At 42.8% G+C, this 72,089-nt stretch overlaps 1 protein-coding gene across 1 annotated transcript; it reads left to right on the forward strand.

Annotated features, from left to right (window-relative positions):
- Positions 1-2,993: 2,993 nt before the first annotated feature.
- On the forward strand, positions 2,994-22,843 carry LOC106562009 (V-set and transmembrane domain-containing protein 2B). Its single transcript, XM_014126522.3, has 5 exons — positions 2,994-3,683; positions 4,419-4,606; positions 5,455-5,484; positions 6,204-6,603; positions 21,772-22,843. Exons 1-5 carry the CDS (start codon positions 3,611-3,613, stop codon positions 21,858-21,860), a joined length of 780 nt encoding a protein of 259 aa, XP_013981997.1. The 5' UTR covers positions 2,994-3,610; the 3' UTR covers positions 21,861-22,843.
- The last annotated feature ends 49,246 nt before the right edge of the window (positions 22,844-72,089 follow it).

Below are 72,089 nucleotides of genomic sequence, written 5' to 3' on the forward strand. Positions count from 1 at the left end.
AGGAGAACAGAGAATGTCATTTATTTTTCTACTAATCTGGCTAATGGTCAGCACTGAGTTGTCCCAAGGTCAGTCAGTGTCATAATCGTATCACTGTTCGGGAGTATATAGGGTCTTGAGATTGGAGGACATGGTCAGTGCAATATTAGTGTAATGGTCATCCTACTAGAACCTCTGGCTGAGCCTTCAAAAGGAAGTCCATGTCCATATTCGTATTCTAAGCCAATGAAAAAACCTTCAAATGCATGTTACAGGATAGTGATGATGATGATGATAATAATAATAATAATAATAATAATAATAATAATAATAATAATAATAATAATAATAATAATAATAATAAATAAAACAAATCTGGAAATGTATCGAGATGGAACAAATTCCCCCCAAAAATACCACAATCAAGGGAATTAAAATGTAGGTCAACTCAGGTAAAGCGATAAACATTAAAGGGGTCTATCTTCTGTAGAATGCACGAACAGCAGGATTGAGAATGCAGCCGTGTTGCATGAAGCTGAACGACTGGATTTTCTGCGTCACATTAATATCATATATTTTAAATGAATAAGACAGGAAGGAGCCTCCATGTCACACCGAGGCACCGTTCCCCCTCATACTGTAGCACCAACAGCCAGCCATGCAGTAAGGTCATGAATTACTAAACGTGATCCTTGGCTAAATGTAAGAGACTGCACATCTGAAGATGATTGCCTGACACAAGCAGGCTCCTCATACAGCTCCCTCACCACCTTTTATGGCTTTACGCGTAAAGAGCTAAGACCTACATCATCAGATATGTCTCTCGAAGCTTATTTCAACTCATTTCATCTCATTCAGCCACATGCGCTCTAATAGGCCAAGAATGAAAAGCAGTCTTACGAAGAGGAATGTTTTGACCAGCACACAGATGCAACCAGAAGAGCCCCTAATAGAATCGTTACTCATTTACAGAAATAGAGAATTAATATAGAATTGACTGTTTTGTTTCATTTGTGAAAATTAACCAATTGCTGATAGAGATTGTGACTTGAGAGCCCTTGCAGAAAAAAAAAACACTTGGGTAAATGCAGAGGTCAATGCTCATAACATATGAGCAATACATTCTGTCCTCCTCTGGCCCACGATGGGTGTTGATGAAACAATCAATAGGCCATATTCGAGGTCATCCCTACATAATGGCTGGTTTTGATGGTGTGGATCTCTGGCGACGCTGCTGGGGGCTCGGAACGCTGAAGATCATGATCCATCTTGGGGAATCAGTGGCTCGACTCAAGCTGCCCTTTGTTATTCAGCTCAGGCTGTTCTTCTATTGATATTTCTCTACTGTCAAATAAGACCAGGGACTTGCTGTTCCATGTAAAGACGTTTTACAATGAGGTAATCAATAGCACAGTTTGATAATCCCCCTTGATTGGATAAACATATTAGCGTTCATGTGCTTTCAAATATAAATATTTTTCCTGGTTCATCTAGTACATGTTTTTACTGTATAGTTCAAGCATGGGGCAGTTTACAGTTTGAGCACGCTCACAAACCACAGTGTGGCCTAGAGCCTTCACACTGAACTCTGGACCTCGAAGCCAGGTCCACTGCTTATTTTGATTGTTCTGATCAGGGACTGATTTAGACCTGGAACACCAGGTGGGTGCAATTAATTATCAGGTAGAACAGAAAACCAGCAGGCTCCGGACCTCATAGGGTAAGAGTTGAATACCCCTGGTCTACAGTATGTGTGTGCAAGCACAAGTGTGTGTGCAAGGCCTGCTGTACATTATATTATGAGCCCCTAAGTGCATGTAGAGGGGTTCTGGTTAGGGAAAGAGAATGTCAGTCTCCTGACACTAACACATTCTTAAGGGACAGCACCAACGCAGCCCCTTGAAACAATGAGGCCATCAGAACTGAAATGGACCTTCCAGCATAACCTTGGACTTTTGACTCTTTATTCAAAATGAATTGAGCGCTACTGTTAAAACTAGTGGAAGCATCGCCCACAGCCTGATAAAACAGAGTCATCATTTCCCACAGCCAACCCTTTCTCTAGCTCTCATGTCCTCTTCTCCCAGTTCTCTCTGACTCTAGCACTCTATACTAGCTTTGGGTGAAGTGCTAATGGGAAGAATTCAGTGAACAAGCAATGCATTATTGGCAGCTTGGCAGCTGGGAGAGCCGTTTTAGGATTCAGCCAGGGGATCAGTCTGCTGCACCATCCAGGCATCTCAGAAAGACCCTAGATTAAAGCAATAATGGTGGCACCGAGTATGGACCACTCGGTGGCACACATCCTTAAAGGTGTGTGTGTGTGTGTGTGTGTGTGTGTGTGTGTGTGTGTGTGTGTGTGTGTGTGTGTGTGTGTGTGTGTGTGTGTGTGTGTGTGTGTGTGTGTGTGTGTGTGTGTGTGTGTGTGTGTGTGTGTGTGTGTGTGTGTGTGTGTGTGTGTGTGTGTGTGTCACAGCAGGCTGGTCACACCAATCATCACAATCATCAAACCATAAACCGTTATGACATGTATTGGGTGACAATGACATAATTATCTATTTATTTTCAAAGCAAATAGCACAACATGATTAAATAGGAGCAAGACTGTGTTGAATGGTTCAATATCATAGTGAGATTGATTTTAATCCGAATTACCACATTGTCTGTTTGAGGGAATACGGATTATCCCGGTGGTTATAATACCAGAGGCTGTGCGAAAACTGACCAATACTGCAACAACAAAAGTATAAAGCGCTGCAGTTTTTCTGTAGGCCTATTTTTCACATTAAATAAATACAAATCTCGGCTCCTGCTAATTTTAGAGTGGCTTGTTGATTTTGGAGAGAAAACAGCATGAATCATCTTGATTCTATATGTTTTAAGGGCTGGCATTTCGTTTGGACGTCAGGTTGTGAGAATTGTCCTCATAGGTTGTGCCGCGCGTTGATTTGAGGGAAGGGTTGATTAGGTTTCAACGCGCGTCAGGCTATCGGTGACGTCGCGCGCATGCCACACTAAGTTAGTGGGTTTGGAAATGCTAAAGCGCCTCCTCACTGATATGCACTCGCACACAAAGCAGACGGATCCGCTCGCGGAACTGGGAACTATCTACTGATCCTCCAGGTCTTAGTACAAAACACGGGAATCTCGTCCTCGGCAGGTCCTCTTTATGGGAGCGGACACAAGGATGGTTATGTAATGGGTCTTGGAGAAGTGCCCGGGAAACCTTCCCTTCGTGTGGAAAGCAGAATGAGCAGGTTTCTTTCAGCCGAGAAGAAGTTTGGTTTCGACCTGAAGCACGTCAGGAAATAAGGAATCACAGTTATAAAGGGATAATAACAGAATATAGAGCAGCTGCAGAACATTCTCACTTATCAAGAGAGGGTATTCTGGTTCGCACCTTTGGATTGTACGTTTTTCGCCTGGCTGGCAGGAAAACATATTGGAGTACGTTATTTGGATCTTGTGAAATATCCTAAATCTTTGGAAAAGCTAACGAATTACCCAACAGATCAGAGACCAACGCTTGCCCATCATGGAAATTGAAATGTTGATGTTATAAAGATACATTTATGGTCAAATGACCGTCTTTACGCGCTCTCTAATCTAACTACCCTAGGATATCTATGAGATGGAAAAACGGGGACTCAACGGCGTCCTTTATTATTTAATTCTTAATGCACCCTTGTTATTCTGTGTAAATGGTAAGTCAACTTTGTTAGTCGTGGCATGCCGTGCTTTTGATGGTGAACACAAATGCTGTCAATCGAACAGCCCCTGTCGTTAGATTTTTGATTTCAAGCTGTTGTGATATGGACCGGACCGGGTCATTATTTGAAGTCGAGCGCATTATTATGCTGCAGTGACTTGGTCGTTATAAGAAAAAACGAATTACGTTGTCGATTAAATGATACATGGGTGAGAGAATAAATGGATAGGATTCAAGTATTAGACGAACACGTGTTAAGACTGTGCTTCAGCAGTTTTGCATAATGTCCACATTTCCTCAGTTATGCTAAGCCTAATGCTAGATGAACACGATCTCTCAAAACACGTAAAGCAACAATAATTAGTATTCTCATGGTGACCAAATACTTGTATTTATTCTGTTACAGGTTCTATCAAACGCCATGGTCATTTCAATTCACAGTACATAGTACACAGGTCACATAAAGCCAATACGCCAAGTTGTGTAGACTACCTTTGCGTCATTGCTTCATTGTCTATTTTCTTTTTAGTCTTAAACTATTATAAACTGATATGTTAGATTGAATGGCAACCTGAATAAGATTGTATTGCGAAATAAAGACAATGTGGATACGGATCTCACTATAGCGCATGTCAGTTGTCTGTCATGAGGCTACGTAATCTCAGATCTTTGTAGATGTGTTCTTTCAACATAGTAATCTATTCTATACGTTGTCTTTTCTCAATGTTAGCTACATTTACTGAAGTGCCCAAAGATGTGAGTGTCGGTGAGGGAGAAGACGTGGAGATGCCGTGCGCCTTTCGGGCCATCGGATCATCGCCCTTCTCGCTTGAGATCCAGTGGTGGTACCTAAAGGAGACAACACCTAAAGAACTTGCACACGAACTGCAAATAAGCGCTCCGGCGAACAGAGCCAAGGTAATGCTGTCCCCATGACAGGGAGGGCAGGTTGGGCTGCTCCTGGGCAGCTACTGAGAGGGGCTCTGTTTAAATGTTCGAAGTTGCACCAAAAGGGATTGACACTTACGGCTACGGCTGTGTGCAATCTGGCCTTTCATGATGGCATCGCCATATGTACGACGTACGACATATGTCGCTATTTATTTGATGGACTTCATTACAACATGTTTGCCAACTAAAAGCATGTGAACGGATATACTGGAGATTGTAAACACTGTGTGGCCATTTATATTAAAGAAGGGGGTGTGTATATTGGGGTGGGCGGGAGGGGGGACGTCACACCTAATGATACAAATGGCACTTGTTTGATTTTCAAATGAGTTCAGGGAGAGTTCTCATGCATGCAGCGGAGATGCCCACGTTGGAATATTCCATAATGCTGTTGGATAACTGTGACATGATTACGCAATCTGTGCCTCTGTTTCAATCGACTCAGGGACACAGAACAACCCCATCTGTAGTTTCTGCTCTGTTATTTAAGCACATTAAGCATGCACTGGAAAACACAACCGATCATTTATAACAGCTCGAGAGTTATTGCAGCTGTTGCTGTCCATGGTGCAGATGTCAATGCACGCTGTTTCGGGCAGGTTTGGGAACAACGCAACTGTTGCTGTCCATGGTGCTGATGTCAATGCGCGCAGTTGTAGAAACAATTGTACAATGTCGAAAGCTATTCAAAATTGCACATGGAATTCCAATTGTGGTGAAGCTCATATCCTAAAGTGTAATTGCTATTAACGAGAGTATTATGCAGTCTTGTGTCTCTGGCTGACCATAACACTTCGACAAATTTCTGATTTCAGGTCACTCAAAAGGATGCCACAAAAATAAGCGTAAGTGTTTGTGTTTCCTCATGTCCAGCTGAAGCATTCACGCTCAAACTTTGTCATAGTGTAGATATCTATCTGATTTCTTCAAATGTTGTATGTGGCTGCACAGTTAAGTCCCGTAATGCATTTGAGTAATAAAATGTTTAGAAACGTTGTTCAAGATCAAAGGGCTAGTCACATCATATGGACAAGGGGCGCTATGGAGGTCACTGGACAATATTTTAGCACAACCTATGGTGGTAACTGTCCACGCCTCTGTTGCAAGTGGGCATTTTTCCAAGCATCGTTTTTTCTAGACTTACGACTCCATTTTGTACAGTTGGCTCAAACCTGGCTGGCTCACCATTATCATGTCGCCTTTATAATATAAATATAGCCTAATCTTGTTTTGAAATGTATCCAGAGACTTGCCACACAACAGGCAGCATTAAATCTGCCATGTTTAAACCCACCACTAAACTGCGACGTTATTGCATTTTCCTGCCGAGAGGCAAGTTATTTCTCTATTGAGACTGCGTCCACACGTTTAAGATTTTTTGGGATTATAGGCCTTTAGGATTTAAGCTATCAAACCCATAAGCCCCCATCGCGTGCTGCATATGTGGCAGTAGTCTAATGAGTGGCCGGCATAGTCTACTTTGATATAGACATATTTATTGTCGAAACCAACAGGTTTTATTGTGCATGTAGCAATCTCTCCCTTTCTCTGTTTCTCTTTGTAGACTGTGAGGGTACAGGGCAGCGCCATATCTCACAGGCTTAGTCTCTCCAAGGTGCGAAAGGAGGACGAGGGGGTGTACGAGTGCCGAGTTTCCGACTTGTACTCCGACGAGACTCAGGAATACAAGGTTCAAGCCACCCTCCAGGTGATTCCGCGTGATGGCATGGTGGCCGAGGAGGCCGTGTCCCACATTCAGAATAGATGGCCACTGAGGAACAGCAAGGACGCGGTGGCCGGGGGGCGGGCTACCTCTGAGCCAGGTCAGGGAAAGCCTCGTATGCCTCCTCCGGCGGGAAATGGCCCCCTCCCCGCCAGCACGATGACCACCGCCTCTGCAGCAAAGTCCTCAGCTTCGCCAAGGCCCGGCAATGCGGCCATCCTCCGACAGCAGCACGGAGCTGGTAAGTTAAAGTGCAACAGTGACACCTAGTGATACAAGGATTGAAGACGGAGAGTTTGTGTTACTCCTCCATCTCCTGTCAGACCATCAGGAGCATGTCATTCAGATCGGTGATTTACCCTTTTTGAGTGAATAATAAATTACACCGACATTTTTATTGTCATTGAATAATATAATGTTATTGACGAATTATATATTTGATGATGCTTGTGTAGAGAACACAACCTGTTACATGTAATTATATTGCTTCACAGGGCAGTGTTTCTTACGGGGAGGTATTCTTTCTTTCATAATACCTTAATAAATAAAATGCATTTATCCATGCTGGGACATATCTACCTATCTTGCCACCAGTTGAGACATTTGATTTTGCCAGAGGTTATATTCAGACTATGGAGAGTGAGGGAAGGTGTGTATGTATCTGCAGTAGGTATCAGAAATATTCATCCCCTTGGATTTTTTCACATTTTCTTACGTGGCGTAGTGGGATTGAAATGTCATTGTCATTGATCTACACAAAATTCTCCATTATGTCAAAGTGAAGAGAATGTTAACAAATGAATAGGCCTACAAATTAAATAACTAAAATATAGTTGTTGCACAAGTATTCACCCTTTTTGTTTAGGCAAGCCTAAATTAGTTCAGGAGTAAAATGTAGCTTAGAAAATCACATATTAAGTTACATGGACTCACTCTGTATGAAATAATAAAGGTTGACATGATTTTTCAATGGCTGACCCTTCCTCTGTCCCCTATACAACATATATAAGGCCCCCAGTCAAATGTTGAATTTCAAGCACAGATTCAACTACAAAAACCAGTGAGCTTTGCAAAAGCCTGATGAAGAAGGGCAGTGATTGGTAGATGGGTAACATTAACAAATTAGACATTGAATATCTCTTTAAGCATGGTCAAGTTCATAATGATGCTCTGGATGATGTATTAAACCACCCAGACGCAACAAAGACACAGAGGTCCCTCTTAACTGAGCTGTCGGACAATATGGAAACTCCTCAGGGATGTCACCATGAGGCCAATAGTGATTTCAAAACAGCTACAGAGTTCACTGGCTGTGAAGGGAGGAAACTGAAGATCGATCCGCAACATTGTAGTTACTCGACAATAATGTCCTAAATGACAGAGTGACTAGAATAATAATATATATGGAGATTGCACGGCTGTCAGAAACGAGTGTGGCTGAAATAGTGAATCCGCTAATTTGAAGGGGTATCCACATACTTTTGTATATATACATGTTAAACAAATCAAAATACATTTGAGATTTTAGATTCTTTAAAGTAGCCAGTCTTTGCCTTGATGACAGCTTTGCACACAATGAGTAGGTGTGTCCAAACTTTTGACTAGTACTGTATACAGTTGAAGTCGGAAGTTTACATACACCTTAGGCAAATACATTTAAACTCAGTTCTTCACAATTCCTGACATTTAATCCAAGGAAAAATTCCCTCTCTTCGGTCAGTTAGGATCACCACTTTATTTTAAGAATGTGAAATGTCAGAATAATAGTAGAGAGAATGCTTTATTTCAGCTTGTATTTCTTTCATCACATTCCCAGTGGGTCAGACGTTTACATACACTCAATTAGTATTTGATTGGCATTGCCTTTAAATTGTTTAACTTGGGTCAAACATTTTGGGTAGCCTTCCACAAGCTTCCCACAATAGGTTTGGTGAATTTTGGCCCATTCCTCTTGACAGAGCTGGTGTAACTGAGTTAGGTTTGTAGGCCTCGTTGCTCGCACAAGATTTTTCAGTTCTGCCCACAAATTTTCTATAGGATTGAGGTCAGGGCTTTGTGATGGCCACTCCAATACCTTGACTTTGTTGTCCTTAAGCCATTTTGCCACAACTTTGGAAGTATGCTTGGGGTCATTGTCCATTTGGAAGACCCATTTGGGACCAAGCTTTAACTTCCTGACTGATGTCTTGAGATGTTGCTTCAATATTTCCACATCATTTTCCTGCCTCATTATGCCATCTATTTTGTGAAGTGCACCAGTCCCTCCTGCAGCAAAGCATCCCCACAACATGATGCTGCCACCCCTGTGCTTCACGGTTGGGATCGTGTTCTTCGGGCTTGCAAGCCTCCCCCTTTTTCCTCCAAACATAACGATGGTCATTATGGCCAAACAGTTCTATTTTTGTTTCATCAGACCAGAGAACATTTGTCCAAAAAGTACGCTCTTTGTCCCCATGTGCAGTTGCAAACCGTAGTCTGGCTTTTTTATGGCGGTTCTGGAGCAGTGACTTCTTCCTTGCTGAGCGGCCATTCAGGTTATGTCGATGTAGGACTCGTTTTACTGTGGATATAGATACTTTTGAACCTGTTTCCTCCAACATCTTCACATGGTCCTTTGCTGTTGTTCTGGGATTGATTTGCACTTTTCGCACCAAAGTACGTTCATCTCTAGGAGACAGAACGCGTCTCCTTCCTGAGCGGTATGGTGGCTGCGTGGTCCCATGGTGTTTATACTTACGTACTATTGTTTGTACAGATGAACGTGGTACCTTCAGGCGTTTGGAAATTGCTCCCAAGGATGCACCAGACTTGTGTAGGTCTACAATTTTTTTCAGAGGTCTTGGCTGATTTCTTTTGATTTTCCCATGATGTCAAGCAAAGAGGCACTGAGTTTGAAGGTATGACTTGAAATACATCCACAGGTACACCTTCAAATGACACAAATGATGTAAATTAGCCTATCAGAAGCTTCTAAAGCCATGACATAATTTTCTGGAATTTCCCAAGCTGTTTAAAGGCACAGTCAACTTAGTGTATGCACAGTTCTGACCCACTGGAATTGTGATACAGTGAATTAAAAGTGAAATAATCTGTCTGTAGACAATTGTTCGAAACATTACTTGTGTCATGCACAAAGTAGACGTCCTAATCGACTTGCCAAAACTATAGTTTGTTAAGAAATTTGTGGAGTGGTTGAAAAACAAGTTTTAATGACTCCAACCTAAGTGAATGTAAACTTCCGACTTCAAATGTATATACACACTATATATACACAAGTATGGCCTTACTGAAGAGCTTAGTGACTTTCAACGTGGCACCGTCATAGGATGCCACCTTTCCAACGAGTCAGTTCATCAAATTTCTGCACTGCTAGAGCTTCCCCTGTCAAATTTAAGTGCTGTTATTGTGAAGGCGAAATGTCTAGGAGCAACAACGGCTCAGCTGTGAAGTGGTAGGCCACAGAAGCTCATGGAATAGGACCACCAAGTGCTGAAGCGTGTAGCGCGTAAAAATCATCTGTCCTCAGTTGCAACACTCACTAACTACCGAGTTCCAAACTGCCTCTGGAAGCAACGTCAACACAATAACTGTTCGCCAGGGGAGGTTAATGAAATGGTTTTCCATGGCCGAGCAGCCGCACACAAGCCTAAGATCACCATGTGCAATGCTAATAGTTGGCTGGAGTTTGTAAATCTCACCGCCATTGGACTCTGCAATAGTGGAAACGTGTTCTCTTGAGTGATGATTCACGCTTCACCGTCCTTCAGTCCGACAGACAAATCTGGATTTGACGGATGCCAGGAGAACGCTACCTGCCTGAATACATAGTGCCACCTGTAAAGTTTGGTAGAGGAGGAATAATTGTCTGGGGCTGTTTTTCATGATTCGGGCTAGGCCCCTTAGTTCCAGTGAAGGGAAATGTTTGGAGCTTTTTACACTTTTTTCTCCCCAATTTTGTGATATCCAATTGGTAGCAGTTACAGTCTTGTATCATTGCTGCAACTCCTGTACGGACTCAGGAGAGGCGAAAGTCGAGAGCCGTGCATCCTCTGAAACACAACCCAGCCAAGCCGCATTGCTTCTTAACACACTGCCCCCTTAACCCAGAAGCCAGCCACACCAATGTGTTGGAGGAAACACTGTACAGCTGTTGCCTGAAGTCATCATACATGCGCCCGGACGACACAAGGAGTCCCTAGAGTGCGATGGGACAAGGACATCCCATCCGGCCAAACCCTCCCCTAACCCGGATGACGCTGGGCCAATTGTGCGCCGCCTCATGGGTCTCCGGTGGTGGCCGGCTGCGACAAAGCCCAGGATCGAACCTGGATCTGTAGTGACGCTTCTAGCACTGGGATGCATTGCCTTAGACCTCTCCGCTACTCGGGAGGCCCGTGAAGGGAAACCTTAACACTACAGCATACAATGACATTCTAGACGAGTCTGTGCTTCCAACTTTGTGGCAACAGTTTGGGGAAGGTCCTTTCCTGTTTCAGCATGATAATACCCCTGTGCACAAAATGAGGTCCATACAGAAATGGCTTGTCGAGATCGGTGTGGAAAAAATTGACTGGCCTGCACAGAGCCCTGACCTCAACCCAATCGAACACCTTTGGGATGAATTGGAAGGCCGACTGCGAGCCAGGCCTAATCACCCAACATCAGTGCCCAACCTCACTAATGCTCTTGTGGCTAAACGGAAGCAAGTCCCCACAGCAATGATCCAACTTCTAGTGGAAAGCCTTCCCAGAAGAGTGGAGGCTGTTAGAACAGCAAAGGGTGGACCAACTCCATATTAATGCCCATTTTGGAATGAGATGTTCAAAGAGCAGATGTCCACATACTTTTGGTAATGCAGTATATACGGTGGCTTCAGACCCCTTGACTGTTTCCACATGTTGTTACGTTACAGACTTATTATAAAATGAATAACAGAAAAATAAATCCCCATCATTCTGCAAACAATACCCCATAATGACAAAGTGAAAACAGGTTTTTAGTAATGTTTGCTAGTTTATTAAATATAAAAAACAGAAATACCTTATTTACATTAGTATTCAGACCCTTTGCTATGAGACTCGAAATTGAGCTCAGGTCCATCCTGTTTCCATTGATTATCCTTGAAATGTTTCTACAACATTGGAGTCCATCTATGGTAAATTCAATTGATTGGACATGATTTGGAAAGGCACACACCTGTCTATAAGGTCCCACAGTTGACAGTGCTTGTCAGAGCAAAAACCAACTCATGAGGTCGAAGGAATTGTCCGTAGAGCTCCGAGACAGGAATGTGGGGAAGGGTACAAAAAAACTAATGCAGCATTGAAGATCCCCAAGAACACAGTGGCCTCCATCATTCTTTATTTTATTTTTTTTACCCCTTTTTTGCTCCCCAATTTCGTGGTACCCAATTGGTAGTAGTTACAGTCTTGTCTCATTGCTGCAACTCCCATACAGACTCGGGAGAGGTGAAGGTCGAGAGCCATGCATCCTCCGAAACACAACCCAACCTAGCCGCACAGCTTCTTGACACATTGCACATCCAACCCAGAAGCCAGCCGCACCAATGTGTCGGAGGAAACACCGTACACCTGGCGACCTGGTCAGCATGCACTGCGCCCGGCCTGCCACAGGAGTCACTAGTGTGCGATGAGACAAGGATATCCCTGCCGGCCAAACCCTCCCTAACCTGGACGACGCTGGGCCAATTGTGCGTCGCTCCATGGACCTCCCGGTTGCGGCCGGCTGCGACAGAGCCTGGGCTCGAACCCAGAATCTCTGGTGGCACAGCTAGCACTGCGATGCAGTGCCTTAGACCAATGCACCACCCGGGAGGCCTGCCTCCATCATTCTTAATAGAAAGAAGTTTGTAACCACCAAGACTCTTCCTAGAGCTGGCTGCACAGCCAAACTGACTGTCCAGGAGTTGGCGGATGCTTTAGTCCAGGTCTGGGAGGAGATCCCTCAGGAGACCATCCGCCACCTCATCAGGAGCATGCCCAGGCGTTGTAGGGAGGTCATACAGGCATGTGGAGGCCACACACACTACTGAGCCTCATTTTGACTTGTTTTAAGGACATTACATCAAAGTTGGATCAGCCTGTAGTGTGGTTTTCCACTTTAATTTTGAGTGTGACTCCAAATCCAGACCTCCATGGGTTGATAAATTGGATTTCCATTGATTATTTTTGTGTGATTTTGTTGTCAGCACATTCAGCTATGTAAAGAAAAAAGTATTTAATAAGATTATTTCTTTCATTTAGATCTAGGATGTGTTGTTTAAGTGTTCCCTTTATTTTTTTGAGCAGTATATATATATTTTAGGGGGTAGATCAGCTTTAATATTGCAGATAGATCTTTGCTTCCATCAATGTAATTGTTTGCCATATATTTTTCAACTGTGTTGTGATGTTTCACAAAAGTTCTGAACCTTTCTACTCTCATAGATCTCCATATTGTAAATGTAAAAAAAATAATCTAAGAGTAGTACTATATTATTGATCGATTGACTATAACTTTTTAAACAACTCAGCAGTGCTATTTGCAGAGGCGGACATGACTTGGCAGGGGGTCATGACCCATGACCCATGGCCCTTCTAGCCGTCTCTATTTAAAACAACAAAAAGTAAACAAATATGCCCACAGTCATCAAGCTAGGTAAGAGATTATTACATTAGTTTAAGTGATTGATAAGACTGAACTAGATCATGATAATTCAATAATCAATATTGTGTTGCACCTTTAACCAATAACCTAACAACTAACTCCTACAAATAAAGTACAAGGACAAAGTTTACACCGCACACTGGGAGAGAAATTCACGTTTCAGCAGGACAATAACCTGCAACACAAATATACACTGGTGTTGCTTACCAAGAAGACAGTGAATGTTCCTGAGTGGATAAGCTACTGTTTTGACTTAAATCTGCTTGAAATCTATGGCAAGACTTGAAAATTGCTGTCCAGCCATGATCCTAAACTCCTTGACAGAGCTTGAAGAATTTTGAAAGGAATATTTTGAAAATATCACACAATCCAGATGTGGAAAGCTCTTAGGGTCTTACCCAGAAAGACACACAGCTGTAATCGCTGCCAAAGGTGATTCTAACATGCATTGACTCAGGGGTGAATACTTATCTAATCAACGTATATTTAGTGCTTTACTTTTCCTTCATTTAACAAAAATATATATGGAATTTTTATTTCACTTTGACATCAATTACCCCCAAAAAAATACTATTAAATGAATTTCAATCCCACTTCATAATCAACACAATGTGAGAAATCCAATGGATATGTTTCCCTCATGATCTCTACACTCTAAGGTGAGAGCGCCTTAAAGCAGGCCTTGGAGAGAGCGAGCAGGGGGCTATCTCACACGCCAGACTCGCTATTGATCGATGAAGCATACTCCTGAATAATTACATTTCACAGACTCCGCAGGGGAGTTTAATTCGCCGCTCGGCCATATCAGACTTACAGCTGCTGACGCAGTGGTGGTGCAGCGTGGGAGACATGTAGCTGTGACATCTAGCTGTGGGTAGGGAAGGTGGATGCACACTTATCAGTATGTTGGATGACACTTGTCTGTTTATGTGCGTTAGCATGTGACTGTGTGCTGATGTATGTTTTGATTGTGTCTGCGTGTGTGTACAGACGTGATGTGAAAGCAGCCAGGGAGACCATGTTCATACCTCTGGCTGGAAGCATGCCTCCACACTTCGCCTCCTCTTTCCTGGCTATTGCTGTCAGTGCGTTGGTGGTTTGCAGGGTGACTAAGGGGGTAACGTAGAGCAAGGCCCTCCTCTAATGATAGGCTGTTGCCAGGGTTCTGGCCTCTTTACACGGGGGTTGTCTCTCTCATCAAGGGTTCTATACTTCTGTGTGGTGATTAGAGTGAAAGGAACTCCTGATGGGAAGTTTTCCGAAAGACTTTAGAGGCCCTTGGAGGAGACATTGTGGGAAGTTTCATTCTCTGTTCCTTCCCTATTGTGTCTATCGTACTCAGTGTTGTGTCTGCTCGACGTGTGCTGTGGCTTGTCGGGATGGCTGTTCTCCCCTTGCTGTGGCTTTGTCCTCAGGGCAGAGGAGGACAGCCGGTGGGCCATAACTGGAGGAGAGGACTCCAGAGGAAACAGTTACACAACTCTACCTGTGTCCTTGAGTGCAGTGCTTCGCCTCCGCTTTCACTACTAGTCCCGACTTCTTATTCAGTGCTATCATCCAACAACATGTACATCTAAATGTATGCTTGAAGCCAATGCCATCTACAGAGCCTTGAGTTCCATTGAAAATGTAATCAACAGAGTTGTGCAAATTGGTAATTTGGAAGGCTACATTTACTTCTACGTGTTAGTCATTTAGCAGACTCTCTTATCCAGAGGCCAGGGATCCATTTGGTCTTCTCTATGTGATTCTAATCCCTTACTTTCTGAATGAAGCTAACTGCCAACTAAGGGGTAATAATGCTGAAAACACCACGCTAATAGAATGGCACCATGCTGTTAGTCCTCCTCATGTTGGACTGTTCAGAACACTGACGCTGCCATCCTGGACATGTACCGTGGACGTGAGAATAGCCTGGAGCACGTTAAACACCCTCTCCTAGGGACTGGCATTGTGGATCAGTGTGCTCGGCCAGCCCTGTCCTCAGCGAAGCGAGACAGAGGCAGCCATTTGGCGAGAAAAATCTAACAATACCGTTGCCAGTTCACTGATTCTCCTCTCTCTCTCTCTCTCTCTCTCTCTCTCTCTCTCTCTCTCTCCTCTCTCTCCCCCTCTCTCTCTCTCTCCCCCCCCCCTCTCTCTCCCCCCCCTCTCTCTCTCTTTTAACATGACCCCCATTTTCTCCAAAACACAATACAATAGAGGCAGGATTCTTGTCCACATGTATATAATGTAGCAAAAATGACATTGAATCCTTTTCGACCAAATGAGCAGTTACTGCCTTTTTACTTGGTTTTGATTTATTTTTATTTCATTTAACCTTTAATTAACAAGGCAAGTCAGTTAAGAACAAATTCTTATTTACAAAGATGGCCTACCCCGGTCAAACCTGGACGAAGCTGTGCCAATTGTGCGCCGCCCCATGGGACTCCCAATCACGTCCGGATGTGATTCAGCCTGGATTCAAACCAGGGACTGTAGTGTCACCTCTTGCACTGAGATGCAGTGACTTCGACCACTATGCCACTCGGGAGCAGAATAATGCTCTGTTTAGATTACAAAACGAGGTTAGGCAGCCATTGTTAGGGCAATTGGATTGACTGACCAACATTGGTATATACGTCATACTGAGCAGTAATACTTGCATGCTCCAGTTTTAAATACTGATTTAGTATCGGGAAAACAACATCATCTGAGGATCAGAGGTATTACAGACTGACCTCTGGGCTTGTTGTCTTAACATGACTGTCCAGGACAAAGCAAGGCAAACTCACCTGTTGAATTATGAGAATCTGATGCATATTATTTTTCATATATAGCAGCTCAAGGCTGATATATTCCTTCAAATTGTCTGGTCAGTATTTGCTTCTCTGTCTCCCGTCATGTATCTCTGTCAGACTAAATCAAATACAGTAAATCAATCCATGTAAAAGTGCTTCCCTGACACGTTTACATTAACTGTGGGGAGACAGAATTTTTTCTTGGATTTTATTTCTTTAAGTGAACCCCTCAACATATTTGTCAACAGATTGTGAAGGTTAAAAAGCACCCTGGCATATTTGAAAGACTGGCCCTCCCTTGTCGTACCACAATAACAACAGTTGAGGGGGAAAAATGTGATCTGGCCCGCCTCTCGGAAATGCGTGCATCTGTCACTTTTCTGCAATGTCATCTGGCTGAGTGGCAGAAACAATTAATATTAAAGGGGAAATGCCACGGGCATGTGGCAGATAAGCCAGCCCCTCAGCACACTGTCAGGTGTCTCAAATTGCCTCTCAAATTTTCATTTTTCATCTGGGGGTTTGGTGGCCTTGCTGGGATAACAGATCAACTTGCAGTGCACCATTCTCCAGCGCTTCACAGGGAACCAGATTGATAGTCCCATGGAGGATCAGTGGCTAACACTTTGGGGATGGTGGTTGTCTATCATGAGTTCACAGTGGAATGTGTGGCGACTGCACAGCTGAGAATGTTCCTCCTGGTTCTCCATTCACTAACAGAAAAACTACCACACAACAGTGAAATGGAACCTTGTTGAAACTTTCAACTGTGAATACAACCATCCATGGAATCACAAGCTTTAATCCCAGCATTTTCCAACATTAGAAACAGAATATTATTCGAAAGATTTTAATCTCAGCGCATTTCTTTGTTTGTGGCATTTATACAGTAGTGTTGTCCCTTGCTTTAAATTAATCTGAAATATTGTTTTACGTTTCTCAGTAATTTGGCTTGCTTGTTTCACGAAATCAACCTGTATGCAGGCCAATCTGAAAGCCAATTACAATGTGAACCGCTATTACTTCGATCATTAATTAATCAGTCGTCAAATTAATTCACTGGAATATCCTAATTAGAATTTCATTGACTATCTATATTGATTATGGACTACTTGATTAAAAGGAACATTTGGTTAGTGGAAATATTCCACATTGTGGATGTGACTGTGGGAGTTAGTTCGATAATGTTGCTGTTAGTATTATTCACAGTGAAACGGAGGTGAGAAAGAGAGAGAAATAGGAGCAGTTGACTATGCAATAATATTAAAAACTGTGACTGTGTGTACTCAGCAGTTCGGAGAAAGGGCTTGGCAGGTGAAGTTGTTTGGTAGGGAGTGAGGAACATGGCACAGAGCATGAGGACAGCCAGACAGTGATGATGCAAGAGCTCACTCGAATACACCTACCCAAAATGCAATGGTCTGCTTGCTACTCTAGATTACCTTGATATCCCTTGGCAAGAGTATTTGTCTCTGGCTGGACAGCTGTCTCAATCCCTCATTAAACACCCAGTCTATCGCATCCTCTCTCTCTCTCTGTGTGTGTGTGTGTGTGTGTGTGTGTGTGTGTGTGTGTGTGTGTGTGTGTGTGTGTGTGTGTGTGTGTGTGTGTGTGTGTGTGTGTGTGTGTGTGTGTGTGTGTGTGTGTGTGTGTGTGTGCGTGTGCGTGTGCGCGTGTGTGTGGGAATATTAACAGGCTGATGTGGCTTTTCAGTTGTCAGTCTCCGCTCCAAGGACAATTATGTTAGGTAACTGTCAGACTGTGTGGGAAGCACTTCACTTCTCCCAATGTGGTGTTGATTGACTTCCGTTGTTGACTTCCATTGTTTCCCTGGCAAGAAGGCACTGTGCTGGTGTTGTCATCTCTGTGACAGATGATGGCTGGACAGTTATGTGGACTTTACATTACTTTATTATTATTGGGCCTGTGTGTTGCGGCCTGTAGCTCATCCAAGACCATGAGACAGTGGGAAAAGTGGTAAAGAAGTGGAGAGTTCTCACTTGAATGAGTTGTCACTTTCACCTGTAAGGAAAGACACTACATGACCGATAGGGAACAATGGTAGCTGGCAATCCATAATGGTCGATCTCTGTAACGGTTCTCTTTATTGTAGGCACCGCAAGCAGTCCGAGTTACAAACCTATGGCACACTGCAGGGTGAAGTGGTGGAGGAGGACTTGTTTGCCTCGCCCTGAGCTTGTATTATTGAATTTCCAAGGCTTTTTGTTTCCATGTGGTGAAGAAGCCTGTTGGTGTTCACCCTCCCCCTAACAGAAGAGAACGTTCACTTGTGACCCGTGTGTCCATGAGGACAAACTTAGGCACCAACAAGAGAAAATATCATACAAAATCCCTCTTTGTATGTTCGGTCCAGTTAAATGAATAGAACAGAGTCAACCACCTGTGTGGATGTAGTGTCTTTCTTAGCCAAGCTCGGTCAATAGTTCCCTCTTTTTTCTCTGTCTCTTTTTGCCACATAGACTTTAGTCTTTCTTTTTACTGTATCTATCTGCAGTACGTTGTATTGCACTCCCCAGTGAACACTCCATGCTCTGAAAACGTTTTTGTTTCTTTATCCACATCGGTGTTTTCAGTCGTTCTGTTTGTCCTCCCCCATATGCGATTCCTAATCATCCCCCTATTCAGCCGTCTAGCAGATGCCAACCGTAACCTTCCAGAATAGTGATGTCATCCTAATGGTCATTAGTTACACGTCTACACAGGGCATAGCTGCTACTCTACAGGTACACTAATCTCTAACAGAACGATGAGATTCTACCTCTCATCCAAGGGGTTCTGCTTTAGGTAAATTGTCAATGCCTGCTAATGTGTGAGGGACAAAGAGAGTGAGAGAGCGAGAGAGAGAGAGAGAGAGAGAGAGAGACAGAGACAGAGGACAGAGGACAGAGAGGCAGAGAGGAAGAGAGGAGAGAGAGAGAGAGGAAGAGAGAGAGAGGAAGAGAGAGAGAGGAGAGAGAGAGAGGAAGAGAGAGAGGAAGAGAGAGAGAGGAAGAGAGAGAGAGGGGAAGAGAGAGAGAGAGGAGAGAGAGAGAGAGAGAGAGAGGGGGGAAGAGAGAGCGAGGGGAAGAGAGCGAGAGAGAGAGAAATCAAGTGTACACCTCACAGTGCTGGTGTACTAATGACAGTAATTATTGTGCGAACAGGGCATGTAGCAGAGTCATAGCTAGTGTTGTACACTGTATGAGGGGTGTATTGTTTCTGCTTCACTTTGCCCCCAATGAGCTGCAATGTGATCTCTAAATAATGTGGTGGGCCTATTCATTTGCCAAATTTCAACACCCCCACTTCATACACCACAGATGGCTTTTTAACCCAATGTCCCGGGTTTTAGTTTCCAAATATGTGAATGTGGTGGGTTATATAATTGTATAGCAGATTGTCTGCAGTTAAATAGACTATTGAATTCTTTGTATTTTTAAAGGTCGAGGTTACTCTCACAAACCTACATTTCCATTGGACGTAAAATATTGGCTAACTGATTTATCTACAGTAGACAGATGAGCTTACAGACCCTGTGTTCTGAGAGTAAGTGTATGCTTTGATTGATTCAAAACTCAGGGGAGAATTATCTGAACCTCAAGGCAAAGCGATGTCATTCCTACAGAGAGATACCCGCTGGTACTAAAACATGGTTCAAAGATAAACAAGACAGATCCCTACAGAGTGTTGTGCGAATTTGGAGTTGGAGCAGTGTTTTCTCTTATGAGTGTAAACGTATTTTCTCTTATGTAGTGCTTCCAGTAAGGGGGATTAGTGTGGATTGAGTAATGCCTTGGTGTTACACGTTTGGTGACTGCTGTGTTAACGTGTGGAGTGATTCTGGCAACAATGGTCCAGGGAGTAGTTCTCAGGTTTTAGCTGATTCATGTGGGTTTATTCATTTTGTTATTTTCATGGCTTTTGTTTGACCTTTGTATTTTTACACAGCATTACCGGCATTCCGTCTTCAATGAACACATATTTTAATTGTCTGAGTAGGAGACTGTCTGATAAAGATTACCATAGATGACACAGGGTGAAACCATTGGTTTAATGTAGTTGTGGATAGAAAATAATGACTTTTCCTTGAGTCTGATGAAGTTGTAGAATATTCTATAGAATAGAGTAGATTTGAACATAGAATAGAGGGGGTCTTGTGCCAAAGATTTCATGTACATGTTACAGGCGTCAGAGCGTGAGAAGAAGTTCTGGTTTCCCAAGCAGGGTACCTGAAAAGTCTGGCTTTTCCCAGGGCTAAATTAATATCTATTAACACCAGGTATGAACTTTGAACAGATGTGGATCATTGCGCGACTAACCCATTTCAAAAGGTGATCTGAGGCAGTCCTCTGGTCCTCACCAATCGCTTTTCTAATACTAAGGTGGGTTACATGTTATCACGATTTCTACTCAGGAAATGATTTTTTTTCAACAAATTTAGATTGGATTGGACATTTTAAAGATGTCTGTGACAGCACCTGCCATAAGGGGTGATTGTAAGGGTCTGGTTGGGGCTGAGGTGGGGTGCGTCACGAGGGGACAGGGGCAGTCAGAGCCGGCTGTCTCCAGATAGCCTTAAATAAACACCTGTCATTTGGATCCTTGGTGAGGAGGGTCAGATAAGCTGCCCTGTCCAGATGCTGTCCATCACTCTACAGCCAATCTACTCAATGGCCATGGAAGACAGAGAGGGTGCAGAGCGGATAGAGAGAGATTTTAAAAGGGCAAAGGAAGAGAAATGTGGCAAGAATAAAATGGGGGTGGGACACAAAAGAAGGGATACAGTTTACAAAGAGGTACAGTGCCAGAGACATAAACAGAGAGCGGATGGAAGGACATGAGAGATTGAAACAATAGAAGTGGAATGGGGGAGAAACAAGGGGAATTGATGCGAAGATTAGAGCCAATCAGCGCATCAACGTTCAGCGAAATATGGAGAAAGACATTTGGTCTAATGCTTTCTCACTCACTCCATTTTGTCCTGAATACACTGCAGTTCTGTCTGTGATTAAGACAGCTGGCCTGGCTCCGGGTGAGTCTTGTAAGGCACTGTTAAGCACTTGTATTGCCCTGTTTGCGTGTAGTAGAGTTCATGTCTTTGAGTTGATGTTCGTGTGGTCTTTATACCATGTCTTTGGGCTGGGGGATGATGGAAGCATTGGTGTGTGGATGTGTAGCGGGGCGTGGCCTGGTTGAAAACGTGAGAATGGAAAAACAGACGGCTGTCTCACACTAGAGGTGCCACAGAAACTCCAGCCTCGTTAAACATTGACTCATTATGCTTGTTTCTGTGTGTGTGATCTGAAAAATCAATCTGGCCTGCCTTTTGTTTGTTGGGGTCTGTTCCTCGGTGATCGCGTGTGTCCGTTTATGCATGTGTGTGTGTGCGTAAACGAGCATGTGTACTCGTATGAGAGAGTGTGCGTGTGTCATAATGAAACAGCTTTAAGCCAGCAGTTGCTCTACTGCCCAAACAGGAAATGTTATGTGTCAGACAGGGATTAGGAGCTGTATCCAAGGGCCACTCTTCCTCATGGCCAGGTTCACCGCGGGATGTCTCCTACCTTCCTGTACAAAACTATCAGCATAAGTAGATGCTGCCATTTCATGGACTCAAATGGTAGCCTGGCAATGTGGATGAAACTCTCACCTCTATCTCAGCGTGAACGAAAGTAGACTTGAGATTTTCCACAACTGCCATTTTGTCAGCCATAATTGTGTGAAATATGGCCCAGGTAATACAGAATTCTACTCCTGGCAGGGAGTTAACAGATATCATGAGCTACTGTGAGCTTCCTGAACTCTGGAGGATGCCCCATTGTTCCCATTCACCACAGCCAGGCATCCTTGGTACTGTCTTAACACTATATCTCTCCTCAGTTTCTGTGTTCAGGTTTGATTTGTAGCACAGAGACATTTCCACTGACCTTTCTACCCCCCTCTGGTTGTCTTTGTCTGGCCAGGTTCTGGAGCCATTACCACCACTGACCCGTTCCTCTTCATCACTCTCCTGATCCTGCATAAGCTCCTCCCCTTCCTGTTTACCCAATAAGAGACTTCAACCAAACGACGACCCGAAAGTTTTCACTTTATGTACCAAACAACAAAAGGGAAATATATATAGATGTATACCGTTATGGCACATCACTGAGGGTGAGGAAACTAATGGCAAAGAGAGGAGAAGAAAGGACTGACGATATAAGGACTGAATGAAAGAGAAGGAGAAGACGTGGTCTTCTGACTGGGACTAATGGAGGACACGTCTAAGAACTGAATGTATATGAATTGTATGAGAAGCATGAAACAAGGAATCTATGTGAATAAGAACTTCACAGCTACGTCATACACACAACCAACATCCACTAAACGCTGCGTCCAGTTTCCAAATAGTATCTGCCATGCTTCATGCACGGCTGTCCTTATTTATTTTCGGGTGGATGTCTTTTGATGTTTTATTTTCTATTTGTATTATATTTTCAGTTCAACGGATTTTTATTTGGAATTCATTTTTCAGGATTTTGAAATGATCTTGATCATATCTGCATCTGGAAGATTCTTTTTTTATTCTAAAAGAGATCCACTCCTCATGTTTGTTTCGGTTGATTTGCATGAGCTGTTGAACAGAAACCCATCATGTTTTTTTTCACAGAAGTCAAAGCTTTTTGAAATGTTCGGTTCATTCACGGAGACTGTGAGTCTGTGTCGTTCTGTTGCCCCTGTCTCTCTCTCTCTCTCTCTCTCTCTCTCTCTCTCTCTGTGTCTCTCTCTCTCTCTCTCTCTCTCTCATGATTTCTCCAAGCGTTGTTTCATGATGTATACAAATATGACCTTATATATTTTGATTAAATAAGGCACACATTACCATAGTTGTTGTTAGTCACCTTCAATAATGTTTATTTTTTATTAAAGATATGGTGGTCAAAGTTAAGACATTCATTTATAAATACAAAAAAAAAAAAACATATTGGTATGTTGCCAACACCGGTTGAAATAAAAGTTGTTGTTTTTTTTCAATAAAAATTGACATCAAAGGCGTTACATGTGAACATTAAATCTATGAAGCTTTCTTTGACCATACAGGAAACCATGTCTTAGTGCTCTCTAAAGTATATGGTTGACCCATATCATGAGATAAATCTTTCCGTGAACTAGAAGTGAATTAGGCATGTAGGTCACTGTCCAGATCTTTCTTGCCAGTGTGTGCTCCACAAGCGCTAATGTGTAATGAAGCGCCTGCGTGCATCCCTATCCAAGTGTACCTCCAAAGTCAGCTGCTGTACCAGTGTCTGAGCTCCATTGAATCCATGGGAGATATGTGACAGCTGAGCAGCTGTTGATACTGGCAAAGCAGACGCAAGGTACCACTTGAGCGCCCACGTTGTCGACTGAGGGTCGCAACGCAGATCCCCTGGGAGTTGTGAGCTGTGATGTAGTCTTTCCGGCAGGATAGGAACACATTCGGCGGAAGAATTCTCGCTCGTGTAAGCATGTCTAACTAACAAAACCCCCCAAAAAAGGAGTCATATGTGCATCCCAGGGAAGAGCAACGGAAACTCCCTACCTAGTCTCCTCTTGTTGTCTGTCTCTCTTTCACCGTTTATCAGTTTACCACATTAATATTGGTGGAGAATGGGAAGACTGGTTCCACTTTGAACTTTAGTTTAGCTCCAGACAGTCCTTTGGTCTCAATAGATGTCTAGCAGACATGATATAAACACAAACAGAGCTCTCATTGCAAGTGTTGAATGCCAACGTCTTTGGACATTTGGTAGTTTATTATCTTTCCCTTAAACTATTGTTTTGATTCACTCTTGTCTATGGACTGCATTTGTCCCGAAAATTAACATCACCACTAAATAATAAAGAGGTCAGATAGGTAAAAGCTAACAGCAGCAAAGCGGCAGCAACATTAAAACATTTTCGGTTATGTTTCAGTGCCTTTTTAGGGGCTGTTTGCCCATCAAATTAATGAGTGTTTGACAAGGGATTTAAATGTGTTACACAAATCCGACAAGGCCCTGAGTGCTCTCTATACCCCGTAAATCATTTCCTGTAAAATTCGCAGCCCCGTACCCTCTTTTGTCTCCTTCTCGTCCTCTAAAACCATTCTTCTAACCAATGACCGAGGTGGACAATGATATCCAGGGTATTGGATGCGTATTAGGAAGTTTCGCCACATCTCGTTTGCATAATACTTTACCGAGTTCTGTAGGGCGAGGCAGGCAGTCAACAAAGAGCCCAATGATTATTCCTCGTCAGTGTCTGATTAATTCTGGCGCACACCCCTCTGCCCGTTATAGACGGGTCGCATTAAAGTGACAAAGCCAAGTAAGGCAGACACTGTCCTGCTCTGTGGACTGTGCATATGGAAATACAACTGCTGCATAGAGAAAAGCACATGACAAATACGCATGAGAATATTCTTAAATAAAGAATAGCTAGCCTCGATTTTCTCTGAAGATACTTATTGAGGAACCTTATGTGCCTACTAACAAGCTGTTTCTGCCTTATTTAGGCCGGCCTTAGAATGCATTTGACTCAGTAATGGCGCCTTCAGACCTTCTCGCCCTTGTTCTATTGGAGTGCAACATCAAGTCAAAATCAAATCAAACTTTATTTGTCACATGCGCCGGATACAACAAGTGTAGACTTTACCGTGAAATGCTTACTTACAAGCCCTTAACCAACAGTGCAGTTCAAGAAGAAGAAAATATTTACCAAGTAGGCTAAAATAAAAAGTAATAATAAAAAGAAACACAATAAGAATAACAATAACGAGGCTATATACAGGGGGCACCGGTACCGAGTCAGTGTGTGGGAGTACAGGCTAGTTGAGGTAATCTGTACATGTAGGTGGGGTCGAAGTGACTATGCATAGGTAACAAACAAACAGCGAGTAGCAGCAGTGTACAAAAGGGAGGCGGCGGGGGGTCAATATAAATTGTCCGTGCCGATTTTATGAATTTATGAATCAGTTTGGTTTATAAAAAATATATAATTTGCTGCGTTTACTGGGTCACCGAGAGGTAGAAGTACTACCTTCACCATAATCCAGATCAGCCAAAAATAGAAAATGAAATGCAGTATAAACATTTCTTCCCATTTACAGTATTGGGCCGTGACATAACATTTAAGGTCAGGGTGAGAACACATAACTAATATCCTGTGGTGTGAGAGTAAGGTCAAATTCAAAAGTCGTTTCAAGGAGCAGCTAGAAAAACAATTCGCCACCAACAACTGTTCGTCTGACTGGAAGGTTCTCCAACAAATAAAAGAGACCCCCCAGCCATCAGGACCCCCCCCCACCCTGCCCCATCCCATCTTGTATTATCCAAATGCTAAAATATTTATTATATTCTGCTGAGCCATTTACTTTATGTTCCTATTCTTATCCTTTATTATTTCTTATTGTTGTTGCATTGTCGAGAAGGAACCTGCAAGTAAGCATTTCATTGGACGGTGTATACCATGTGTATCCCATACATACGACTAATACAACATGAAACTTAAAACCATCTACTTCCTATCCCGACCCCCCCTCCTGACTACTCTCTCCCCTGCCACCCTCCCTCATTGCCTCACTTCCCCCGCCGCCCCCCCTCCTCCCTTCCACCCCCCGCCTTCCTCCCCCCTAGGTCTGTGGACATGGGCCTTCAATACATCCACCAACACCTCGACAACCCAAGGACATGCGTGAGGATATTGTTGGTGGACTTTAGCTCGGCCTTCAACACAATCATTCAGGTCCTGCTACAGCACAAACTCAACCAGCTGAATGTATCTGACTACCTGCAGGTGGATCACTGACTTCCTGACCAACAGGACACAGCACATTATGCTGGGAAAACATCTTTCACTCCCTATCTCTCAGTATGGGGGCGCCGCAGGGTTGCGTGCTCTCCCCCCTCCTCTACTCACTCTACACCAATGACTGCGCCTCCAGCGACTCAATGTCAAACTACTGTAGTTTTCTGATGACACCCCCCCGGTTGGTCTCGTCTGTGACGGTGTACCGTCTCACCAAGTACCGTGGAGAGGTTGATCGCCTGGTGCAGTCGCCACAACCTAGAACTAAACACAATCAAAACCATGGAGATGGAGGTTGACTGCAGCAAATGACCCCCACCATTTCTCCCCCTCGAGATTAATGGCTCAGCCGTCAGCACGGCCAAGTCATTCAAATTCCTGGAGACCATCATCTCCCACGACCTCAAGTGGGAGGACAACATCACGGCGGTCACCGAGAAGGCTCGGCAGAGGATGTACTATCCGCGCCTGCTGAAGAAACTCAAACTGTCTCTAACAATTCTGGTTCGGTACTACACAGCCAGTCGATCCTCACCTCTTCTATCACTGTACGGTTTGGGTCTGTGTCTGCCCGCTGCAAGGGCAAACTGCAGTGCATCGTCTGGTCTGCGGAGAAGGTCATCGGCTATGACCCGCCTCCATCAAGGACCTGCACATCTACAGGACAAAGAAATGTGTAGGAAAGATCATCGCCGACCCTGCCCACCCCAGATACCCCATCTTTCAAAGACTCCCCTCTGGCAGACGGTTTCAGCCAATCTGACCAAAACCACCTGAACAGTCTCTTCCCCCATGCTGTATTCCTCATCAACCCGCCATCGGGCTCATAGGGATTAAGTGACTTCCTCAAATGTTAATCTGCACTATACTACATTGGCACTAGGTACACCTCCACACAGCACTGTATATTTTTGTCACAGCAGAATCCCTCTCCCTGGATACATAGATATACCCCCTTTGTAAAGTGTGTATTCCCACTGTAATCAGTCTATACTCTAGAGTTTTATGTTTTATGGTTACTGTTCTGATATTCAATATTCTGTATGATGTCTACGTGGACTTGTGTCTGTATTCTGTTTGTATACTGTCTATTGCTGGCAGCACCTTCTCACCAAGGCAAACTCCAGATATGTGTAAATGTACTTGGCGAATAAAAGTGATTCTGATGTGCAACGTTGCCACAAGCTGTTCTAGAAATGTACACATCTGCTGGAGAATTCCCTGACTGCACCGCTCAGGATCATCTCAGTGATGCAGAGGGTAAAGACATGTCAGAAGTCTATTATTTAAATGCAACAGGAATTAATGAGATAGATAAAGACCTCCGAATGCTGCCTGGGGCATTACATAAAGTTTATTTCTCCCCTTAGCCAGTTCTTAGATGTATCAGCAACCAGAGCATACTGCAGCAGATGAGAAAATGGAGAACAGCAGAATCATGTTCAGATTTTCTGTCATCCTGAAATCAAGGGCTACTGGTAACTGGCAAAACTGTACAACGCAGTGTGTGTGTGTGTGTGTGTGTGTGTGTGTGTGTGTGTGTGTGTGTGTGTGTGTGTGTGTGTGTGTGTGTGTGTGTACATAGTAATCCTTCACCTCAAAGATTCAATGTTGTCAGAGATGAAGTATCCTTGTTCCAATCTGTCCCTCCGATAAAGCAGGGAGCCAATTAAACAGTATGGTCAACAGTGGCAGAAGCACAGTAGGGCATAAACAAAACATTTCAGCCTTCATGTAAGACAGGCAACCTCCCCAGTGCCAGTGTCTAAACCGTGGTCAAATTTACACAGCCATATCAGGCCCAGCCATGCTACAGCAGAACCCATGCCTGAACAGACACTGATGCTACCTGACACTCTCTGAGGATTGTCTGCACCTCAGCCCACAACGCCGTGTCTCCTGCTAGCAGGCCAGGGAACAAGACAGCAGAGAAGATTGGTGAACAGCAGGTGCTGCCCTTCGCTTAGATGGACTATTCTCATTTACAATGCTTTAGGCTCTCCTGCAAACCTGGCAAACATTCGTTTATCCACTGTCAGTAGGGCCAGCTATATTGTTGTGGAGAATTACTGACCACAAATGTTATGGAAGGTTGTTGTTGTGAAAACGCTACTGACACGGTGACCTCATGAGCAGTCTGGTCTCAGAACAATATCCTATTATTCTGTTTATAAATCTGAGACACTTAATTTAGTATGATATGTTAAGTTTCTTATGGTATATACTAAGTACCATTTCGTATGATATGTTGCGAATTACAAATCATATTAAATGTTACGAATTTGCAAAATGTACAATATGTTACGAATTTGCGAAATGTACAATATGTTGTGAATTTTAGCTAGGTGGCTAGGTGGCTAGATTTAGCTAGCTGGCTAACGTTAGCTAGGCTAGAGGTTAGGGTTAGGGGTTAGGGTTAAGTTTAGGTGTTAGGTTAAAGGGTTAAGGTTACGGTTAGGACTAGGGTTAGCTAGCATGCTAAGTACTGTACTTGCAAAGTAGCTAAAAGGTAGTAAGCAGGTGAAAAGTTGCTCAAATTCTAAAGTTGTCCGTGATGAGATTCGGACTCACAACATTTGGGTTGCTAGATGTTTGCTTTATAGGCCCAACCATCCAGCCTGACCAACCACCCTATTTTTGTTTTCGCTTTAAGTAACCATCTGTCTTATGTAACCACACCAAACGTACCAGATCATACTCATTTGAGTGTCCCAGACCTACGTTTAATATGTTACATCTAGACCAGGCTGCACGGGGACAAAGAGGACGACAGATAAACAGACACATTTTGTAGTGATTGAGAGGAGGTGGTGGAGGGAAGGGGGGGGGGGGGGGGTTTAAGCACAGAGACTCTGATATCACTGAACATCTGGCAGCTCAGCCCAACGGGGAGCTGGTGACATTGAAAGACAGATCCTTGACTAAAGCGCCACAAGCTGATTGGATTGCAGCAGGTTAAACAGGGACAGATGGACAGAAAGCAAAATGGTTCAAAAACAGTTCTCGCTGAAAAAAATGAATAGTGTGGGCCAGATCAGTAGGCTTATAGTTTACATGAAAAAAAAAAGATCTGTTCAGCTCGTGCATACTGTATTTGAAACACCTAGCACATTATGTATGTAAATATAACGTTCAAATCCTTAACATGCATTAAATTATATTGTAAAGAGAAGAAAACGAGTGGCTAATCGTCCAATGGTGCCAACTCCTCCATCTCCAAACTCACATGCATACATAGAGTAGGACGTGTGGATCGTGTGGATTACGTGCAGGTAGGTATTTATTGAGACAAATCTAGATGTAATGCAATTGTCTTATCGAATTCAAGCCATGGAAATGATTTTCTCTTTATTAAAAACACTCCCTCTCTTATTCCCTTTTTGTATTTTTCTCCTTCTCCGCCGTGAGACCGTTAGAAATCACACCAGCAGCTACATGGCAGCTACATCCCATAATTCATTCCAAACCTGCAATGTTTCTTATTATCTGACCCTGTTGGTCATCTATGAACATTTGAACATCTTGGCCATGTTCTGTTATAATCTCCACCCGGCACAGCCAGAATAGGACTGGCCACCCCTCACAGCCTGGTTCCTCTCTAGGTTTCTTCTTCGGTTCTGGCCTTTCTAGGGAGTTTTTCCTAGCCACATTGCTTCTACACCTGCATTGCTTGCTGTTTGGGGTTTTAGGCTGGGTTGTTGTACAGCACTTTGACATATCAGCTGATGTAAGAAGGGCTTTATAAACACATTTGATTTGATTTCTAGAGAATTCATTTGCACTTGTTATTACACATGACATTGGGCAAGTGGCGATTATAAATGTCCTTCTTAGGAAGAGATAGGGGGCTTAAGCCTGAGGCATGGTGTGTAGGCTTTTATTATCATGAGTAGCACAGTGGAATTATTGTCATTATTTGATTATTTACCTTCTGTAAACCACTGCCCAAGACAGATTTCCACCAGTCTAATGTCCATTGCTTGTGTTTCTTGGCCCATACATTTGTCCTGGAATTTACAGTGGAAATATACTGCTCAAAAAAATAAAGGGAACACTTAAACAACACATCCTAGATCTGAAGGAAAGAAATAATCTTATTAAATACTTTTTTCTTTACATAGTTGAATGTGCTGACAACAAAATCACACAAAAATAATCAATGGAAATCCAATTTATCAACCCATGGAGGTCTGGATTTGGAGTCACACTCAAAATTAAAGTGGAAAACCACATTACAGGCTGATCCAACTTTGATGTAATGTCCTTAAAACAAGTCAAAATGAGGCTCAGTAGTGTGTGTGGCCTCCACGTGCCTGTATGACCTCCCTACAACGCCTGGGCATGCTCCTGATGAGGTGGCGGATGGTCTCCTGAGGGATCTCCTCCCAGACCTGGACTAAAGCATCCGCCAACTCCTGGACAGTCTGTGGTGCAACGTTGCGTTGGTGGATGGAGCGAGACATGATGTCCCAGATGTGCTCAATTGGATTCAGGTCTGGGGAACGGACGGGCCAGTCCATAGCATCAATGCCTTCCTCTTGCAGGAACTGCTGACACACTCCAGCCACATGAGGTCTAGCATTGTCTTGCATTAGGAGGAACCCAGGGCCAACCGCACCAGCATATGGTCTCACAAGGGGTCTGAGGATCTCATCTCGGTACCTAATGGCAGTCAGGCTACCTCTGGCGAGGACATGGAGGGCTGTGCGGCCGCCCAAAGAAATGCCACCCCACAGCATGACTGACCCACCGCCAAACCGGTCATGCTGGAGGATGTTGCAGGCAGCAGAACGTTCTCCGCGGCGTCTCCAGACTCTATCATGTCTGTCACGTGCTCAGTGTGAACCTGCTTTCATCTGTGAAGAGCACAGGGCGCCAGTGGCGAATTTGCCAATCTTGGTGTTCTCTGGCAAATGCCAAACGTCCTGCACGGTGTTGGGCTGTAAGCACATCCCCCACCTGTGGACGTCGGGCCCTCATACCACCCTCATGGAGTCTGTTTCTGACCGTTTGAGGAGACACATGCACATTTGTGGCCTGCTGGAGGTCATTTTGCAGGGCTCTGGCAGCGCTTCTCCTGCTCCTCCTTGCACAAAGGCGGAGGTAGCGGTCCTGCTGCTGGGTTGTTGCCCTCCTACGGCCTCCTCCACGTCTCCTGATGTACTGGCCTGTCTCCTGGTAGTGCCTCCATGCTCTGGACACTACGCTGACAGACACAGCAAACCTTCTTGCCACAGCTCGCATTGATGTGCCATCCTGGATGAGCTACACTACCTGAGCCACTTGTGTGGGTTGTAGACTCCGTCTCATGCTACCACTAGAGTGAAAGCACCGCCAGCATTCAAAAGTGACCAAAACATCAGCCAGGAACCATAGGAACTGAGAAGTGGTCTGTGCTCCCCACCTGCAGAACCACTCCTTTATTGGGGGTGTCTTGCTAATTGCCTATAATTTCCACCTGTTGTCTATTCCATTTGCACAACAGCATGTGACATTTATTGTCAATCAGTGTTGCTTCCTAAGTGGACAGTTTGATTTCACAGAGTGTGATTGACTTGGAGTTACATTGTGTTGTTTAAGTGTTCCCTTTATTTTTTTGAGCAGTGTATATAAACCGGAACCAAATAAAATAGATCCCTGTACAATAGCTATTATTTAGAAAAATTGTTTTGAAAGTAATTGTAATTCCATTAGAAGGCAAGCATGGGGCATTACATACATACTATAAATACATGGTGTACTGAGTACGTGCACTCTAATCCAGATTTTGAAAAACAGATCAAACTCAAAAGACCTAGGAAAAGCCTTATATCCCTGTCAAGCTGATGACTCCACTGTGCAGCCTCTTGATTGCGGAGTGGTTTGAGGAGTGTGATTAGGAACTGTCCATGGTCCTGCACGTGTTCTGGGAACTGCTGCAGGAGTGCGTGTCAATGATCACTGTCCGCGGTGTTGAATAGGTCGAGGGAGCTGCTGCAGCGGTGGTTTCTCACCGCAGCTGTCCGTGGGCCTGAATATGTGGAGGAAAACCATAAGAAATGTTCCTGCTAAACTCAAATGTGCATGCTGCCCTATTTCTCCTGCCACTACCTCAGATGCACAACGGTGGCTAAGCCATAAGGGCTGGTCTATTTACAGACCAACACTTTATCCTTTTCTAAATATATTCATTCTGGCGACTCATTTAAAAACTCATCCTCTTAAACTCTTGGCAGGTAAAGTGTAGATTCAGGATGGCTGTAACCTAACAGTTGTCACAGATTTGTTTTAGTTGATTTGCATGCGTTCAACTATTTTCTGAGAGATTTGTAGATTTGCACGCAAGATCAGCATACAATTGTTTTGTGCTATGCATTGATAGCCGTTAGAGATTGCCAGTGTTGAAAGGTACATTCTGTATCAAATGTCAATTTCAACCCCCACACTACCCCTGGATTCCAGAACACATTTATTACCACACAAATGTGTACACACACCGTCAGGTACACATACACACCGCCCCAAATGCCTGTCCCATTAAATGACCGCACCAAGACAAATCTCACCACTGAAGAAGGCTAGGTCACGAATCTCCAGCACCAATGCCTTTCCCTGCATTTATGTTTATGCAATGCTTTGTCTCTATGCAGTCGAGGACATCAATTCTGGCAGGTCTGTAGAGTTTTAAATTATTTCAAATACAACACTTGTCTCCCAGACCCCAATTTCAAGGTGAAAGTGAAACGGCTGTGAATGAAACGAAGTAGCACTTTTATAAAGAAAAAGAGACTGCCTGGCTTGCTCTCCATTTTACCCTCGAGCAATATTTTGCTAAGTGATAATAAAATATAGATTCGTACTAATGACGATCGACATGAAACCATTAATTGGTTGTTGAGGAGCTACTGTTATTACCCAATCGTTAGAAGGCTTTTAGAGCTTCCCGTCTCTCGCTGAGTGATGTTTTACCTAAAGTACATTGGTTATTTATGAGGCCAATCCCTGTGGAGCTACAGGACAGTGGAGAGAGAGGGAAAACTATGAAGGAGCTCGGTGGAGGGATTGAGAGTGACAGACGCAGCATAGCTACAAGATATACTTTACACTCCTCAGCTCTTAAACATAACAGGCCTTTTTATTGTGTGGGGGGACAAAGTACAGGATGGGATGGTAAAGTGCACGAATTTCCATAAACTGTCTATCAAGGAAACAATAGGTTTTCTGAGAGTGGGCTATAAGAAGACCTTGGTGACCTGCAGTGCATAAGGAAATGAAAGCTTTTGAGTCAGTCCAGAAAATAAAGACGGTTTTCTGGAGAGACCTGTTGTCTGTCTGGGTTTTAAGTGTTGTTTTGCAAACATCCTAAGATGATAACAGGCTTTTCAGCAAGTTGTATTCTGTTTGCCACTCACATTATCGACGATATTGAAAATGGAGACATGATCAAGAGGGTCAATTTTATCTCCAATGGTATGAAATAACATTCTCTCCTAAATGCAGCCATTGTGGTGGCCACTGCCATCAAGCAGACTCAGGGTCGAATCAAACTCTATTTGTCACATGAGCCGCATACAACAGGTGTAGACCTTACCGTAAAATGCTTAATTACAAGGCCTTAACCTGTTTAGGATAGGGGGCAGTGTTTTCACGGCCGGATAAAAAACGTACCCGATTTTATCTGGTTATTACTCCTGCCCAGAAACTAGAATATGCATATAATTGTTTGATTTGGATAGAAAACACCCTAATGTTTCTAAAACTGTTTGAATGGTGTCTGTGAGTATAACAGAACTCATATGGCAGGCCAAAACCTGAGAAGATTGCATACAGAAAGTGCCCTCTCTGACCATTTCTTGGCCTTCTATAGCCTCTTTATGGAAAATAGAGGATCTCTGCTGTAACGTGACATTTTCTAAGGCTCCCATGGGCTCTCAGAAGGCACCAGAACGTTGAATGATGACTCTGCAGTCCCTGGCTGAAAAACAGTAGCGCATTTGGATAGTGGTCGATCTGAGAACAATGAAACGGGCGTGCGCTTGCACGTGAAGAGTCCATTTTACATTTTCAGTCTTTGAACGAAAACGACATCTCCCGGTCGGAATATTATCGCTATTTTACGAGAAAAATCGCATAAAAAATTTATTTTAAACAGCGTTTGACATGCTTCGAAGTACGGTAATGGAATATTTTGAAATGTTTTGTCACGATATGCGCTGGCGCGTCACCCTTCGGATAGTGTCTTGAACGCAAGAACAAAACGCCGCTATTTGGATATAACTATGGATTATTTGGAACCAAAACAACATTGGGTGTAAACTAGAAGTCCTGGGAGTGCATTCTGACGAAGAACAGCAAAGGTAATCCAATTTTTCTTATAGTAAATCTGAGTTTGGTGAGTGCCAAACTTGGTGGGTGTCAAAATAGCCCGGCCATCATGGCTAGCTATCTACTCAGAATATTGCAAACTGTGCTTTCACCGAAAAGCTATTTTAAAATCTGACACCGCGATTGCATAAAGGAGTTCTGTATCTATAATTCTTAAAATAATTGTTATGTTTTTTGTGAACGTTTATCGTGAGTAATTTAGTAAATTCACCGGAAGTTTCGGTGGGTATGCTAGTTCTGAACGTCACATGCTAATGTAAAAAGCTGGTTTTTGATATAAATATGAACTTGATTGAACAAAACATGCATGTATTGTATAACATAATGTCCTAGGAGTGTCATCTGATGAAGATCATCAAAGGTTAGTGCTGCATTTAGCTGTGGTTTTGGTTTTTGTGACATTATATGTTAGCTTGAAAAATGGGTGTGTGATTATTTCTGGCTGGGTACTCTCCTGACATAATCTAATGTTTTGCTTTCGTTGTAAAGCCTTTTTGAAATCGGACAATGTGGTTAGATAAAGGAGCGTCTTGTCTTTAAAATGGTGTAAAATAGTCATATGTTAGAAAAATTGAAGTTTTTGGATTTCTGACGTGTTTGTAATTCGCGCCACGCCCTATCATTGGATATTGGAGCGGTGTTCCGCTAGCGGAACGTCTATATGTAAGAGGTTTTAACCAACAATGCAGTTCAAGAAAGAGTTAAGAAAATATTTACCAAATAACAATGTAAATAGTCTAGGTTAGGTGAAAGCTTAGAGAATGATGAGGAGAAGGAGGAGGACAACGGCGAGAGGAGGATAAGAGGTGGTGGTGGAGGAGCGGAAGGAGGAGAAGGAGGAGGACAACGGTGAGAGGAGGATAAGAGGTGGTGGTGGAGGAGCAGAAGGAGGAGAAGAAGGAGGACAATGGCGAGAGGAGGATAAGAGGTGGTGGTGGAGGAGCAGTAGGAGGAGAAGGAGGAGGACAATGACGAGAGGAGGATAAGAGGTGGTGGTGGAGGAGCGGAAAGAGGAGAAGGAGGAGGACAACGGCGAGAGGAGGATAAGAGGTGGTGGTGGAGGAGCAGTAGGAGGAGAAGGAGGAGGACAATGACGAGAGGATGATAAGAGGTGGTGGTGGAGAAGCGGAAGGAGGAGAAGGAGGAGGACAATGACGAGAGGATGATAAGAGGTGGTGGTGGAGAAGCGGAAGGAGGAGGACAATGACGAGAGGAGGATAAGAGGTGGTGGTGGTGGAGCAGTAGGAGGAGAAGGAGGAGGAGGACAATGTCGAGAGGAGGATAAGAGGTGGTGGTGGTGGAGCAGTAGGTGGAGAAGGAGGAGGACAATGACGAGAGGAGGATAAGAGGTGGTGGTGGAGGAGCAGTAGGAGGAGAAGGAGGAGGACAACGTCGAGAGGAGGATAAGAGGTGGTGGTGGAGGAGCAGTAGGAGGAGAAGGAGGAGGACAACGTCGAGAGGAAGATAAGAGGTGGTGGTGGAGGAGCAGTAGGAGGAGAAGGAGGAGGAGGAAGAGAAGAAGGAGGGAGGAGGAGGAAGACATGTCACCGAAGGACATTGGAGTCATTATAGCCAGACAAATGGGACAGGTTCCACCATGAATCCTCTCCCTGTCCGTGGGGACAAGGATGTCACGCAGCAAAGTTATCTTTGTCCAATTCTTTCTAGATGCTCTCCTCCTTCTTTTCCCTTTTGAATGTATACTTTTGTAGCTAGTCTTTTCTCTTACTGTAACCTGTATACTGGGAGTCGGGAAGCAAGATCAGGAAGTGTTTTCAATAACTAAATCAACATAGACCAAAACAAGAAACACCGGTAGCGTACAGACATGAACACTGGAACAGAAACAATAATGCCTACTGAAAAGAACCAAAGTGAGTGACATATGTAGGGAAGGTAATCAGGCAGGTGATGGAGTCCAGGTGAGTCTGATGAGGCGCTGGTGTGCGTAACGATGGTGACAGGTATGCGTAATAATGAGCAGCCTGGTGACCTCGAGCGCCGGAGATGGAGTAAACGTGACACTTACAGTAGGTCACAGATAAAAATAGTTTTTATTTTACAACTGAAAATATCTCTAGGTGGTAGTTGATGGTTTATCTCCTCTTTGGTTCTATGTAACCGTCATATCACTTGAATCAAATATTTGCATTTAATTTAACCAGTTTATCAACATTTTCAAAGTTTCATTGGTTTCAGCTCACCATTGTGTGAAGCTTTTGTAAATGTTTGGGATGGAGAAGAGAGAAACCATTCTAACACACACCAGACTGCTTATATGCCTTGTCATGTGATTGGGGAAGATAATATTAATTACAGAAAACAATTGAAGCAGTCAATTTCAGAGAGCCTATGTGAGGGCTGTGGGCCATGCAGCACACGTTTATGACTTCAACAGGTCGCTTTGCATACTAACTGGCCTGGTTGTGCACGTGCATGGCAGACTGGCTCCCGGCGGCACTCAACCACACAACCCATGATTCAAACAGAACCAGATCGCACTGGGATTGTGGAGTGCAACCCAATCTCAGACCTGTTAAAGGTTCATTAGAGCTCACTTACGTCTTGTTCTTTTCCCTCGGCTAAACCCCCCTCTCTCACTCTCTAACTATGCCTGTTAGCCTCACCGTCTCCCATTTACCCTTACGCCCTGCCTCCACCACCTCATCTCAGAAAGACGTCTCACTGTCTCCTCCTCCTCATCCAGTCTAATAGTGCTGCTTATCTAAGGAACCTGATGCCAACCACCTAAGCATTTAATGAGGTATTTAATTAAGAGGGCATTCATTTATTTCAGTTTGTATGCATTTATTAAAATTGTAAGGTGGCTGAAGGCTTTCAACAAATCCTGTTTTCATTTTGTTTAGACCCTAAGCTGAGTTTGTTTAATCTCTCAAACAGAATTAGTGCTGAGCAAACCCACTGTTCTACTACTCTCATCTCATGAATGAGTAGGTCAGACAATGTCAGGGGATACATTAAACAAATACGTGAAGGTCAGAAACAATTGGACCTCCCCGGACTTACTCTGACTTACTCCCCGGATTTACTCTGACTTACTCCCCGGACTTACTCTTACTCTGGACAACACATCTGCCACGCTGATCCTCAGCATGGGGACCCCTCAGGGGTACGTGCTCAGTCCCCTCCTGTACTCCCTGATGACTGCACAGCCAGGCATGACTCCAACACCCTCATTAAGTTTGCCGATGGCACGACAGTGGTAGGCCTGATCACCAACAATGATGAGACAGCCTGTAGGGATGAGGTCAGAGACTTGACCATGTGGTGCAATGACAACAACCTCTCCCTCAATGTGATCAAGACAAAATAAATGATAGTGGGCTACAGAAAAAGGAGGATCGAGCACGCCCCCATTCTCCTCGACGGGGCTGTAGTGGAGCAGCTTGAGAGCTTCAAGTTCCTAGATGTCCACATCACCAACAAACTAGAATGGTCCAAACACACCGAGACAGTCGTGAAGAGGGCACAACAAAGCCTATTCCCCCTCAGGAGACTGAAAAGATTTGGCATGGGTCCTCAGATCCTCAAAAATGTCTACAGCTGCACCATTGAGAGCATCCTGACTGGTTGCATCACTGCCTAGTATGGCAACTGCTCGGCCTCAGACCGCAAGGCACTACAGAGGGTAGTGCGTACAGCCCAGTACATCACTGGGGCCAAGCTTCCTGTCATCCAGGACCTCTATACCAGGTGGTGTCAGAGAAAGGCCCTAAAAAAAATTCAAGGACTCCAGCCACCTTAGTCATAGACTGTTCTCTCTGCTACGGCAAGACAAGCTGTACCGGAGCGTCAAGTCTAGGTCCAAAATACTTAATAACAGCTTCTAACCCATAAGACTCCTGAATAGCTAATCAAATGGCTACCCAGACTATTTGCATTGCCCCCCCCCCACCCCCCCTCCCGCTGCTACTCTATGTTTATTATCTATGCATAGTCACTTCATATTACCTGAATTACTGACTCTGTACCGGTACCCCCTGCATATAGCCTCGCTATTGTTATTTTACTGTTGCTCTTTAATTAGTTGTTACTGTAATTATTTTTTTTACTTAACACTTGTTTTTTCTTAAAACTGCATTGTTGGTTAAGGGCTTGTAAGTAAGCGCATTATTCGGCGCATGTGATAAATACCATTTTATTGGGTTAGATTTCATTTTATTTGATACCAATGAACAGTGAACTCAAAAGGACAACAGACCCCATCTATTCTTACTTGATGCACCATGTCATGCAAAAGGGATATTTATCTGGGCATCAACTCATCCTCCATTTGTTTCTCCCATCTGGCAGCCATAAAGTTTTGAATAATGCCAATGCTGTCCACCCGCAGGGCGCACTGGCATGTGTCGCTCACTACAGTCAGTGTAATTGTGCCAGCCCCTTTACTCCCAGAGAATGAAAGAGAGAAAGAGAGAGATAGAGAGAGAGAGAGAGAGAGAGAGAGAGATGGATAGATAGATAGATAGATGGATAGATAGATAGATAGATAGATAGATAGATAGATAGATAGATAGATAGATAGATAGATAGATAGATAGATAGATAGATAGATAGATAGATAGATAGATAGATAGATAGATAGATAGATAGATAGATAGATAGATAGATAGATAGATAGATAGATAGATAGATAGATAGATAGATATAATGAAAGAGAGAGAGAGAAAGAAAGATAAAGAGTGACAGTGAGAGAGAGAAGGAGAGGGAGGGAGAGAGAGAGAGAAAGAGAGAGAGAGAGCAAGAGAGCGAGATAGAGAGATAGATACATAGATAGATAGAATGAAAGAGAGAGAGAGAGAGAGAGAAAGAAAGAAAGAAAGAAAGAAAGAAAGAAAGAAAGAAAGAAAGAAAGAAAGAAAGAAAGAAAGAAAGAAAGAAAGAAAGATAAAGAGTGACAGGGAGAGAGAAAGAGAGGGAGGGAGAGAGAGAGAGAGAAAGAGAGAGAGAGAGAGAGAGAGACAAAGAGAGAGAGACAAAGAGAGAGACAGACTGGCTAACCTCTGTTTCCCTGATGCTACTAGCGAGCAATTTAAAAGCCCATTTGGCGAGATGGCCCCACAGTTCTAATGACGGAGGCGTTTGAGCTCCACTAACAGAGCTGTGTCATTGGGATGCCTCTCTGAGTCATGCTAAGTGATAATTCCTTGTTTTTTCTTCTTGTTAGAGCATTGCCAGTGGAACAACAGAGGCATAAAGCGCTGCCCGGTGGGCGACCGGCCTAAAGGATTTTCGATTAGCTATCAGCTTGCCCTTTACTGTGAGTATGACAGTGACAGGGCCAGTGGCTGAGCCATACATTCACAGGTGCGAATTTAGTCCTTGCAGTGTCCACCAATCACAAGACTGTCAGAGCTGCTGGAAGAAACTCTCGGAGTACTCCATAACACTCATTGATTTTATGATGAGTAAAATTTCCAATCGTTAAATATGTCCTTTCCTCACAGAGACCCTTATCATTGTCTGGATCCATACCTTCAAGTGGGTCATCCTTAAGACCTTCACAATATGATAATGTTACCGCCAAAAGGATAACACTGAGAAGACATACAATCACACCAACACACAGATGTATCCACAACACCAAACGTACAAGAATATAGAAATGTATTGCATGAATACACCATGAAAATGTCATTAACTCCAATGAATAGATCTACACGCGCACACAAACTCACACACACGTTCTCACACACTGTCACACAAAGCAAATCCATAATGTATGCCGACACAGTGCGGATTGATGGGAGAAAGGATGCAGTAAATTAGCTGGAGATTTGCAAAACGGAAACGCCAAAATGTCCCCTATGGCTATTTTCTGCTGAAGCCATTCAGAAACCCAGGTTTCACTCATTTCCAGTTGAATTGCTGTCCACTTTACATCAAGTACAACCTGTCAACTGCTGCCGAGAGAGGACATGGAGAAAATGACCCTACAGATTGACAACGGACCAAGAGGAGACCAGCTTGACAGGTGGACACTCAAAATGAAATTGGCCTGTCCTACATCACTTAAAGGTCAAGAAAACATAGGTTTATTTGCCCAAGTGGCACTTTGCTTTTGTGATGTTCATGACCTCAGTGTAGGTCCTCACCGCATTAGATCGTGTAAGACACATTCACCTGAAGAAACCAGTGTATGTTCAAGTATTCTCTTTCTTTTTTTGTCATATTGTTTTGGAAAGGTACTGAATTCTGCCTACGGAGGCTGGCGGTGGTGACTGAATCCTAGTCATGACCACAGGGCAGTTATGAATTGAGAGAGAAATGAGAGGGAGTAGCTATTCAGATAGTAATCCCATTTCCTGTCATTACCCTGTTGTGCCTGCCTGGAGTCTCTGGCCTCTGCAGGAATATAATCCCTTTAGCGCTCATTATCAACCCTCTTTATCTGAGCCTTTCACTAGCAGGCCCTGTAAGCAGCACTCTCTATTGTATCATCAGTGCAATGCAAAGGCGAGCTGGATATGTCCACCTGTAGCTCTCGAGGGAGAACAAATCCCATTGTCAGTGTACCCAGCAGTGGCCCGTGACCAATGGAGAACACCAGATTTAATCTGAGGGCTCATCATTTTTATTTTTAAAAGGTGGGTGGTTTGGTGGATGGCTAGAGGATGTGTGAGAGAATAATAACAATGGCAGAGGAAGCATTGCTACTGTAATTAGACTATTCTCCTTTAGCTGAAACTCATGGTTTTGGGAATGTTATGGTCTATGCTGCTACAACGGCAAATTTATTCTCACTGTCTTTCGCAATAAATCCTTCTCCAGTTTTATAGGTAGGCCCATATGATATATACACAAACACACCCACCCACTGGCTACCAATCAGCACGTCCCCCCCTCTTCCATTTAAAATGCCTGTGCACTCAAGGGACACTGCCGTGTTTAGCATATTGCATTGTTGATTTGATCTTATTTATTGCCTAGTGTTAGGCATCCCAACTACACCTCTCATTTTATTTACCACATCCATTATGGTTTGGAGGAATCATCACCCCCCCCCCCCCCCCCCATTCTGTCTCTCTGTGGTCTGTTTGCGTGTGTATAATCATATCTAGATGATTAGGTTAGGAGGACCGCGAGTGGAGGTACACAACAAAAGCATTATGGTTGGCCATACACCTCCCGCTCAGACACAGGAATTAGAGAGACCACGAGTCCGCGACCTAAGGGAAAGTGAAGAGGCGAAGGAAAAATAATGAATTTAAATTTTGACACAGTTAGGCTTCCATAACAAACGAGCAGACAAGAGCCGTTCAGTTTTGTGCTCTAGCATTTTCACCTCCTCCCCCAAGTGGGTTTAGAAAAGTGAATTTGGAACAAAGTAATGGGTGGATTCAATAAACCTCAATTATTTCAGATACCTGTGGGAAGAGCAGTGGTTGAGATCCAACTCTTTTGCCTGGGGGTGATTGAAAGCAGCTCATTCCTATTGGCAGACTAGGTGTTCAGCGCGGAGAGGTATTGCCACATACTCACAGTATGTGAATGATGTAGACAGACCTTTTCTTCTCCTCTGTTCTTGCTTCCACCACCAAGATTTAGACAGGGTCTGGGAGCAAAAGCGTAGAAATCCCTAGCAAACCTGAAAAGGATAAATACCTCTGGTTTGTATTCTTACTCTTTTAGACAGGGCCTCTTTGTGATGGCTTTGTAGTGCTCTATGGAGGAGCTTTAGCTCTAAGCTCACTCTACAAGCTATTCGTTTGTCTGAAATATGGTAATCCGTAGACTTATCCGTGACTACATCAGAAGCACAGAAGCCCAGCTGGAGTGTTCAGAAGCCAGTGTTGAGTTAAGAGTGTGTGACGGGTGCCCACTACGCTGTGTGATTTAATCAACGTTATACCGACCAACTACACAGAGTGAAGTGAAATGAAACACGGGCAGTCGGCATTGTGAGTGAGTGTGTGCCCATGTGTGAAGACTGTGGGACCCATTATGCCCCGTCAAAAGTTCACATTTGTATCTTTCCATGTACTAGAGAATGTTGTATGCGCTAGTATGGTTCAGTCTGTATGGATACTGTAGGCTGTCAAATTAACCTCCTTTCTCCATGTCATTTCCATTCTAACGCAATGGAACGGTAGAGGCCTATTGTTTAACATAAGAGTCAAGGCTGAACGGAGACATCAAAATACACCGAGTCAATTCCTCTTCTCCAGGAGTTGCAGGGGGTTTTGCCCTTGAAGATTGTTAAGCAGCCTGTCTAGAATAATATATTTTTTTGTCAACAACCCAGAAACCTTCTGAATTGTCCCACTATCTCTGGTTCATTATTTTGTTTTCTAGTTTGTGGTGCTGTAGCAGTCAAGGTTTCCATCTCTGTAGAATCCTGCCCTTGTGTTTAACAACATTTCTCCTTCACCTTCTTCAGAGAAACGCTTTTGAATGCCCTGACACACGTTTTCGATAGCCTACCCATTATGCTAATACTTTGTCGATGAGATTATAGTAACAAGCAATGTCAACTTTTGGTACAGTTTTGTTGCCATTGTTAACGTACACTGAGTACACAAACCATTAAGAACTTTCAACTTTAACGATCCTGAATTTTCTTCCGATTTGTCGTTCTTCCTTACCATCTGTGGGCTAACCTTTCCCTTCTCTAATGAAAAAGAAAAGAAACGCTGAATTCATTTGAGGTTAGAAAAATGGATCTCAATCAAATGAGCACTGCATGATGGCCATTTGGCATTCTATTGGGTCGGGAGAAATGGAAAAACAACGGAAATCTCTAATTGGTCAATTAGATGATCAGATTAAGCCCTAAATAGCTGATGTATCCCATAGATACATCACTAAGCAAAGGACAGTGATATAAAACAGTATTGTCCTGAGGTAAAATTATACTTCGTTCCAATGTACTAACTACACTGAGTGTACAAAACATTAGGAACATCTGCTCTTTCCATTACATAGACTGACCAGGTGAATCTAGGTAAACGCTATGATCCCTTATTGATGTCACCTGTTAAATCCACTTCAATCAGTGTAGCTGAAGGGGAAGAGACAGGTTAAAAAAATGATTTTTAAGCCTTGACAAAACTGAGACATGGAATGTTTGCCATTCAGAGGGTCAATGGACAAGACAAAAAATGTAAGTGCCTTTGAACAGGGTATGGTAGTAGGTGCCAGGCGCACCGGTTTGTGTCAAGAACCCAACGCGGCTGGGTTTTTCACACTCAACTGTTACCTGTGTGTATCAAGAATGGTCCACCACCCAAGGACATCCAGCCAACGAGACACAACTGTGGGAAACATTGGAGTCAATATGGGCCAGCATGCCTGTGGAACGCTTTCGACACCTTGTAGAGTCCATGCCCCGACGAAGTGAGGCTGTTCTGAGGGCAAAAGGGGGAGGGGGTGCAACACAATATTAGGAAGGTTTTCTTAATGTTTTGTACACTCAGTGTATATTCATGTCCTCGTTCAGCGACGACTCTGAGAAACTCAGAATATTACAGTGTTTCAGGTCCCATTGACAGGACAGTCTCGAACGGAGCTCATTTGTTCTCCAGTGACTGCACGTTCGCCAACAGAACAGAGGGCAATGGCGGTCTATTTGCTCTCCCACGTAGTCTCGTCAGGATGCCACCACGTTTTTGCCGACACTTCCTCTTTCGAGTCCGAGGGATTACGGCCTGGTCCGGAGTAAGCAGATCGTCCAGAGCTGCCGACTCGTTGAGGTAGACATTTTCATCCAAATCGAGGTTAGTGATCTCTGTTCTGATATCCAGAATATGTTTTCGGTCTCAGGAAATGATGGTGGAGACATTACGGACTCAATATTAGGAAGGTGTTCCTAATGTTTTGTACCCTCAGTGTATTGGCAAATATTGTCATCATCATTACTTGAACAATACAGAGCACCGCATAAGCAAATAGGCCATGCAGAACGAAAGTAATTGATCTGAACTGCACAGATCTGAACTCCATGTTCCCTGAAACAGCAACATTATTGTGGTATTGAGTGGTCACCGGGCCATGCCTAGTGTGACAGAAATATTATTATCTACTTTCACCCTAGGGTAAGGTAATATCATCTTTCAGTGGTCCACTGACACAGAGACCAAATCAATGACAGCTACACTACAAATCCAATTATGTTGTTTGGAAAACCTTAAACCATGCTCTCAAATCCTACCAGCAGTGGAAGACATTTTGCGTAAAAAAAAACCCGAATACAGCTTAATCGGATAATCTAACTATGTCTCTATACCTTTGGTATAAAAAGCTGTCCACTCACTTTGACATTCACAATTGACAATTTCCAGATTTGTTAGAACAAAACAAACCTAAACCTACTATGCTCCAGATTTTCACAGCAAACAGGCACATGTCATTTCTCACAATGGAAGGGATCTGTCGATGCTAACGCATTCATCCTTTCTCTCCAGGTGAGATCAAACTGCATTCACATCACTGTGTTAGGTAGGCATGTGGAATAATGGAATGCGATGCATAATTGCTCATTATTGTGTCTGTGTACTGTATGTCTAAGTATACATGCATATGGCTGTGTACATGTGTCTGAGTGTAGACATGCACGTGTCTGTGTTTATGTGTCTGTGAATGTATAAATGCATGCAGGGTTGGGGAGTAATGGATTACATGTCATAGATTACAAAAAAAACTGTAACCCATTAAGTTATAAGCAAAAATGTTGTTGGGGCAAAGCCAATACACAACACTAAACAATACATTAATTGCACAATAACGGTGACATACAGTGCCCACAAACTGTTAGGGTCTACATAAAGCTGTCCCAAAAGCAGAGCTTTCTTTTCAGCACCATGGAGTGAATCCTTACCACCACTACACCTGGCTATCGGCAGAGCCTTGTCTGGCAGCGAAACAGTTCATTCAGCCTCATTTACTGCCTTTTAAAAAAAACATAGCTGATATGGTTGATTTGCTTAAACAAATGTGGTTTCTACTGACAATTTGGATGTACAAACTATGGCATAAGGGAACGATGTGCGGATAAGAGGCAATCCGTAATTTCGATTAAGACATTAATAAGCGAGCTAAGACGGATGTAGTCAATATAACTATTTGTTTAGCACTTTTGAAATGTACAGCGACAGAATTCAGAACATGGGCCATTCTTACAGTATTCTCCCTGTACACCAAGTCAGAACCATAGGATAAATAAAGGAGGCACATAAGCAGACAGTGAAAGCTCTTACAATTTTCAATGTTGACTTTTCTCTAAAACAGACTATAGGCTACATGTGCACCACCAAGTCAGAACAGTAGGCTAAGTTATGAGGGGGAAAGAGGCCAAATTATTAGGGTGAGGCAGTTGGGCTACTAACAGCTCACTACAAAACATACACCTAGTATTACTTTCTTAGCTACAGTATACATATCTCCCTGGCAGTTTACATCATTTATGCAGCAGCATACAAGACACTTTTGGACTCACCGTTGTGCTGTGCTCACTTGAACAGGAAGGTGGCGCGGTGGCCCTTCTTGTGGGAAAATCTTGTCATGAAACTTTGTCATCAAAGTCCGGCATTCTCTGGATTTGTGGTGCTTTCAAGACAACTGGGAACTCAGAAAAGAAACAAGGTTGAATCATGACATCAGTGATCTTCAGGTCGGAGCTATAGAAAGAGGCCTGAGTTCCCGACTTGGAATTCCGAGTTGGACGATCTTTCAAAACATATTTTCCCAGTCGGAGTTCAGATTTCCCAGTTGTCTTGAACGCTGCAGAACTCATGCTAGATTGACAGCATGGCCAATGTATTCAACCTTTTCTGACCCATGGTGCTGCATGTGAAAGTTGATCCTTTTAAGCTTGGAAAAGATACCCTAAAACCCAGACTTGGACCACACACCCTCTCCACCGAATAGCAGGGGAAGTAAAATAGTGATTGCTTTGCAATGCTTGCAGTTAGCCACTGAATTTGCGATTTCCAACTTGTTGTGTAAAGGTTATGTCCAATGGCCTTATATCTATAATTTCTCTTTATATGATGAGGATTGAAAAGGATTTGCCCATAGATTGTCAACGTGATTCATGATGATGACTGCTTGTCTAGCTTTCTAGCTAAGATTTTGAAAGTATGATGTTGACATTGTCAGTCTAATCAAAGCCACTGTAGGTATTACGTGATTTGACGTTATTTTATCTGTGGCTAATGGCCTTGAGCCTTCTTGGATGAGCACTTCTAATTTAAAACTATGGCAGCACCCAAAGGGGCTTCAACTTTCTAATAACTTTAGATTTGGCGGTGATGTAGCGTACCTATGAGTGACAGAATACTGAGTCAATCACAGCGGAACTAGAGAAGATTACCAACCCCTACGCTCTGTATTTTTCGCTGGCTGCCCCTCCACCACAGAAAGCACTGAGCTAGGCTGAAACACCTGCATTTTGGAGCTGCCTTACTCAAGAAAACAAAAAAGAGACCATGTTTGTATGCGGCTTTATTAACTCAATACATATCTTTTTATACATTGTTTGCAAACTGATATGTGACACGTATTAATGCCAAAATAACATGCAAACAGGCAACAAAACAGGATGACGGGTCACCACTGAATCAGATTACAGATACTTTTGAAAAACTAGATGATTACATCTAGGATTGCTTTTAAATTCAGAAAGGATTTTTGTGAAACAATTATTTGACACCTTTCCGTTTTCTCAATGACCTTCAAAGTTTAAGTTTGTTCCGCCTGAGCGAGTCTGACCACAAATCAGAGACCTCTATGATGACACACCAAATGCGTTTGATGGATCATGGGAAAAGAGCAGGAATCAAATCAAATCAAAGTGTATTTGTCAAGTGCGCCGAATACAACAGGTGTAGTAGACCTTACAGTGAAATTCTTGTTTACAGGCTCTAACCAATAGTGTAAAAAAGGTATTAGGTGAACAATAGGTAGGTAAAGAAATAAAAAAACAGTAAAAAGACAGGCTATATACAGTAGCGAGACTATAAAAGTAGCGAGGCTACATACAGACGCCGGTTAGTCAGGCTGATTGAGGTAGGATGAACATGTAGATATGGTTAAAGTGACTATGCATATATGATGAACAGAGAGTAGCAGTAGCGTAAAAGAGGGGTTGGCGGGTGGTGGGTGGTGGGTGGGACACAATGCAGATAGCCCGGTTAGCCAATGTGCGGGAGCACTGGTTGGTCGGCCCAATTGAGGTAGTATGTATATTAATGTATAGTTAAAGTGACTATGCATTAATTATAAACAGAGAGTAGCAGCAGCGTAAAAAGAGGGATTGGGGGGGGGGGGGGGGTTGGGGGGGCACACAATGCAAATAGTCCGAGTAGCCATCTGATTACCTGTTCTGGAGTCTTATGGCTTGGGGGTAAAAACTGTTGAGAAGCCTTTTTGTCCTAGACTTGGCACTAAGTCATGTTTTGCAGAGGGGTCAAATACTTATTTCCTGGATTTTTTTGTTGTTATTCTGTCTCTCACTGTTCAAATAAACCTACCATTAAAATTATAGACTGATCCTTTCTTTGTCAGTGGGCAAACGTACAAAATCAGCAGGGGATAAAATACTTTTTTCCCCCACTGTACAAAATAAGTTACAAATAACGTGAAAAAAAACACTGCTGCCATTTCTTCCGGCGCCATTTTATCATAGGCTTTTGTAGGCTACAGTCCAAGCTATGTCTTCCCATGGTGCGACTGCTGTTGGCATCTAAAGATTATCCAACTTGAATAAACGCTTGGAAGTAAGGACGACAGCAGTGGTGTAGCCTACGAATAAAATAAGAATATGTAAGGGGTAAAAGCCGGCGTTGTGTATATTAACTTGGAAATAATGGACGACACAGCTCGCCGAGTCCCGGTGCGGAGTTCACTTTTCCAAGGTAATGTAAGGAACAGAGGTGTTTATCCTGCTTTTACCACAGTTACCAAATAAAATAATACTTAAGATATTATTATTTTATTTTAATCAGAGAATTCCTATTCATCTTTCGTTTGCTCAAATAAAATAAAATGTTATGGGTCACATACACATATTTAGAAGATGTTATTAGAAGATGTTAAAACGGACCCGTTTTACTGCCGGTGCATAGCCCCACCGGGCCTTAACGATTGGACTACCAACGTTATCTGCCTGAGGGGGTTATTCAACTGGCCCCTCTGTCGCGACGTCACCTGAATGCCCATATGCTAACTGCGGCCCGCTAACGTTAGCTGTCTAGAGCATATCGGCTGCTAGATGAATAGGTCCATCGGAAAATTTCTTGGGCCACTATACCTATTTTGCCAATTGGACTGGTCCCCTTTACCACACGGAACCCCCACTAATCTATCACGACTGGTCTACCGACGGAAACGCACGAGGAGGCTATAAACAGACTTTCCCCATCTTCTGCTAGCTTGTTAGCCTCGGCCCGCTAGCTGGCTCACTAGCCTTCTGCTAGCTTGCTACCCCCGGCCCGGCTAGCTGTCTGAACCGTGTCCCCAACCAGCCTCACTACTCACTTGACCCTTATGATCACTCAGCTAAGCAAGCCTCTCCTCAATGTCAATACGCCTTGTCCATTGCTGTTCTGGTTAGTGTTTATTGTCTTATTTCACTGTAGAGCCTCTAGCCCTGCTCAATATACCTTATCCAAACTTTCAGTCCCACAACCCACACATGCGATGACATCACCTGGTTTAAATGATGTTTCTAGAGACAAAATCTCCCTCATCATCACTCAATGCCTAGATTTACCTCCACTGTATTCACATCCTACCATACCTCTGTCTGTACATTATGCCTTGAATCTATTTTATCGCCCCCAAAAACCTGCTCCTTATACTCTCTGTTCCGGACGTCCTAGACGACCAGTCCTTATAGCCTTCAGCCGTACCCTTATCCTACTCCTCCTCTGTTCCTCTGGTGATGTAGAGGTTAATCCAGGCCTTGCAGTGCCTAGCTCCACTCCTATCCCCGAGGCGCTCTCATTTGTTGACTTCTGTAACCGTAAAAGCCTTGGTTTTATGCATGTTAACATTAGAAGCCTCCTCCCTAAGTTTGTTTTATTCACTGCTTTAGCACACTCTGCCAACCCGGATGTCCTAGCCGTGTCTGAACCCTGGCTTAGGAAGACCACCAAAAACCCTGAAATCTCCATTCCTAACGACAACATTTTCAAACAAGATAGAACGGCCAAAGGGAGCGGTGTTGCAATCTACTGCAGCGATAGCCTGCAGAGTTCTGTCTTACAATCCAGGTCTGTACCCAAACAATTTGAATTTCTACTTTTAAAAATCCACCTCTCTAGAAACAAGTCTCTCACCATTGCCGCTTGCTATAGACCTCCCTCTGCCCCCAGCTGTGCTCTGGACACCATATGTGAACTGATTGCCCCCCATCTATCTTCAGAGCTCGTGCTGCTAGGTGACCTAAACTGGGACATGCTTAACACCCCGGCCATCCTACAATCTAAGCCTGATGCCCTCAATCTCACATAAGTTATCAATGAACCTACCAGGTACAACCCCAAAGCCGTAAACACGGGCACCCTCATAGATATCATCCTAACTAACTTGCCCTCCAAATACACCTCTGCTGTTTTCAACCAAGATCTCAGTGATCACTGCCTCATTGCCTGCATCTGTAATGGGCCTGCGGTCAAACGACCCCCCCCCCATCACTGTCAAACGCTCCCTAAAACACTTCAGCGAGCAAACCTTTCTAATCGACATGGCCCGGGTATCCTGGAAGGATATTGACCTCATCCCGTCAGTAGAGGATGCCTGGTTATTCTTCAAAAGTGCCTTCCTCACCATCTTAAATAAGCATGCCCCATTCAAAAAATTTAGAACCAGGAACAGAATTAGCCCTTGGTTCTCTCCGGACCTGACTGCCCTTGACCAGCACAAAAACATCCTGTGGCGTTTTGCATTAGCATCAAACAGCCCCCGTGATATGCAACTTTTCAGGGAAGTTGGGAACCAATATATGCAGGCAGTTAGGAAAGCCAAGGCTAGCTTTTTCAAGCAGAAATGTGCTTCCTGTAACACGAACTCAAAAAAGTTCTGGGACACTGTAAAGTCCATGGAGAATAAGAGCACCTCCTCCCAGCTGCCCACTGCACTGAGGATAGGAAACTCTGACACCATCGATAAATCCACTATAATTGACAATTTCAATAAGCATTTCTGTATGGCTGGCCATGCTCTCTACCCCTACCTTGGTCAAGAACCCTGCACCCCCCACTGCAACTCGCCCAAGCCTCCCCCATTTCTCCTTCTCCCAAATCCATTTAGCTGATGTTCTGAAAGAGCTGCAAAATCTGGACCCCTACAAATCAGCCGGGATAGACAATCTGGAATCTTTCTATCAAAAATGATCTGCAGAAATTGTTGCAACCCCTATTACTAGCCTGTTCAACCTCTCTTTCGTGTCGTCTGAGATTCCCAAAGACTGGAAAGCAGCTGCGGTCATCCCCATCTTCAAAGGGGAAGACACTCTTGACCCAAACTGCTACAGACCTATATCTATCCTGCCCTGCCTTTCTAAGGTCTTCGAAAGCCTAGTTAACAAACAGATTACCGACCATTTCGAATCCCACCGTACCTTCTCCGCTATGCAATCTGGTTTCAGAGCTGGTCATGGGTGCACCTCAGCCATGCTCAAGGTCCTAAACGATATCATAACTGCCATTGATAAGAGACAATACTGTGAAGCTGTATTCATTGACCTGGCCAAGGCTTTCGACTCTGTCAATCACCACATCCTTATCAGCAGACTCAACAGCCTTGGTTTCTCAAATGATTGCCTCGCCTGGTTCACCAACTACTTCTCTGATAGAGTTCAGTGTGTCAAATCGGAGGGCCTGTTGTCCGGGCCTCTGGCAGTCTCTATGGGGGTGCCACAGGGTTCAATTCTTGGGCCGACTCTCTTCTCTGTATACATCAATGATGTCGCTCTTGCTGCTGGTGAGTCTCTGGTCCACCTCTACGCAGACGACACCATTCTGTATACTTCTGGCCCCTCTTTGGACACTGTGTTAACAACCCTCCAGACGAGCTTTAATGCCATACAACTCTCCTTCCGTGGCCTCCAACTGCTCTTAAATGCAAGTAAAACTAAGTGCATGCTCTTCAACCGATCGTTACCCGCACCTGCCCGCCCGTCCAGCACCACTACTCTGGACGGTTTTGACTTAGAATATGTGGACAACTACAAATACCTAGGTGTCTGGTTAGACTGCAAACTCTCCTTCCAGACTCATCAAACATCTCCAATCCAAAATTAAATCTAGAATTGGCTTCCTATTTTGCAACAAAGCATCATTCACTCATGCTGCCAAACATACCCTCGTAAAACTGACCATCCTACCGATCCTCGACTTCGTCGATGTCACCTACAAAACGGCCTCCAACACTCTACTCAACAAATTGGATGCAGTCTATCACAGTGCCATCCGTTTTGTCACCAAAGCCCCATATACTACCCACCACTGCGACCTGTATGCTCTCGTTGGCTGGCCCTAGCTTCATACTCGTCGCCAAACCCACTGGCTCCAGGTCATCTACAAGTCCCTGCTAGGTAAAGCCCCGCCTTATCTCAGCTCGCTGGTCACCATAGCATCACCCACCTGTAGCATGCGCTCCAGCAGGTATATTTCACTGGTCACCCCCATAACCAATTCCTCCTTTGGCCGCCTCTCCTTCCAGTTCTCTGCTGCCAATGACTGGAATGAACTACAAAAATCACTGAAACTGGAGACACTTATCTACATCACTAGCTTTAAGCACCAGCTGTCAGAGCAGCTCACAGATCACTGCACCTGTACACAGCCCATCTGTAAATAGCCCAACCAACTACCTCATCCCCTACTGTATTTATTTATTTATCTTGCTCCTTTGCACCCTAGTATTTCTACTTTGCACATTCATCTACTGCACATCTACCATTCCAGTGTTTAATTGCTATATTGTAATTACTTCGCCACCATGACCTATTTATTGCCTTACATCTCTTATCTTATTTGCACACATTGTATATAGACTTGTTTTTCTACTGTATTATTGACTGTATGTTTGTTTACTCCATGTGTAACTCTGTGTTGTTGTATGTGTCGAACTGCTTTGCTTTATCTTGGCCAGGTCACAGTTGTAAATGACAACTTGTTCTCAACTTGCCTACCTGGTTAAATAAAGGTGAAATAAATAAAAATAAATAAATAATTGGCTAGCAACCATATATGTGTCGGTACCAAGCCTATATTTTTGTTAAGGGATGAAATAGTAGCCTATGAATACATTTTTTTATTTTTATTGGTGACTGGATGTAGAAAAGCAATTGTACACTTGAGTTTGTGCAAAACAACTTTTTTTTAGCACGGTTGTGCTGATCTACTGTACTCGGCTCTGCCTCATGCCCTTCTAACCAATCAGAAACAAGTACTCAACATTTGCGCCTTACGGATTGTGGTTGTTGTGGATGGCTGTTCTCATATGTGTATTTTAACACGATAGCCTAATGGTTGAATTAAAGAAATTTAAGCTGCCTATCAATCATTGTTTTTGCGACCAGGGGTGTATTCATTACAGAAACCGTTTACCGTTTAAGAACCAAACGGAAGCAAACAGAGCAAAACAAGAATTTCTATTGGACAAATACAGGTAGGTCCCTCCCCGTTTTGTTCCGTTTAAGAAACGTTTTGGAACAGAATCGGCGTTATGAATACGCCCCAGTGGACAGACAGTGAAAATGCGCTCTTGCAACAGTGCAGATCCCAGCCTATGGGATAAAAGTTTGAGTTCATCCCTTCTAAACTCCCCCATGGTATTATGCTCCATACTGTCAAAACTAGTTTAATTTAAGACGACCATGAGTGAGGCTTTTAATTTTCTTCATGGAAAATTACCAATGTATTTTTTTTACAAATAGCACTTTTCGGTGGTGCTCAAAGCATGCCATTTCAAGAGCATCATTTATTTTTCAACTCGAAGCAATGAGCCCAATCAGTCCTTCAGAACAGCTAATTAGTCCTTAGTTTTTGGGTTATGCTCAGCTAAACCAATTTGATTAATCTATCTTTCCATATTTCCACATCCTTTTCTTGGAGATCAAGGGGTATTACATTAATTGGAATGACTGGAAATCTGATAGACTCTGTTGTTGTGATGTAAAGATATAGCTTAATCATATTATTATCTGAAGTAGAAATCAATGGGTTAGAAGAACCCTACTTAACCAACCTATAAAGTAAAATGCAAGATGCATTTATGGTCGACTCTAATGTTAATTTAGCCTGCAATTGTGCAATTGGTAATATTCATTTTTGTCCTCTTTTAATGCCTCCGTTTATTGGGATGAGTCTTGTCCTTGAGGCAAAATTGAGTGATTTCCACTAGATGGGCTAGCTGAAAAGTCAAAATTGGCTATATTGTAAAAATGTATGAAAACTAAAATTAGCTTTTTGGTCTTAATTTAAGGTTAGGGTTAGGCATTATGGTTAGCATTGTGGTTAAGGTTAGAGTTAAGGTTAGGTTTAAAATCTGATTGTATGACTTTGTGGCTGTGCCAGCTACTAACCTGTGCCTCTTAAGTAGAAAGTAATCTAAAAGCAATCAGATTACGTTACTGAGTTTGGGTAATCCAAAAGTTACATTACTGCTAAAAAATGTGGACAGGTAACTAGTTACATTTAGAAAGTAATCTACCCAACCCTGCATGCGTCTGTACATGTGTCCTGTGAGAGTATACATGCATGTGTCTGTGTTTATGTATCTATGAGTGTAGACATGTGTCTGTAGGATGTGACAAATGCAGAGTGAAACGCAGAGAAAGCTTCCTTTCCTGTCAATCTGTCCATACGCAAGGGCAGCTGGAGAAGACAGAAACAACTGTCATCTTAGTGTGAGTGGATTCTGCCATGTCTTCAAACCTTTGAGTACAAATGGCATAAATAATTTCCAAATGCCTCTGAGAAGTTCAATGGCAGATTTGATTTCAATATGCAAATCTTTCAAGCCTCAGAGGGGCCTGAAACTAAAAGAAAGGGAAGTAGAAGTCCACGCTTATTTACTGAGCTGGCATCAGGTAGGCTATATTTCAAAAACTCAACTCGTGCCTACTGCACATTTTGCTGCGTCCTAAGATACTGGGTTCTTTTACAGAAGACTCAAAGCGTACTTACAATAAACGGAAGTGGTTTATTTAATGTTCTCCTTAACACATTACAGTCGACTACTCTCTACAGTGTCTTCAGCCCAACTCTCCAAGACATCACTGAACTTTTACTGCCCTTGCATCTCGTAATCCAATCAACTTCAATGCGAGAACGGAAACCCCATTATCATTTGTTAATTCAAATAACTCAACCCCTGCATACAAATCCCATTGGCTATTTGCAACCATTTTACATCTAAACTCATTAACACATAATACATTTCTCAATACACCACACATTTAGTAATGACCAAGTATTTAATAATTCATAAATCACTGAATACAATTAATATAAACAATAACTGTAGCCTATAACCCTATGTCTAGTATAGACTGTACACTTCCAGTATCAAGCAACACTAGGCCTTAAGTAGCTTGAGGACTCATTCTCTTCTTTAAAAATGTAATGCAATATCAATATGACATTGTGTTCACTAAGCCACATGACCTGACCCTGACCCGTGACTTAACATGAAAAGAAACAGAATAATATTCATGTGATTTGTGAGCTGGGCCAGTCAATCCCAAACAGCACAATAGCTATTATTACAACGACAAACTCTAGAGCAGGGATCATCAACTAGATTGAGCCACGGGCCGTTTTTTTCTTGAGCGGATGGTGAGGGGGGGACGAATATAATTTGTAGACTGCAAATTGACAGCAAGAAGCCCAAACAGATATAATATTTAACTAAAACATCATTTCAAACCTTGCTTAGATTTACATATGATTATGTGTGGGAATACTTGGGAACAGATATCCAAAATTCAAATAACTTGGAGCTGATTTCCTGGTGTTTTTTATCTTTTATGTCCAACCATGAAAAAAAAAGGTTGGTTTTTTTTTTGCTCAGAAAACTTGAGGGGCCAAATAAAACCAGGCCCGCATGCCGCCAGTTGGGGAACCCTGCTCTAGAGTCTAATGCTGGCAGAGTATTCTGTGAAGGAGTATTCTGTGAAGTAACACATACAGTGCATAAACAATAAAAAAATGACAGTAATACCAATCCCAGGAAAACATTCTGCTCAACATCTATTGCTTTGCTGCTGCATGTTGCAATAAAGCTGGGTGTATTCATACTTACTTTACTACTTGATTTAGTTTACTTTTAGTTGCTTTTAGCTAAGTTACATGCTGGTATATGAATTAACCTCAGAGGTAATTATCTTCAGTGTGCCCTGCCCTGTGGATAACCGGGCACGTTAACCCAGGCATGTGGAGGGAACATGACGTCCCAAACATGAGGAGCCGTCAGTGCCAAGCACATAGAACTAAATACCCACCGTGGCACACCACATCTCTGTAACCTTAGGAGCGTCCATAAACACACCAGACACACACTCTCGCCCTCTCGAGTTAAACACGCTCAGAAAACATATGTGAGACAGATAGCTAGATAAATTCCACTCAAGTGTTTGGTAATAGACACTTTTCAAGTGGCTCCTCGTGTTTTCATCTCTGTTACATGAGCTGGTATCTGGTCACGTTTACATATTACTCACATGGTCCTACTGACCTTTATCACACAAGTGATCCACAAGTGTACTGACGTACGAGCAGCATGTTTTCCTATAGTCACATATCCGAAACATTCCTTTTCATGGCTACAGTGCCTGGGGCTCTCAGACTGCACTGTTGACATTAGTGTGTCCGTCTGTGGTCAATGTCATCTTTACCAAGTTCATAGTTACACATAGACTTTGTCATGTTTTTACAATACATATTTGCATGGTTTTCTGGACTCAAGTGGAAAGCTGTTTTCAATTGCTCTCAAAGTTAATGTGTGCTGATGTAAGGTATTGTCATCTTGAGCTGAGTATAGTGCTCTGTGCGTGCCTCTTCAGGCTAATGTGTGTTGATATATTGGCTGTTTGTGTATGCATGTGGGTTGGATATGCATGTGTTCTTTTAAAGGTAGGCGGAGGGCATATTCCTGTATGTGTTTACTGCCCTACTGAGTCTGAATTTGTTTCCACTAAGCAGAGGCTGTCAGGCTGTCGGCTGGCTGCAAGCACAAGAGCCATTATCAGCCAGCCCCCGCTGTGTGTGTATATGTGGACTTGTATTACTATCCTCAGGGTACCGGAAATGCCCAAAAGTCCCCACAAGGACAGTAAAACATGGACAATTCTGGGGACATTTCTCAGGTCCCCATGAGGACAAAGGCTGTTTAGGCTTAGGGGTTAAGTTTAGGGTTACACTTAGGGTTAGGTTTAGGGGTCAAGGTTAGGTGTGTGCCTGTGTCTTCCTCTATGGCTAAGGCTCACAAGCAGTGTCAGAGACATAATGTAGAATAGGAGGTAAGTACATGAGGCTCCATTCAAAAACGAATACAAAACAACAACCAATGATTAATTGATTCCTGATGTCTGCAAGACATGTATTTGTTGCCAAAAAAACACCTTAAAAGTATTTACAGTTACAAATGCATATCAGCAAAAAGAATATTGCAAACAATGTGGGTTCTATCTATGAATCAATCACTATGATTTTGTGTGTAATCCATTAACAATGAAGCGATAAAGATGTTGTTTATTTTCTGGCCTCTGTTTGCCTATCAAAATAAATCAGGCATTTCTATGCATATTTCAGACGTTAAGGCATTCCTACAAGGCTAGACAGACTATCAAATGTGATGTCAGACTGCCCCCTGGAGGACAATCAAGAATAAATACAAAGTGACTTTGGAAAAAGGTGGTTTCTTTCCAAGAGAGAAAGATCATGAGCAGATGAGCACCTGCATTTTTCAGCATGTTCTTAAACCTGAAAACACCATCCAATCTGGAACTGAGTGAGTAATGTTAAGTGTGAAGCTATATTTTATATTCAAAAGCTAAGAAGAAAAATACATTACAATGATATATTTTAATTTATAAGGACTGAATGCTAAGATAAGCTACCAAGCTTGCTAGGACAAAGAGATACGACTTCAATTAGCACTGACGTGTCAAGTGAGAGGTGTCAAAGCCTTTTAGCCCAACAACGGCAGGAGAATCAAACAGGCTACCCCAACCAAATGCAGAGGGCTTTGAAGCTGCCTCCAGCTGTTCAGAGGTAATTCAAATACAGTACCCTCTGTATGTAAAAAATTATAAGGCAAGAAAAAAGTGCAAAATGAAGCTCCTCATGGAAAATGAGGCGGATGGCGTGTGACAGAGAACAACCTACTAAAGAGGTGGCCACCCCCACAGAGAAGCTAGCAGAACAGCCCACCTCAGCTCCCGACAAAAATCTTGACACCACAGCAGAACAGTCCACCCCTGACCATAGCGTTGAAATCACGGCGGGACAGACAAATGAAGAACCCCAAGCCCAGGGGATCTCACCCCCTCTGAGCACCCCCCCTGGTCAGCCACCCTGATAGCCCTCCTGACAACCTCCCCACACCCACTGAGGACATACACAAGACACAGATTGTACTCCTTATGGACTCAAACGGGAAATATATACAAGAAGAAAAAAAAATCCCCCAAACACTGGTGTTCAAACACCCAGCGTGCCCTAGACCTTCTGTCTGAGGACCAACTAGGGTCACCCAGCCAAATAATAATACACACAGGCACAAACGACCTGAGAGCACAACAGGAAAGGGTGGCCACAGCACTCCAGGGAGTGATTGAAAAAGCTTCTTCTACTTTCCCCAATGCACAAGTGGTTATCTCAACCCTGCTACCACGAAAAGACTTCCACCCTGCTACCATACAGCGGGTAAACGCAAGTATTTCCCGTGACTGTGCCTCAAAACCAAATGTTTTCCTGGCGCACCACTTCAACCTGGACTTGAACAGCCTTTACGACCAAGTCCAGCTATACAAGGCAGCAGTGCCCATCTTCGCCCGGACCCTAAAGGACATCGCTCTCAAACGCAGCCACAACACTTCACACAAGAGCAACAGATCAGTAGACACCCAGCCCAGACCAGCGAGACGCTCTCCCAGACCCCCCCCCCCCCCCCCCCCCGGACCTACACATAGAAGACCCACGCCGAGAGGAACTACATCCAGACCACAACACCACCAGCCACATCCACACCCCCACCCCAACCAATCAACACCTCCCCAAGTCAACCATGCCCACACCCCATTTAGGCCCCCTCAGATCAGACCTCTGCCCCTCCTGCCCACCCCATGCCCCCCACTCCCGCAAACAGGGCCTCAACATGGAAGTCACACATACGCCCAGGCCGTGAGCGGGCAAACAGGCCCAACCCCCACTCTTACACTAGCCCAAGCCAATGGAATGTACCAGATGCTAAACAGCAGGCTCTGCTCACACTTACTAGCCTGAGGCCAAACCACACGACCAAAAACATTGGACACTTTATGGAACACAAAGCCTTCACTATCTCAACCTGGAATATCCAAGGCCACAGGGTCATCTGCCTTTGGCCTAAAGAGCAGGAACCTGGACTTCATCAAACAAATTGTCACGGTTGTTGTAAGAGACGGACCAAGGCACAGCGTTTGTTGAGTTCCACATATTTATTTAAAGTGAAACTTCTTTAACCAAAACAATAAACAAGCAACACTACGTGGTGACACAAGCACCAATACAAACAATATCCCACAAACACAGGTGGGAAAAATGGCTACCTAAATATGATCCCCGATTAGAGGCAATGATTACCAGCTGCCTCTAATTGGGAACCATACTAAACACCAACATAGAAATATTGAACTGGAACACCCCCTAGTCGTGACACAAATCGGAAGTACAAAACATTGTCATCCTACAAGAAACATGGTATAGAGGAGACGGACCCACTGTTTGCCCTCTAGGTTACAGAGAGCTGGTAGTCCCATCCACCAAACTACCAGGTATGAAACAGGGAAGGAACTCAGGCGGTATGCTAATTTGGTATAGAGCAGACCTAACTCACTCTATTAAATTAATCAAAACAGGAACATTTTACATTTGACCAGAAATTCAAAAATAAATTATCTTAACAGAGAAAAATGTCCTCCTGTGTGCTATCTATATTCCCCCACTAGAATCCCCATACTTTAATGAAGACAGCTTCTCCATCCTGGAGGGGAAATCAATCATTTCCAGGCCCAGGGACATGTACTAGTCTGTGGCGACCTAAATTTCAGAACCGGACAAGAACCTGACACCCTCAGCACACAGGGGGACAAACCCCTGCCTGGAGGTGACAGCATTCTCTCCCCCATATGCCCCCCTAGGCACAACTATGATAACATAACCAACAAAAACATGTCACAACTCCTGCAGCTCTGTCGCACGCTGGGTATACACATTGTCAATGGTAGGCTTCGAGTGGACTCCTATGATAGGTACACCTATAGCTTATCTCTTGGCAGCAGTACTGTAGGCTACTTTATCACTGACCTCAACCCAGTCTCTCAGAGCGTTCACAGTCAGCCCACTGACACCCCTATCAGATCACAGCAAAATGACAGTCTACTTGAACAGAGCAATACTCAATCATAAGGCATCAAAGCCAAAGGAACTGAGTAATATTAAGAAATGCTATAAATGGAAGGAATGTAGTGTGGAAACCTACCAAAAAACAATTAGGCAACAACAAGTTCAATCCCTTTTAGACAACTTCCTGGACAAAACGTTCCACTGTAATAGTGAAGGTGTTAACTTGGCAGTAGAAAATATTAACAGTATATTTGACCTCTCAGCTTCCCTATCAAATCTAACAATGTCAAACATAAAACCAAAGAAAATGAACAACAATGACAAATGGTTTGATGAAGAATGCAAAAACCTGAGAAAGAAATTGAGAAACTGTCCAACCAAAAACACAGAGACCCAGAAAACCTGAGTCTACGCCTTCACTATGGTGAATCACTAAAACAATACAGAAATAAACTACGGAAAAAGAAGGAACAGCACATCAGAAATCAGATCAATGTAAGTGAAGAATCCATAGACTCTAACCACTTCTGGGAAAATTGGAAAACACTAAAGAAACAATAACACAAATAATGATCTATCCAAAATGGAGATGTATGGGTAAACCACTTCTCCAATCTGTTTGGCTCTATAACAAAGAACTAACAGCAAAAACATATACATGTTCAAATACAAATCTTAGAATCAACTATTAAAGACTACCAGAACCCACTGGATTATCCAATTAACTTGAATGAGCTACAGGACAAAATAAAAACCCTCCAACCCAAAAAGGCCTGTGGTGTTGATGGTATCGTCAATGAAATGATAAAATATACAGACAACAAATTCCAATTGGCTATACTTAAACTCTTTAACATCATCCTTAGCTCTGGCATCTTCCCCAATATTTGGAACCAAGGACTGATCACCCCAATCCACAAAAGTGGAGACAAATTTGACCCCAATAACTACCGTGGGATATGCGTCAAAGCAACCATGGGAAAATCCTCTGCATTATCATTAACAGCAGACCCATACATTTCCTCAGTGAAAACAATGTACTGAGCAAATGTACTGAGCAAATGTCAAGTTGGCTTTTTACAAAATTTTCATACGACAGACCACGTATTCACCCTGCACACCCTAATTGACAAACAACAAACAACAAACAAAAACAAAGGCAAAGTCTTCTCATGCTTTGTTGATTTAAAAAAAGCCTTTGACTCAATTTGGCATGAGGGTCTGCTATTCAAATTGATGAAAGGTGGTGTTGGGGGGAAAACATAGGACATTATAAAATCCAAGTGTGTGGTTAAAATTGGCAAAAAACACACATTTCTTCCCACAGGGCCGTGGGGTGAGACAGGGATGCAGCTTAAGCCCCACCCTCTTCAACATATATATCAACAAATTGGTGAGGGCACTAGAACAGTCTGCAGCACCCAGCCTCACCCTACTAGAATCTGTAGTCAAATGTCTACTGTTTGCTGATGATCTGGTGCTTCTGTCACCAACCAAGGAGGGCCTACAGCAGCACCTAGATCTTCTGCCCAGATTATGCCAGACCTGGGCCCTGACAGTAAATCTCAGTAAGACCAAAATAATGGTGTTCCAAAAAAGGTCCAGTCGCCAGGACCACAAATACAAATTCCATCTAGACACCGTTGCCCTAGAGCACACAAAAAACTATACATACCTTAGCCTTAACATCAGCGCAACATATAACTTCCACAAAGCTGTGAACGATCTTAGAGACAAGGCAAGAAGGGCCTTCTATGCCATCAAAAGGAACATAACATTCAACATACCAATTATAATCTGGCTAAACATACTTGAATCAGTTATAGAACCCATTGCCCTTTATGGTTGTGAGGTCTGGGGTCCGCTCACCAACAAGGTCCGCTCACCCCAAAATCTCTGGAGATTTCTGCCCATTGTGCTACAGAGGGATAAGCAACAAATTCCTTTTTTAGGACATGCCAAATAGCCTGGCACACTTCCGTGACGATGGTACAAACTGTTGAGATTCCTAGCTTATGTTATAACTCGCAGTGATACTTTGATGTGCGCTGCCACTCGCCAAAAACCGAAGGGTCACCGACAGCCTTTCTGCAGCACTTACGGGCAAGCTGTGAGTTCTCTTGTGCGAGATGTGAGGGGCAAGCCTCTGAAACAAGTTGTAAAATCTGCCAACCAACATCCGAAAAAATTGAAAATGCCTTTCCTCGTCAGTGGTTTGCATAGGTTGGACAAGAGACGTGTATTCTCCATTGTCCCCTCTTGTATTGTTCAGTGGACGAACTTGCCATTTTCTCAGTCTTTTCCCCCCTCCTGAGTAGTAACAGCAGTACAAGCTCTTTCTGTTCAAGCTCTAGCAATTGCAACTCAAAAAGATACATGTTTGCTACTGTGGCTAAAAGTTGTGTCATAAAGCAAAGAACACCAGACTAGCCTGACATGTAGCTAGCATTTGTAAACAGGCATATAACACCGGATCCGGAAGTTGAAAAGTCATGGCTAGCTTGTCAAAAAGAGTGCTTCGGCCCCTCTTGCTTGGGAAGCTACTCTGGATCCCCAACCCCCATAGTGGATATACACTACACAAGGCGACTTCCTCTCTGGGTGGAAATGAAAAGATTCCGCTGCCCCACCCAAAAAACGACCCCACCCACGTGCATGCACACACGTAGATCAATGGAGTGGAGCTTGTAGCCGCCTTAATATCATCCCTACCGTGAGTCATGGTGGTTGCAGCATAATGCTATGGAGATGCTTTTCAGTGGCAGGGACTGGGAGACAGGTAATGATAATGGGACCAATGAATGGATCCAAATACAAGAAAATCCTTGATGAGAACCTGCTTCAGAGTACAAATGACCTTAGACTGAGGCAAAGATTTATGTTCCAACAAGACAATGACCTCAAGCATACAGCCAAAGAAATGTTGCCGTTTCTTCAGAACAAGAATGTGAAAGCCCTTGAGTGTCCCAGCCAAAGCCTAGACTTGAATCCCATTGAAAATCTGTGGAAAGACTTGAAGATTGCTGTTCACTGCCGCTCCCCATTTGATTTGATTTTGATCAAATGTATTAGGTTCCCCATTAGCCAAGACCAATGGCGACAGCTAGTCTCACTGGGTCTGACACAAAACTAAAAATATATTACATACAACATACTTTACAATTTACATACATTTAAAAACATTAACATGTAGCGTGTGTGTGCATCTATCAGTTACACATACATATCAGTACATACACACAACAAGTAGATCACATGGGGGAGAGGCGTTGTGCCATGAGTTGTTGCTTTATTTGTTTTTTGAAACAAGGTTTGCTGTTCACTTACGCCAAATAAGACGGAAGGGAGTTCCATGCACTTATGGCTATGTATAATACTGTATGTTTCCTAGAATTTCCTTGAATTTGTTCTGGACCTGGGGACTGTGAAAATAACCCTGGTCGCATGTCTGGTGGGCTAAGTGTGTGTGTCAGTGTTGTGTATATAAGTTGACTATGCAAACTATTTGGAATTTCCAACACATTAATGTTCTTACAAAAACAAGAAGTGACGCAGTAAGTCTTTCCTCAAATCTTAGCCAAGAGAAACTGGCATGCATAGTATTAATATTATCCCTCTGATTACAATGAAGAGCAAGACATGCCGCTCAGTTCTGGGTCAGCTGCAGCTTAACTAGGTCTTCATTTGCAGCATTTTACCATAAGACTGGACAATAATCAAGATAAGATAAAACTAGAGCCTGCAGGACTTGCTTTGTGAAGCATGGTGTCAAAAAAGCAGAGCATCTCTTTATTATGGACAGACCTCTCCCAATCTTTACAACTATTGAATCTATATGGTTTGACCATGAAAAGTGTACAATCTAAGGTAACACCAAGTAATTTAATCTCCCCAACTTGTTCAACAGCCACACCATTCATAACCAGATTCAGCTGAGGTCTAGAACTTAGGGAATTATTTGTACCAAATACAATGCTCCTACTTTTAGAGATGTTCAGGATCAGTTTATTCCTGGCCACCCATTCCAAAACTGACTACAACTCTTTGTTAAGGCTTTCAGTGACTTCATTACCTGTGGTTGCTGATACGTATATGGTTGAATCATCAGCATATATGGACACACGTGCTTTGTTGAATGCCAGTGGCACGTCATTGGTAAAAATTGAAAATAGTAGAGGGCCTAGAAAGCTGCCCTGTGGTATACCACACTTTACATGTTTGACATTAGAAAAGCTTCCATTAAAGAAAACCCTCTAAGTTCTATTAGATAGATAGCTCTGAATCCACGATATGGCAGAGGTTGAAAATCCATAACACATACATTTTCTCAACAACAGGTTATGGTTAATAATATCAAAGGCTGCACTGAAATCTAACAGTGCAGCTCCCACAATCTTATTATTATCCATTTCTTTCAACCACTCATCAGTCATTTGTGTCAGTACAGTACATGTTGAGTGCCCTTCTCTATAAGCATGCTGAAAGTCCACAGTTAATTTGTTTACAGAGAAATAGCATTGTATTTGGTCCCAAAGAAATTCCAACAGTATGCTAAGAGCTGGCAGCAAGCTGATAGGTCTGCTGTTAGAACCATCAAAGGCCGCTTCACCCCTCCTGGGTAGCGGAATGACTTTGTCTTCCCTCCAGGCCTGAGGACAAAGACTTTCCTCTAGGCTCAGATTAAAGATTTGACAGATAGGAGTGGCTATAGAGTCATCTACCATCCTCAGTACATTTCCATCTAAGTTGTCATTGCCAGGAGGTTTGTCATTATTGATCGATAACAATAATTGTTCCTCCTCTTCCACACTAACTTTACAAAATTCAAACTTACAATGCTTTCATTATTCGTTTTTTTATGCATGAGTACGATGGTTCACTGTTCGTTGTGGCAATTCCTTTCTAAATTTGCCCACTTTGCCAATGAAGTAATCATTAAAATAATTGGCAACATCAAATGGTTTTGTGATGAATAAGCCATCTGATTCGATGAAAGATGGAGTTTAATTTGTCTTTCTGCCCATAATTTCATTTAAAGTACTGAAGTTTTTTTTCCATCATTCTTTATATAATTGATCTTGGCTTCATAACTTAACAGAGCTTGAGAAAATCTACAAGGAAGAATGGGAGAAAATCCCTGAATCCAGATATGCAAAGCTGATACAGACATACCCAATATGACTCAAATCTGTCATCACCGCCAAAGGTGCTTCTATAAAGAATTGGCTCAGGGGTGTGAAGACTTGTGTAATTGAGATGTTTCTGAATTGAATTTTCAATAAATTTGCACAAATTTCTAAAACCATGTTTTCACTTTGTCATTATGGGGTATCGTGTGTAAAGGGGTGAGTTAAACAATTTTTTTTATCCATTTTGAATTCAGACTGTAACAACAAAATGTAGAATAAGTCAAGGGGTATGAATACTTTTTGAAGGCACTGTATGTTGCATCACTTCTTCATCAGTATTGCTGTCACAGAAATGCAGGGCTCTGAAATGAACCAATGGGAATTTTTAGGTGAGCAGATAGTTAACAGAACACCCTCTACTTGGTGCAACATTTGAATAATTACTCAAAGACAAAACCACTGACTTTTATAGCCACACACATGGTTATAAGCTTTTATTTTGCTTGTCAGTGAGATTTATTCTGGTCATTCATTGTGACAGACATTTTGAGTCCTCCTAAATCATTGAGGACCTTAGATATCAAGCTTTAAATTATTTATACATTTTTATATGTGATTAATAGTGTCAATTACGGCACTATTCAGTATACAGAGATTAGATTTTTTTTAGCTTCCAATTACATTCTGCTCTTAGTTCTACCATAGGGTTCCAGACAGTATCCCAAGAACTATGGCTAGGGTTCCAAAATTGTTATTCGGCTGTCCCAATAGGAGAACCCTTTTTGGTTCCAGGTAGAAAGAACCCTTTTAGGTTCGAGATACACTCTTTAAAAAAGGTGCTATGTGCACACATGTTCCTTTTTAATTTAGTAGACACAATTATTCCTACAGATTTGCAGTCCCTACAGCTGTGTATTGCCCATTCAATGATCAAACCCCAACAGTGGTATTATTAGCTGTCTGTTCTAACCACCTGAGCTACCTCGCCCCTAAGCAAGTGTAAAAACCTGGAGGACAGAACAACTAAGTCTAAAGAAGAGTAAAGGTCAGTGAAGCCCAGCAGAGCTGCAGAGGCTGAGGGCCAGTACATATCAAGTGAATTAAAACTGATGAGTGACCTTCACAAAAACACATCAGAGCACAACAGTAAAGGAGAGGTCTAATCTCCCAGGTATCCGCTGGGTAGCCTAGCTACTGTGGCAGTAGGCAAAAAGGGCCAATGTGAATTTTAAGAACAGTGAAATCAATAGTCAAATCATGACTAAATTCTCACTTCCTAGGGCATAAACCAGAGTGCAATAATGTAGTATTTAAGGTAAAAAAAAGAAACAGACACAAGAACACGAGTCAGTCAGCTAGATAAGCAAAACAGGGGTTGAGTGAAGACGCTGAACAACTTTTGAGGGCCTCCTTAATAATATTTGCTGGAGTACATTGAGACCTCCTAAACTAGAAGAAACACACAAGTGCATTTAACAACGGAGAGCAGGTATCAGGGGAGCAGAAAGCTGGCGGGCATAACATAGACTTAGTGTACTTTATTGCCCAACAACAGCCTTTCGATAATTCACTGAAAACTGTTTTTTTTAAATACAACAGTTATGTAACTGTTCTGGCGCTAAATTGATCTGTCACTCTGAAACTAAAACAGCATGCTTGTTGAGGAGGGGGGGGGGGGGTTATCATTGTTGGTGTAGACTGACTACAAAGAGAATGTATCGCCAGCAGAAAAGGTGACTGTAATTGTAACATTTGTCTGGATGCCATTTTTATTTCTTTTGAAAATGCTATACCTATGCTATTTTAGGAGCCGGATGCATGCTCTGACTGTGCATGACTTACGGAGAATAACTAGCTAGCTAAACATTCAGTAAATTACTCACTCAAGTATCAGCTAAATAATGTTATATTCATTCATATTAAGCCTCTTCACGCATTATTCTAGTTGTACGGTAGCTGACTACTCAACTCCGCGATTTACCATGAAGATGAGCGGCGACTAGTATGGGTGGACTGGAGCTGCGATGTCACATAAAATTACGTTTTATAAAGACACTACTGATTTCAGCACCCAAAGAATAGCCTGCAATTACACAGAACAATGGCATATGTAATTGCAGGCTATTCTTTGGGTGCTGAAATCAGTAGTTTTATTTTTTTTTAAACGAGAAGATTGAAATACTGCTAGTTTTAATAACTGATAGTTTTCCGTCAGCATGCTAGGCTAGCTAATGCTACATGCAGTCCATTGGATCAGAGATTTGGATATAATGATGAGATACAAATGTCTCCACCCTAACAATGGGATTTATTGTCCACAGAGCGGAACGGCGGGCAAACAAGCTCCTGCCTGTTCCTCTCTTTGGATTGGTGGATAAAACTTTTTTTAATATTCGATGTGGGATGTTGACATCAACTGCCTGTATTCAATGGAGAGAGATACTATGCTACTAGCCTCATGTCATGAATATGCATAGCCATCGAGACAACTCCGATATGAAGTGTTTTTTCTCAAAGTTGCTGGGATGTTACACTCATAACAACCTAAGCATTGCAAAACTTCTATTAGATCAAATAAACCTCACGTAGCAAATAAGCGATTCAATTTTCTGTTGACCAAATTCGACACTTTCATTGACCTCCATACAAAACTCCTCGCTTGGTGAGCGAAATAAATGAAATAACGCCACCTGCTGGAGAAGACAGATTTTTGGCCCAGTTATCCATTTCGCTTCAGATCTTCGTCTTTAATTGGATTCCATGAAAATATGATGCATAGCATTGTGGTGATTAGCGATAGGTTTGGTCTCTGAGCTTTAACTATTATTAATCATTAGTTATAAAAGAGACATGAGGGGTGCCACAATGAAGCTTGGGAGGGGCTGAATGCAGGGAAAATGGTCACATGTAGCAGTACTGATAAGGGGAGGAACCGTTTAAGGCCCATATCACTCAGCTCCCTGCCTAGCAATAATGATGTAATGTTTAGCAATAAGGAGGAGACTCCACCCAAAGTGGGGTATGTATACTACCACTGGTGAAACCATGTCTTTGTCTAATGCAGCTGTATTGACCCTCTGGGAAGAATAAACTTGGTTTAAGCTTTCATAGCGTCCGTTGAGTTTGTACTCTGAAAATTAGAACCTAACAGTAGCTACCAGAAGCGTTGTCGAATCCAACGGCTAGCCTAGCAGGCTGATGGAAAATCTAGCAGTCATAAAAAAAACGAGCAGTATTTCAATCTTCTCGATTTGTCAGTTGGGATAATGGGACAATTAGAAGTACACTTCCATCTCCCATCCCTGGATTGAGGTACGTTTTCCGAGCCATATCTTGCGCCAGCTCCGCACTGTCCTGATCGTGGCGCAGCCTCATTCTAGGGAGCAAGATACCTGCCAAAAGGTTGAACGTACGTATCGTTAGGATCGCAGGGAAAGCCATACGTAAATTGTTAGGATCCTAACAAAATCCATGCGTGAAACATAAATGTGAAATTTCGTCAGTGAACATACAAACACCATGTTATGACTACGGACTAACATTTTAGGCTTGAACAAATCTTGCAATTCTAACGTACAATAATTCCTTTCAGAGCTTTGTCAGTTTCATCTCACCAACAAAAAATATATACACCAAATGGCCTGTGAGGAGTGCTACCTGAACAAGCATAACAGAGTATAAAAAAAACTGAAGTCGGGGAAACAGGAAAAAGGTATCCTGCATGTTTTCAAGTTAAAAGTCTCCATTCTCTATTACTCCTCAGCTGAGTTCACATTTAGGTCACAAATGTAGTGGATTTGTTTTTCCCGGCGCAAGTCTAGATAGCATTAGCTGTATTATGCCTACAACAGTGAAGTTTCAGTCTGCTAGGTGCATCTCTAGAGCATGGGCATATCTTTGGGTGAAGTGGACATCACCATGCATGCATCTTATCAACATATGACTAATTCAGTATTACACCATCCCATTCTCTGGGCTATGGCTGCAAATCATAACCAGTAGTATATATGAGGTATAATGAATCATAACCAGTAGTATCTGCCAGGAATAATGAATCATAACCAGTAGTATCTACCAGGAATAATGAATCATAACCAGTAGTATCTACCAGGAATAATGAATCATAACCAGTAGTATATATGAGGTATAATGAATCATAACCAGTAGTATCTACCAGGAATAATGAATCATAACCAGTAGTATCTACCAGGAATAATGAATCATAACCAGTAGTATCTGCCAGGAATAATGAATCATAACCAGTAGTATCTACCAGGAATAATGAATCATAACCAGTAGTATCTACCAGGAATAATGAAACATAACCAGTAGTATCTACCAGGAATAATGAAACATAACCAGTAGTATCTAGAAGAATAATTGATGTTTGGTGAATCTATGAATTAGGTATAACCACTAGTCTTTATACCTCCAAATATATTTTTATAGAATATTTTGGATATTTATTTCATCACTCAAAATTTTAAGCATATTCTGTAGGAGGGGTTGATATGAATTTAAAATAATTTGACCTGATTTATATGAATCGGGTCATGAACATATGGACTTTGAAATGAACAAGGGAGAGGTTAAACAGAGGCTAAGTCTGGCATAAGCTTATTCCCACACTTTACATTAACTCTGTTGCAGTGGTCTTAGGTAGTCTCCGTATAGGCTATTCCCTCCATCGCGACACTGCCTGCACAGTTGAAGAGCTTGTGATCTTCATGCAGCACCACAGCACCATGTGCCTTCGGAAAAGCACCCCTCCGCTTCAGAAGATGGCCTTCCGGAGGCATGCAGTCAAAAAGTCATTATACCCTAAAGTAGGCCTTTTTGCCTACTAGCCAAATAAAGTGCAGAGCATGCATGATGCGTGCAACTCATCATTCAAACCTATTTGAACATTAAATTCATCCTTCATTCAGTTCAGTCAGTCAGTATGTCATCCATTCAGTCATTTGTCTGAGTTGCAATAGGAACTAAACGAATCTAAATTCTCCAAAGTTATTTAGCCTATCACTTTAAAAATTCAATGTTTAATTTAGGCTTATCCAAATACAAATCAGGCCTTCAACTTGTAGGCATTGCAATTTAGGCTATCATTTTTTGGTACTGGTGTCTTGCGGAATAATTTTGGAACTCTTTGTGTTTTATAAATGTGTATATTATAGGGCTCCCCTTATAAAGAGACCCTAGCTCACAGGACTCTAAATATAGAATCTAAATACATTTTAAACAAAATAGTTGAAGAAGCACGTGCAGTGGCTGATAGGGAAAACAGATCTGGCAATATTTAAGTAATTTAGCAGACACCCTTAACCAGAGCAATTTACAGGGGCAATTGTGATTAAGTGCCTTGCTCAAGGGCACATAAGCACATTTTTCACCTTGGGGATTTGAACCAGCAACCTTTAGGACACTGGCCCAACGCTCTTAACCACTGGGCTACATGACATCCAATAAAAATTGGCTATAGATCGTCTTGACCATTTGGGACCCCTTGGCTATTTCGCTCAGGACAGGTTATAGTCAAGACTTAATCAGTATTAAGTTTTGTCTCATTTATTGATATGGATATAGCCTCTGCGTGATGGGGTTCTGCAATGCAAATATTTATGAAGCTTACATACAGAGTGGAATTCACTAATACAACAGTCAAAATGCCTAATATAAGGCCTAGAATCCGCGCTCCCAAATACTGTAAAAAGTGTGATTCATTAGGTTACATGATCACCACAATAGCCCCATGCGGCTGTAAAAAATAAATTATGCAATTATATGGCCATTAAATAACACACAACAGTATGGCATATTTAGGCAGCGGAATAGGCCTAACCTAAATCAGATTTACTCTCTATTTTGCAGCTCATGCGGATATTCTTGACAAGGCTCTTCTGTGTCTTTATCATTCTCACACAAGTAATTTGCTGAAGGTCCAAGCCTATACTACATCATCTACTGGTGCAGTGGCGACCCGTCATTCATTTTTAGCAACAAAAAAAATGTATATCACATATCAGTTTGCCAACAACGTAAAAAAATATATATAATTGAGTTAATAAAGCAGCATACAAACATGGTCTCTTTTTTGGTTTCTTGAGTAAGGCAGCTCCAAAATGCAGGTGTTTCAGCCTAGCTAAGTGCTGTCTGTGGTGGTGTGGCAAGCCAGCAAAAAATACGGAACGTTGCGCCGTGATTGGCTCAGTGTTCTGTCACTCATGGGGACACTAGGTCACCGCCAAGTCTAAAAGTGGAGCTAGAAAATTCTAGCCCCTTGGGTGCTGCCATAGTTACATTAGAAGTGCCCATCCAAGAAGGCTCAAGGTCATTGGCCACAGATAAAATGACATCAAATCACGTACAGTAGCTTTGATTATACTGATCATGTCAACATCATACCTTCAAAATCTTAGCTAGCAGTCATCATCATGAATCAAGTCGACAATCTACTGGCAAATACTTTTTAATCTTTATCATATGAAGAGAAATAATGAAGAGAAATTATAGATAAAATGTATCGGTGTTCATCGGCCACTGGACATAAAAATGACGCAATAAGTTGGAAATCGCAAATTCAACAATGAGTGGTTTGGAAGGAATCAGTGACAGTGGCTAACTGCAAGCATCGCAAAGCAATCACTAGCCTGATATTCAGTGGAGTGGCTGTGTGGTCCCAAATCTGGGATTAAAGGGCTCTTTTCCAAGTTTAAAATGATAAACATTCAACATTGGCCATGCTGTCAATGAAGCATGATTTGTGCCACGCACAAAACTACTGTTAACTCGGAACTGGGAAAACTTCCGTGATTTCAAGACAACTGGGAAGTCGGGTATAAATAAGCTCCGACTGGGAAAATGCGTTTCGAACGGTCTCCAACTCAGAATTGTAAATCTGGCCTCTTTCTAGAGCTACAACCTGAAGATCAATGACGTCATCATGATTCAACCTTGTTTTTTTCCCAAGTTTCCAGTTGTTTTGAAAGCACCATAAATCCAGAGAATGCCAGACTTTGCTGACAGAATTTGCCCACGAATGACCGCCGCGCCATCTTCCTGTTCAAATGTGCACAGCACAACAAGGTGAGTCCAAAAATGTCTTGTATGCTCAAATCAAATCCAATTTTATTTGTCACATGCGCCGAATACAACAGGTGTAGACCTTACAGTGAAATGCTTACTGATGAGCCCAACCAACAATGCAGTACAAATAAGAATAAGAAATACAAGTACATAAAGAGCAGCAGTAAAATAACAATAGCGAGACTATATACGGGGGGTACCGGTACAGAGTCAATGTGCGGGGGCACCGGTTAGTCGAGGTAATTGAGGTAATATGTACATGTAGGTAGAGTTATTAAAGGGATTATGCATAGATGATAACAACAGAGTAGCATCGATGTA

Source organism: Salmo salar, chromosome 11 (genome assembly GCF_965601325.2).
Source record: "Salmo salar chromosome 11, fSalSal1, whole genome shotgun sequence".
NCBI lineage: Eukaryota > Metazoa > Chordata > Actinopteri > Salmoniformes > Salmonidae > Salmo > Salmo salar.

Coding starts and splice junctions, on each gene's coding strand:
- LOC106562009 (XM_014126522.3), top strand. CDS start 3,611: ATGGAAAAACGGGGACTCAACGGCGTCCTTTATTATTTAATTCTTAAT. Junction 4,607..5,454: donor CTCCGGCGAACAGAGCCAAG/GTAATGCTGTCC, acceptor TTCTGATTTCAG/GTCACTCAAAAGGATGCCAC. Junction 6,604..21,771: donor CCGACAGCAGCACGGAGCTG/GTAAGTTAAAGT, acceptor TTGTCTGGCCAG/GTTCTGGAGCCATTACCACC.